We start from the raw sequence: 72,089 nt of genomic DNA on the forward strand, positions 1-72,089 counted from the left end.
AAAAGCACTTCATTGTGCCCATGACTAGTTCTCAATTCCCATACTGACAAGACCATCTGCACACATACACAAGGGGGGTTCAGTGAAGCTCAATAAACAAAAAACAACTCGAGTATATAAAAGATAGAGAAATGAATACAACTCAAGATAACGAAATGAAAATAAAAGGCATACTCAGAAGGAAAATCCTTTCTAAGTAGTTCAAGTCTAACAACAATACGAAATAAAGTAAAGTAACAAGAAAATAAAGAATGTATGAAATGTCAGTGTCACCTGGTCTCGCCTCTGCTGTTGCTGCTGTAGGATAATCGAAAGATGCTAGTAGATCGGGTGATGATTAGACTGGTGGGGCCGGAGAGGTCCTCAGCTTCAGAACATATGATGTGGCAACGATCATCCTCGGTTATAAACATGGCATACTCTGCAGCCTGTGTCACCCTAACCTCGGCGATCTCAGTCTGTAGCACCCCCACCGCGCTCTTGAGCCTCTCAAAATGATCATAGGCTCGAGATGGGAAAAACATGCATACTAAGCATGGCTCCTCTGCTACAGGAGGTGCCTCAGTCTCCATCGCCATCACCTGAGGTTCGAGGGCAGGCTAAGAACACTCGGCCAGATCATCCTCTCCCTCTACTACCTCTGGGCAGGAGTAATCAGAGCATATACTCCTGATTGGATTATGCGGATCATGCCAGTCAATCTCATCGTCTCCAAGCTCAGGGGGCAGGTATACTCGTCTTGTCCGCCCCACAAATCGCATCAAGGAGACCTATACCCATAACTAGTCTCATAATATAGGGGCACGAGAAAATTGCTCCTAATCTGGCATACTGCCCCTGATGTCATATATACTCTGTGACGATGTGCCCTAGATAAATCGGTGTGCCCTAGATCATCGAGTACAGGTACAACAGCTCCTGTTGGCTCAAAACGCCACTGGTATCACAACGGTCATTCACCGACATACTCAAAATAGCATGCAAATGTCGGTAAGCAGGTCGAGAAAGGCATGTGGCATTGGACACCCCCGGCTTATACTGGTCCTGACCATATAATGCTCTATACGCTTTCTGCGGGGTCAATGCTACATGATAATCTATTGGTATCTGGGCATACTCCTCAGTGTCTGTAAATGCCTCCTCGTACAAGCCAAGCTAAATTGAAAACTGAGAAATGCTCATGCTATAGTGATGTCTAAATACTCTAAACTGAATGGCGTCAAAGCTGTAGAATCTCGCATAAGATCTGTGAAACTCAAATGTTGATTAAGACCTCAAGAGTAAGTGCATGAATGGCTGGCTCCTTAATCAATAGTGGATGCCTCCAACAACCCACTGAAATGAGATCCTTAACCTCATCTGCTAACTGACCCACCCTGCTATATATCCCGTAGTATACTAGTGTCTAGGAGATAAGATTGTCCAAATCTCAACCTCGATAACCGCTCAAAATGCACTTGATGACTCACGCGGCCGCTTATCAACTTGCTTCTTCGATCGAGGTGTCATAACTAGAAAATTTGAAGGAAAATCGATCAAACAGCGCATAAAGTATTACTGCAGAAATCTGCACGGTCGTGTGGAATTTCCACACGCCCGTGTGGATCCACGGGGTGTGAAATCTGCACGGCCATGCCTCACAAAGCCAAAAATACACCATTTTATCGGTTATAACTTCGTTCTAAGCATGTATAACCCTTCTAATTGCTGAAACGAAGTAACATTAACTAGTTTCATTGATTTAAATCAAGAATTGACGAATAAAAGAAGGAAATAAGGCTTACTGACGAGTTGAACTGTACAACTTTGAATTGGCTAGAAAACCTAGAGAAAATCCATCTAAAATGGTAGTACGAGGTCAGGGAAAGAGTGTGAGAATTAAGAAAAATGATGAGACTTTAAAAGGAACTCGCACCTCTTGATGTTCTGTACAACCATATGGGCGTGTGGAAATTACCCACGCCCTTGCGCCCGACCCACATTGGCAAAGGCACGCCCCTATGGCTTCTCTGTCTAACTGAGAAAAATATCAAAGTGTTTCACAAGCCTATACGAAAATTACTCACGGCCGTGGATTCTTACTGGGCAGTTCACTGGGGTATACGCACACCCCTGCGCCTTCTCGGGATGGAGGAGAAACTCTCTGCAGAGATCCCCACGGGCGTGCTGAAATTACTCATACCCGTGTGTTTATGGGAGAGTCATCCACAGGGGTGAGTCCACGCCCCTGTGTTTTCTTTGGATAAATTTGTAAGTCTCTACAAGAAAAAGCACGCCCGTGCAGAAATTCACAGGGGCGAGTGCACGCCCCTGTGTCCTCTCTGGATGAGCTCTGAACGAAAATGCACACCCGTGCGGAATTCGACATGAGTGTGTGTTTTCTTTTCACACTTCAAAAATACTGCAGGCTCTGTGGAAAATTCCTGAACATATAAATAAACTCTAAGCCTACCTTATAAAGCAACTTTACCAAGAAAAAACACTAAAAATAAGCTCAAATGACCAAAATTCTCCGCCAAAACACAATAAAGCAAGCGATGACATAAAAAATCCACAAGAAAAATCACAGTAAAAACATTTAACAATCAAGACACCAACACTCTTTCTTATTCATGGAAACTCTAATCTAAGAACTAGGAAAACAGTAAAAACTTGAGTTACCTCCCAAGTAACGCTTGTTTAATGTCACTAAGCTTGACATACATTGTCTTACCTCACGGTGGCTCTGACAAGGTCCCCTTGCATATATCCCGCAAGTGCACGGGTTTGTCGAAGTAATAATCCCGGTTGAGTGGGTATCGAATCCACAGCGAGTAGGGAATAAAAACACTTAATCCGCTTCTTAGCTATGTGAAAGATCAATAGTGGTAAGTGTGACAATGATTTAATTCTCAAAAGTAAAATCAACAAGTAAGAGAGCACGAGTAAAGGAGAAGGTAAGGCAATCGATAAAGATGGGGTACTCGGATAATGCTCCGCCTAAGACGATCGCTTCAAGTGCAAGAACCATCTATTATACTTCCTAATCAATGCAATAGTGAGTCATGGAAATCCTTCATTACATAGTCCCAAATCTAAGGTCAACTATGCCTAACTCTATACATGTCCCGGAGGAGAGATTAGATAATCTCTCAACCTCGCACTCGCATAGAGTTGCAATGAGCTCTAGGGATTCCAAGTGATAAATCTCTTCCTAATTATAGACCTAACCCTTTCGTCCAGGTCAAAGGTCCCTAACCACGATTAAGCCCTAGATACTAAGATCACCTCAACACTTCACTGCGTTGCACGCGCAACTAAGCCCCACGGAAGTTCATCCCTTTGACCATTCACTCTATTGTGGCCGCAAAGAACTCGAGGAACGGAGGTAGAATCTATGATGTCGGAGGGGAAAGGTGACGCTCCAGTACCTCTCGACTCACCCTCTCAATCCTCTCCAACCTAGCTTTGTCTAACGCTCGTGGTGTGTCACTCACTCACAATGTTACCAACGAGAACTCTCAACCCTAGTGTCACTCTAGGGGAGATGTTCATACAATCAAGCATTCAAGGTTGAAACTCACAATAAACATCAATTAATTGAAAGCATAATAAAGAGATTCAATGAAACAAATACATCCTAGGGTTCACAAATACCCAAGTACCCACTAGGGGTTTAGCTCTCCATGGAGCTAAGTACAATCAAAGAAATAGAATGTAAAAGCAATGAATCCATAGAAAACCCCCCTCGATGGTCGTGTCGATGGTCTTGTGGAGAGTCCTCTACTCGTCGTCCAAGGATTCCGTCATCCGGTATAGGATACGCCTCGACGGAAGCTCCCCTACCAACCTTCTTCCTAAGGAATGATGATGTCAAAGCCGTAGAACCTCTCCAAAACCCTAGCCAATACTCCTCAAAACCATAGCCGAAGCCCTCTCTCAAGTTGGGGAAAAGATGGAGAAAAGAATGTTGAAATCGGGGCTGAAATCGGCTTTAAATAGGGCTGGAATCGGGCATCCACACGGTCCTGTGGATTTTCACACGCCCCTGTGGAATTTCCACACGGGCGTGTGTAATTTCCACACACCCGTGTGGATTCTCTCGAAACTCGCTCATTTTTCGGCCTATCAGTAAACAAAGAATCGCTACAATGTTTAGTACGTTGATTTGCTACAAGACTCGCCATGCTGTTCTCACCAAAAAAATACTCCCGAATCCACTTTTTCATCGAGGTAACATAAACGGGCACACGCTTTATGCCGTGGATCACTTTTGCTTCTTCAATGACGGATAAGATGATGGAGATCTTGTTCTATGTGCATAAGTCGGAATGCTTGAGTGTGACTGCCCTTGTGCCCCTCCAAATGGTTGTGCAAACTAAAATACGGGGAAGTTGGCACACACTTTAGCATCTCGCACCCGACTTATATCTTCCCGCTTTGAACCTTAGCAAGATTTCTTCCAAAAATCGGTGCGCTAGATCCACAATGGCTTCTTTTCCTTCATAATTGGTTTCACAACCCTACCCGCATAAAAGTAACATAAAAACACACATATTAATGTAAAAACCCGAGAAAGGTAATGCTCAACATAAGGAAAGAATGCTTCACATTCATATCACACAAGCACTTTATCAGGCTCATAGATGAAAGTTTCCCTCTACCCATATCTTGAAAGCATGATGAGCAAAGCCTCTTGAAGGTAGAGGGGAATTTATCGGGCTTTATACCACCTAGCAAAGGTTCATCCAACTTGCTCGGTTTGCGCACATCTCCAACAGCCTTGTGGTGCTTCTTGTGGCGTCTCCTCGCCCGCTTCATCTTCTGGAGCATCTTCTTCATGATCCCTAGAGTAGATGGTACTTCTTCCTTTAGACCAGGCATTAGAATTTTTTCGTTCTACACTTCTTGGTCTAGCAACCCCTCGTATGGGTCCGGATTGAACATTTCCTGCATATATTCATCAATTATCTTATCAGTAGTGTCAAGAAAGTAAAGAGTATCATCAAAGTCAAGAGAATGTCACATGGCTTCAGCGAGGCGGTATGTGAGCTTATCATCTCCAATCCTCAGTGTCAACTCTCCACCATCCATGTAAATCAATGCCTTGGAAGTGCTCAAGAATGGCCTCCCAAGTATCAAAGGAAAATCCGCATCCTCATTGACGTCCAACATCACGAAATCTATAGGAAATATATACTTGTCAACTTTGACAAGCACATCTTCAATGATGTCCCTCGGATGTCTCACTGTTTGGTTCGCCAATTACAATGTCATGCGAGTGGGTCTAGGCTCTCCCAAGCCTAACTTCTGAAAGAATGAATATGGCATGACGTTGATACTGGCCATTGAGTCTGCCAATGCCATTTTTTCACCCAAGTTGCCAATGTTGCATGGAATGATGAAGCTTCCTAGGTCTTTCTTCTTGTTCAGCATATTCTTTTGCCAGACCACTGAGTAAGATGCATCTAGAATCACGGAGGCACCCTTCTCCAATTTCCTTTTGTTAAACAACAAATCTTTAAAGAACTTGGAATACCTCGGTATTTGGGATAATGCCTCAACAAAGGGAATGTTTATATGTAGTTGCATAAACAAACCCAGAAACGTCTTGTACTACTTGTCCACTTGGTCATTCTTCAATCTAGAGGGATAAGGGATTCTTGGCTTGTAAGGTAGGGGTGCCACCTCCTTCTGCTTGGTTGCTCCCTTCTCAACCTCTACGACCTCTAGTGCTTCAACATTGGTCTTCTCACTTGGAAGCCTACCTTTAAACTCATGACCACTTCTCAAAGTGGTCATCTTCACATGCTCTCGTGGATTGGTCTAGGTATTGCTTGGCAACCTTCCCTATGGTCTTTCCGATAGAGACTTCGCAATTTGCCCCACTTGATTTTATAGGTTGTGAAATGAAATGGTGTGGTTGCGAAGTGTAGCCTCGACCGATTGGAACCGTGTATCCGATGATTGCACAAATGTAGTAAAGGCTTTCTCTAAGTCAATCATTCGGGCTTCCAAACCAGACACTCCATTTTCCATGTTTGGGGCTTGTTATTGTTGGAAACCCGGTGGTGCCAAGGCCTTTTGTTATCCTTGGTTGCTCCACGAAAAGTTGGGATGATTATTCCGACACTGATTGTAGGTGTTCATATATGGATTACCTTGGTTCCTTATTGCATTACCCACAAAGTCGACTTTCTCCACCAAAGATACATCACTAAAAGAGATCAGGCAATCGGAGAGATCATGTCCTCTGCCACAACCGGTGCAAGTAGTCACGCCTGCCACTCTATTCGAAGTTGGAAGGTCTAACTTCTTACTCAATAATTCCACTTGGACTGCCAAAGAAGTGACTGCATCTATTTCATGGAGACCGGTAACCTTTTTCCTTTACCGCGCATTCCACTAATAACTTTTCATTGCCATGTCTTCTACTAACTGTCGGGCTTCTTCCGGGGTTTTACTCCACATTGTACCTCCCGCAGTGGCATCTAGTAATTACCTTGTACTCGGATTCAAACCATTTTAGAAAGTTTTAATGATCATCCATTATGGAAATCCGTGTTATTGGAACCACCGCAAAAGGTCCTCGAAACGCTCCCATGTCTCAAACAATGATTCCAATTCCATCTGCATGAATGACGATATCTCATTGCAAAGCATGGCCGACTTCCCCGGAGGGAAGTATCTAATAAGAAAAGCTTCGCCCATCTCATTCCAAGTAGTGATGGATGTTTTTGGCAAGGAATGAAGCCACTGCTTGGCTCTTCCCTTGAGAGAAAATGGAAAGCCCTCAATCTAATAGCATCATTCGATACACCGTTGATCTTCAGCATATCACAAACTTCGAAGAAGTTCTCTATGTGGTTGTTTGGATCCTCATTGGCCAAACCATTGAACTGCGCTGACTGCTGAATCATCTGGATAAATGGTGGTTTCAGCTCAAAGTTCAGAGCTGTAATCGGGGTCACATAATGCTAGATTGTGTCCCTAGTACTAACAATCTAGCGTAATCAGATAATGTTCTCTGGTGTTCGTTTTGCTCATCCGTGTTGTCAGATCCTTCAACTTCCACTTCATCTTGATTTGGCTATTCTTGCACAGGTTCTTTCCTTTTTCTTCATAGTGTACGTTCAAGTTTGGGATCTCCTTCAATTAATATCAAAGGGTTTCCTTCGATAATAACCTAGAGATGTAGTAAAAGAAAAAGAACAAATCAGAACTATGATAGAAAAAGAAGATATGAAATAGAATGAATGAATGAATAGCTAATAAAACAAAGTGCAAAGTATATCTAAATGCCTACTCCCTGGTAATGGCGCCAAAAACATGACAACGCCCATTGCGTATGTCCCGCTAGTGCACGAGTTTGTTGAGTAATAAAATCCCGGGTGAGTGGGTATCATATCCATAGGGAGTAGGGATTAAAATTACTTAAATTGTTTCTTAACCAAGGGATGATGAATAATGATTTTGTTGACAAGATGTAATGTAAACAAGAATAAAAGAACCAAGAAAGAAAAGCACAAGTAAGTGAGAGACAAGGCAATCGATATAAATGGGGTACTCGGATATTGTTCCGCCTAGTATAATAGTTTCAAGTGCAAAGATGACTATTATTCCTCCTAACTAATGCATTAATGAGTCGTGGAAATCCTTTAACACACGGTCCCAAATCTAAGGTCAATCATTACTAACTCTATACCATGTCCTGGAGCAGAAATCGAACAATCTCAACACCTCGCATTCGCAAAGAATCGCATGGAGTTCTAGGGATTCCAAGTAATAAACCCTCTTCCTAGATATAGATCTAACCCCTTGTTCCGGGTTAGAGGTCCCTAGTCACAATTAAGCCCTATGTGCTAAAATCACTTCAAAGCTTCACTCTGTTGCCTCTGCAACTAAGCCCCAGCGGAAGGTCATCCCTTAGCCTATTCATTCTACTATGACTGCCAAGAACTCAAAGAAATGGAGGTAGGATAAATCACATTGGATGGGAAAGGGGACGCTCCGCTACCTCTCGACTCACCCTCTAGACCCTTTCCAATCTAGCTTTGTCTAACCCTCGTGGTGTGTCACTCACTCACAAGGGTTACCAATATGAACTCCCAACCCTAGTGTCACTCTAAGGGAGGATTCAATCAATCAAGCATTCAAGATTGGAACTCAAATAAAACATCAATTAATGCAAGCATAATAGAAGGTTTAATGAAACAAATACATCTTAGGATTCACAAATCCAATTACCCACTAGGGGGTTTAGCTCTCCATGGATCTAGTTACAATAAACAATGACATCGAATGTAAAAACAAGCAATCTATAGAAACCCGCCTCGATAGTCATGACGATGGTCTTGTGGAGAAGCCTCATCTCCTCCAAATGTCCCCTTGTCCGGCCTAGGACACACCTTGCCGGATTGGTGCAGACGAAAGCTCTCCCAATAACCTTCTTCCAAGTGGAGTGCGATGTCAAAGTGAAAAAACCTCTCCAAAAACCCTACCAATACCTCTCAAAATGCTAGCCATAGTCCCCTCTCAAGTTTGGGAAAGAAAGGAGAAAAGAATTCTGAAATCGGGGCTGAATCGCGGCTTAAATAGGGCTAGAATCGGGCATCCACACGCCCCTGTGGATTTGCCACACGCCCATGGAATTTCCGCACTGACGTGGATAATTTCCACATACCCATGTGGATTCTCTGGAATTCTCTTTTTCATCCGGCTGTGAGCAGTACCTGCTACATTAATTTGCTACAGTATCCTGCTATAGTACCGGTCCAAAACACTCCCAAATCCATGTTTTTATCGATGTAACTTAAAACGGCCAAATGTTTACGTCATATATCGCTTTGATTTTTTTAAATAACAGGCCTCATTGGTGAAGATCTTGCTATCAATGCACAAGCTGAGTGGTAAGTGTCTAAATGTAGATGTTTTGATGTATATATCGTATTCACTTTGCATGTATTTTGTGAGGTTTGATGCCCGTTTTATGCTTAATCGTCTACTATTTACTTTGTAGGGCATAAGGAAGCCATGGAGAACACGAAGATATCATTTGGACGAAAAGAGAAGAAAACAGGAATTTCATACTACCCCCATACTACCCAGTATGGGGGTCATATGCACTATAGCAGTGGAATGATTTGGAGTGTCTGCCCAAATTTCCATACTACCCAGTATACGGGGCCGTATGGAGGCCGTATGCACCCCGTATGGATCGCGAATCTAGGGTTTTTGAGTGCTATACGACCCCCATACGACCACCATACGACCAGTATGCTTTGGGGGGGGGGTATAAATACCAACTTTTAGGGCAGAACAAGGACTTTTTGGCTGGACCTTTTCTTGGCCGATTTTGGGAAGATCACTTGGGTAGATTTTGGGCGACCTTGGGAAGGAGAAGAAGGGCAAGGAAGCTAGAAGATCATTCAAGCCCAAGGTCCAACACTCTCAAGGCAAGAAGGCAACATCATTCAAGGGGAGATTTACCACGATTTGAAGGAAGGAGACCCGCGGCTAGAGGAAGCATCATTTGGCACTCCTTTGGCGGGGAAAGCGTCATTCGGCACATTCTTCACCTCCTCCTCCACCATTTCATCTAGGGAGTGTCATTTATGCTTTTGTTTCATGTTTTGCTTGTTTGTATTGCTTGTTGTGGGATGATGACACACTAAACCCCCAAGGCCACCGGGTGTTGGTGAACCTTGAGGGAGTTTTTATCATGTATGTTGGATGATAACTTGTTAATTCCATGCTTGGGTAATTTTGAGATTTAATTCATTGTTTTCATGCTAAGTGTTATACGAAGGAGAAATCCGTAGCTCTTTTATGAATGGTGCATGTAGATGTAACTTGCTCGCATGTATTAGGTCTTGAATGGATTAAAAGTGGATGCTTGTATCATCACGCCGAGAAATCGGGTGTTTGGTAGCCCTCCATGTAGGTTTAATCCGAAGAAGAGTAGGTTTAATCCTAAGTGAAATTTCCTCGTACTCAATGCAATCGTAGGAATGTGGATTTTGAAGAAATTCCTATCTATGTTAGTATGGGATTAGGGTTCAATCGCTGAGAAATTGGGGTTGTTCTAATCTTGGAATCTTATGGTCCATTTTACCCTTGCACCTTTAGATCATCATCCATGTTGCATGATAACCCCTCAAGGGTATCCTCATCCATAGGCCTTTGCATCTCCTTGATTTTCTTGCTTGCTTATTGCTTGCTTAGCTTTAATTACATCTAGTAGAGTAAAAATCCATCACTTGAGATCTTAGGCTAGATAATAGCTCGAGAAGGAGTAATAGGAGATCCTTAGCCATGTGGAATACGATCCTCGTGTCTTCACACAAGGTATTACTTGGCGATCCCGTACACTTGTGGGGAAGCAATCAAGATTTTGTCGCCGTTCCCGGGGATCTTAAGGAATTCTAGGAAACTTTTAGATTATTACTCTAGCCATTTATCTTTTCTGTTGTAAATATTTTTCTTTCTATGTTTCTTTTACCCCTTTTGTCCATATTTATTTATTTTCCTTCTTAATTGTTTGCTTTGTTAGCTTATCGATTTTAGTTTTACATGTTGACATAGGGCCATGGATTTTCAAGAACGATTGTTGGCCGCCAAAATTTTTGCACTTCAAGAAAAGATAAAAAAAATTCTTGCCATACAAGAAAGCCAAGGTTACAATCCACATTAGGAAGGGCACAAAAGTTCTTCAACACATCATCATACTCAACAATGGGATTACCCTCACCAAGGATTTCTACAGGAACCCTCCTTTCAAAAACCATGGCATTACCAACCTCCAGTCGACCGTAGTAAGCAACTTAATCGTTGGGGATTCAATACACAAGATGTTTTTGCAAGTTTCATGATGTATGCGGATGCCGAACTTGAAACTATGAATGCCAAAAATTTCAATGCCCAACAATCTCTTCAAATTGTGGAAAACAAGATGGGAGAGTATTCCAAAGAATCGGTCAAATTGCCACCATCTATCGAAGCCCTATCTGAAAATACCACAAGAAATGTAGAGAAAATCAATGAGATTGTGGTGGAAGCTCATATTGAGGTGTTGGAGATGGAAGAAGCAAATGATGTAGCATCAATACCTTTTGAGCAAATGGTAGAGGTTTCATCTCAATGTGAAATTGAAGAAGGAAAGGGGGAGGATGGCATCATGGCCATGAAAACATGTGAGGAAGTAGAAGAAACTCAATCGACCACATGTGAAGATGCTACTTTCCTTAACATAGATTTTTCCATCCATCCATCAATTTTAGTCAAGTGCAAAAACAAAATTCCGGGAATTGTATTTGAAGATATGGGGAGGAAACCAATGTCATCCTTGGACCCACCAATGTCATCCTTGAGCAAATGTTATGGGCACTTGAAGTTCATCAAACCATGGTTGAGAAAAAAAATTGTGGATAGGATGTTAAAGCCACCAATTGTTCCACCTATGCATAGCTTAACAAGTTCTCAACCAAACTTGTTCCCTTGGAAGCCCAAGCAACTCTTTCGGATGATCCAAGGCAACTTTCCAAGAGTTGAGGAAGAAAATGTGGGTAGGAGGTTGAGGCCGTCCAATCACCGACCGATGCCGAGCTTAAACAACTCTCGACCAAAGCTTTTTCCGTGGAGGCCCAAGCAACTTTATGGTGGGGTACTCAAAGGAATTCTTGTCGGGACCTAAGAAGAAGTGGGGAGGAGGTTCAAACCATCTAAGGATCCGCCCAAGTTTAAATCGCACAATTCCCGGCCCAAGCTCTTTCCGTGGAGGCCAAAAGGAAACTCATGCTTGGCCTTCAATTTAACACCTTCCGAGAAGGTATGTTTCATATTTCTTGGTGGTTCTTATGCAATTTCTAGTCGGGATGAACACACCATTTTCAAGCCTCCTTAGGTAAGAAAAAGGTACGTCAGGCTCGTGACGTTAAACAAGCACTTCTTGGGAGGCAACTCAAGCATTCAGGGGTGTTTTCTTACATTTTTCATATTTTAGGTATTATTTTATTTCAAATTTTTGTATTTCTAGACTTGTTTGTTTTTGAATAAGTTCATGCTCACACACTTGGCACATTGTTCTCATCATTTTAATTGTGGTGTATTTGTGCAACTTCTTGAGAAACTCATGTTTAGGTGGTATTTCATGTGCTAGATCGTCGTTTTATTCATTTCATTCATTTTTGGAGAAGTCTTCGAACTTGCCATACAATTTTTACTTTATTTAAAGCAGGTTTTTGAAGTTTCGGCGAGCTTTAAAGTCCTACGGCCATACTGGGACGTTTGGTGGTCGTTTGAGATGAACACAGAGAAATTCAAAGGCTCTGTGCCATCTCAGACGGGTCCCCAGACGGCCCCCATACGGGGCCGTCTAAGATGGCTTCGGAGGCTCGGCCGAGAGAGTCTCTCTCAGCCCATACGGCCCCCATACGGGGTAGTATGGGGCTGGCTGGTCTTTTTTCAAAACCATCTTTTCTCTCTCTTTCTTCCATTCTCTTCTTTTCTCTCTTTTTCCACCGATTTTTCTCTTCTTTCTCACTCATTTCTTGGCTAAATCTCCTCATTTTTTCTCCTAAATCTTCTCCTCATCCATTTGAGATGTCGATCTAGTGGTTTTCTCCGAGTTTAAAGCTTGTTTTCTCAAGATTTCGTCGGTATGCTTTTCCTATGACCTAGTTTTATCTTTCTCATTTCTTGGGCATTCTTAGAGATTTTGTGGGATTTCTTTAGCATTTTGCTTTGTTTGAATTATGTGAATGTCATGGATGAATTTTCCTTCAAATTTATGTAAAACATTTTCGATGCTTTGAATATAGGGGAGACTCTTGCCACATGAATAGTGACCATACGGCCCCCATACGGCCATATGACCTTAAAAATTTGATTTTTCATGTGTTTCCTCTATCTCTAGCATTTTCTTTTGATTTATCTTGTATCCCTATGAGCTTGAACAAAGTTTATCTTCATTGTAGGGATGCCTAACACAAAACGGCTTGCCTCCAAGCGCCCAAGGACCACCGGGCCCTCCTCTACACCCGATGAGCCTGTCTTCAAGTTATCCCATCATCGAGAGAGATATCATCGACTGAAAACAAACCATTTGGAACATTGTGCTACCTTGAGTGGGGACTTGTGGAAAACCTTGGGATTGCAAGTCAAGTAAGGGAATGGCTATCAAAAAATTGTTGGGACAAGCTTTTTGCCATAAATGAGCCAACGTTTCGTCAATTAACCTTGGAGGTTTTGAGTACATTTGAGGCACAACAAGATGGAGATTCTGTGTGGAATAGGAAAATTATCACCATCCATTTTCAAGCTTTTGGAAGGAAGAGTACTATGCACCACTTGGATTTTGCCAAGTACTTGGGGATCTATGATGATGAGTTCATTAACTCCATGCCTTGTAGACGTCTTAAGCTTGATTTCCCAAGTGGAGTGGGTAGAAGCAACTATTGGGCGACTTTGGCTGGTGATGATCAAACACGAAAGGCCTCGCGCATGATTGACCCGGCACACAGATTCATTCATGCTTTGATTGCTAGATCTATTTGGGGTCAGTGCCGATAGCAAGGGGGTTGTCACTCAAGCCGATATTTATACAATGTATGGCATCTTCGAGTGACACCCTACTCATCTTGGCCACCTTATCGCCGATGCATTTCTTCACCAGGGCTCATATACACAATTGGGAGCTATATTCATTGGGCCCTATGTGACTAGATTGATCCGTGGCATGGGTTTACTTGAGCAGACGCGAGGCATGACCATTGTAGGAGGAACAGTACCCCTTGGACCAACCCACATACGGGTGATAGGCTTGGTGGTCGCACGTGGCAGACCCACATGCCACTAGGCCACTGGTGAGTCTAGTCAGCGACATACTGAGCACACAGAGTTAGACCCTGAGGGTGCACCTGCTCCTACCCCCGGCGCTACATCTTTACCTGACTTCAACATGAGACTGAGGGGATTGAGGGAGAGGTTCAGGCTGTGCGTCAGGAGCAACGTAAGATACGTGGCCAGCTTCACCTGATCTTTGAGGGACAGTGCCGGCTCGAGGCAGATCTTCACCTTTTCCTCACCTCCTACTGTGGTTCATCTTCGCACACTGTGGCCACTTCTTCTACCGCCATGCCACCACCACCAGCACTAGATTGTGATGAGTAGCAGCTTGTTGGAGCTTGAACACCTATTGTTTACTTTTGCTTGCTTTGCTTTGTATTATTGTATTTTGTTGAGTTGGCATGGTTCTACCCTACCGACTTGTGTTGTCGAACTTTAGTTTATTTTCATCTTTTTGTTTTGTTGACTACTCTCTAATTTCTCCCTTGTGCTTGTATTCTTTTTAAATCTTTGTGGAATGATGATGTCCCCTTTTTGCCTCGCAGGGCATTAAGGGAATTTGATTAGCTTTCCTGGTTTTAATGGAGATCGGACGAGACATGTCTTGCGCACCACACATTTTCTCACGTCCTACCTCACGACGAGCACAAGTTGAACCGGGAAGTTCATTTTCACCCTCCTTTATGATGGCTTTGTTCATTCTTGTAAGATTCTTTTAGCTTGGACTAATGATTGATGTGGGTTACTTGTTTCTATGCTTTATTGAATCCTGTTTTACCCCTAGTATTGTCATGTGCACTGAATTTTTTGTCGATGCCCTGGGAATAGCCAATGTGACTACTCTCTAACTCTCTTGTATGCGTAACACACTACTTTGAGTACTTGGCCTTAGAACACTAAGTTCTATCCTTCAATGGACTCTTAAGAACTTCTAAGTCTTGTTGAGCTAATCCTAGTTTTGTGTCATGTAGAGTACTCTGAAGATGTGATCTAGGGTGAATGTAAAAAAAAAAGGAAATGAATGAAAAAGAAAAGAAAAAAAAATGAAAAAAAAATGAGTCTATGTCAGTATTCCTCTGCTATTGAAGCATGAATGCGTCTATGTGGATCAGTAATCGAGTAGTTGGGTGGCTCTTGTGCCTAACCAAAGCATGTGCACCCTCCGAAAGATTTCAAAATGATTTTTCTTGCAGCTACGTTAGTCGGACTCGAAAAAGAAATGAATGATGAAATGAAAAATAAAACCTAGTGATCTTTTTTGAGTACCTACAAAGGTTTTTGAGTAGAAAGTGGACTTAGTTTGAAGGTATTGAATTAGAAGGATCTTATTTGGCCATTGAAGTAGCACTTAGTAGTTTAAGACATAGTATTCTTTGTAAGTGGAGTGCTTAGCATCTAGAGTCTGATCGATTGAAGTCCTTAGGCTAGACCCGGATCAAGGCATATGAGATATAAGATTCACTTACATGGCACGTACATATAAGGGGTGAGACAAGATATTTTTATTATGCTTATTGACTATGACTCAACATCTATGTATCATTCTCCATTGCTTTTGGAGTCTTATATTTACTTGATGCCAGAGGTAATGCATTTAGCCACTTCTCAGTCTCTTTGTCTTTCAAGAGTTGATTGATTGGAGACAAGCAACGCATAAGTATGGGGATATTTGATAAATGTATAAATGTAGATGTTTTCATGTATATATCATATTCACTTTGCATGTATTGTGTGAGGTTTGATGCCCGTTTTATGCTTAATCGTCTACTATTTTCTTTGTAGGGCATAAGGAAGCCATGGAAAATAAGAAGATATCATTTGGGCGAAAAGAGAAGAAAACAAGAATTTCATACTACCCCCATAATACCCAGTATGGGGGCCGTATGCACTGTAGCAGCGGAATGATTTAGAGTGTCTGCCCAGATTTCCATACTACCTAGTATATGGGGCCGTATGGAGGCCGTATGCACCCCGTATGGATCGTGAATCTAGGGTTTTTGAGTGCTATACGACCCTCATATGACCACCATACGACCAGTATGCTTGGGGGGGGGTATAAATACCAACTTTTAGGGCAGAACAAGGAATTTTTGGCTGGACCTTTTCTTGGGCGATTTTGGGGAGATCACTTGGGAGATTTTGGGCGACCTTGGGAAGGAGAAGAAGGGCAAGGAAGCTAGAAGATCATTCAAGCCCAAGGTCCAAGACTCTCAAGGCAAGAAGATAACATCATTCAAGGGGAGATTTACCATGATTTGAAGGAAGGAGACCCGTGGCTAGAGGAAGCGTCATTTGGCACTCCTTTGGCAGGGAAAGCGTCATTCGGCACATTCTTCACCTCCTCCTCCACCATTTCATCTAGGGAGTGTCATTTATGCTTTTGTTTCATGTTTTGCTTGTTTGTATTGCTTGTTGTGGGATGATGGATCCCCGATTCTAGCCCTATTTAAAGCCGATTCAGCCCAGATTTCAACATTCTTTTCTTGATCTTTTCCCCAACTTGAGAGAGGGCTTCGGCTAGGGTTTTGAGAGGTATTGGCTACTGTTTTGGAGAGGTTCTACGGCTCCGACATCGTACGTCATTTGGAAGAAGGTTATGGGGAGAGCTTTCATCGGCACTGATCCAGTGAGGTATATCCTAGGCCGGATGAAGGACCCTTTATGACAAGTAGAGGACTCTCCACAAGACCACTGACATGACTATCGAGGGGGTTTTCTATGGATTCATTGCTTTTACATTCTATTTCTTTTATTGTAATTAGCTCCATGGAGAGCTAAACCCCTAGTGGGTACTTGGGTATTTGTGAACTCTAGGATGTATTCGTTTCATTGAATCTCTTTATTATGCTTTCAATTAATTGATGTTTATTGTGAGTTCCAACAATGAATGCTTGATTGTTTGAATACTCCCCTAGAGTGACACTAGGGTTGAGAGTTCTTGTTGGTAACCTTGTGAGTGAGTGACAGACCACGAGTGTTAGACAAAGCTAGGTTGAGAGGGTTGAGAGGGTGAGTCGAGAGGTATAGGAGCGTCCCCTTTCCCCTCTGATGTGTTAAATTCTACCTCCGTTCCTCGAGTTCTTTGCGGCTATAATAGTGTGAATGGTCTAAGGGATGACCTTCCGCTGGGGCTTAGTTGCGGGTGCAATGGAGTGTAGCGTAGAAGTGATTTTAGTATCTAGTGCTTAATTGTAGTTAGGGACCATCCACCTGGACCAAAGGGTTAGGTCTATAATTAGGAAGTGATATATCACTTGGAATCCCTAGAGCTCATTGCAATTCTATGCGAGTGCGAGGTTGAGAGGTTATCCAATCTCTCCTCCGAGACATGTATAGAGTTAGGCATGGTTGACCTTAGATTTGGGACTATGTAATTAAGGATTTCCATGATTCACTGTTGCATTAATTAGGAAGCATAATAGAGGGTTCTTGCACTTGAAACGATTGTCCTAGGCGGAGCAATATCCAGGTAGCCCATTTTTATCGATTGCCTTACCTTCTTCTTTACTTGTGCTCTCTTACTTGTTGTTTTTACTCTTGGGAATTGAATCATTGTCACATATATCACTATTTATCTTTCACATATCTAAGAAGCGAATTAAGTGTTTTTATTCCCTACTCCCTATGGATACGATACCCGCTCATCCGGGATTATTACTTCGACAAACCCGTGCACTTGCGGGATATACGCAAGGGATCTTGTCATTCCACAAACCCGAATTATAGGTATTGCTATAAGGATTGCCTTGGTTTCTCATTGCATTACCCACATAGTTAACTTGCTTGACTAAGGGTGTTCTACCAACGGCTATCGGGCAATCGGATGGGTATGTCTCCTCCACATCCATCACAACTCATTACGGCTGCCAATCTAGAAGAAGTTATAATGTGTAACTTCTTACTAAATGCCTCTAGTTGGGCCACCAATGATGTAACCACATCGATCTCATGGATGCCAAAAACTTTCTTCTTCTTCCTATCATTAGATTGGTAGCTGTTCAACCCCATTTCTTCAATTAATTATCAGGCTTCTTCAGGGGTCTTTCTACCTAAAGTACCTCCTACTGCTGCATCAAGTAGCTATCTTTTACTTGGGTTCAAACCATTGTATAAAGTCTGAATAATCATCAACTCTGGAAAACCATGTTGAGGAAAATTTCACAGGAGTTCCTTGAACCTTTCCCATGTATTGAATAAAGACTCCAATTCCATTTTCACAAAGGACGAGATCTTATTCCTAAGCTTTGTAGATTTTCTTGGAGGGATATAACAGGCAAGAAAAGCTTCTACCATCTCCTCCCATGTAGTAATCGATGCTCTAGGTAATGAGTGTAGCCACTACTTCGCTCTCCCCTTTAAGGAAATGGGAAGACTCTCAACTTGATGGAATCATCTGTAACACCATTGATCTTGAGCATACCAGCTTTAGCTCAAAATTCTGAGCTAGGATTGGGGGCTGCACAATGCTAGATTGTGTCCCCAATACTGATAGTCTTGCATAATCAGAAAGTGTTCTCTATTGTTTATTCTGTTACGCCATGTTGACAGATCCTTTAACTTCCACTTCAGATAGATTCGATGGTTCTTGCACAGGTTCTTTACCCCTTCTTTCTGATTGTACATTCAAGTTCAAGATCACCTTCAATCAATATCGAAGGATTCCCTCAGGCCATAAGCTCGACCTGTACCAAAATAACAAAACCAAATCAGAACGATTGTAGAATAAGAAGATATGAAATAGAATGAATAAATGAATAGCTAAGATAAAAAAGTGCAAAGTATCTCTAAATGCCTACTCCCTAGCAACGGAGCCAAATACTTGACAACGCCCCTTGCATGTGACCCGCAAGTGCACGGGTTTGTCGAAGTAACAAATCCCAAGTGAGTGGGCTATCGTATCCACAAAGAGCAACGAATAAAAATACCTAAATTACTACTTAACCAAGTGAAGATGGATAATGATTGTGTTGATAAGATGTGATGTAAATAGAAATAAAAGAAACAAGAATGTTAGGCACAGGTAAGTGAGAGGTAAGGCAATCGATAGAAGTGGGGTACTGGGACAATACACCCATTAGGACTTATGCTTCAAGTGCAATACCTACCATTATACTTCCTAATTAATGCTTAATGAGTCATGGAAAATCATAATGCACATAGTCCCAAACCTAAAGTCAACGGTGACTAACACTATACTATGTCCCGGTAGAGAAATCGGTCAGTCTCAACACCTCACACTGGACAAGGTTGCATGGAGTTATAAGGATTCCAAGTGATAAACCATATTCCTATGTGTAGATCTAACCTTTTGGTCTAGGCGAAACACCTCTAGATATAGTTAATCCCCAAATACTAAAGTCACTTCAACACTTCACTCTGTTGCTCGTGCAACTAAGCCCCAGCGGAGTTCATCTATTAACACTTCACTCTATTGTAACTGCAAAGAGCTCTAGGAAATGGAGGTAGGATAAATCACACCGGAGGGGAAAGGGGACGCTCCGCTACCTCTCGACTCACCCTCTTAACCCTATCCAATCTAGCTTTGTCTAACCCTCATGGCGTGTCACCCATCCACAAAGATTACCAATATTGACTCTCAACATTAGTGTCAGTCTAGCGGGAGAAATAATTCAACCAGCATTGAAGATTAGAACTCAATTAAAAACATCAATTAAGGAAAGCATAATGGAAGGTCAAAGAAACAATGACATCCTAGGGTTTACCTAATCCAAGTACCCACTAGGGTGTTTAGCTCTCCATGGAGCACAATACAATCAACAATGAAATCAAAAGTAAAGATAAGCAATCCATAGGAAAACCCCTCGATATTCATGTCGATGGTCTTGTGGAGTAGACTCATCTTCTCCAAAGGTGACCTTGTCCGGCCTAGGGCACACCTCGCACGATCGGTGCCGATAAAAGCTTCCCCAATAACCTTCTTCCAAGCAAAGTGCGGTGTTGAATCTGGAGAACCACTCCAAAGACCTGCCAAAACCCTCTAAAAACCGTAGCTGACATCCTCTTAAAAGATGGAGAAAAGTTGGAGAGAAGGGGGAAAGAAGATCCCCAAAATCTGGCTGAATAGGGATGTAATCGGGCATCCACATGCCCCTGTGCAATTTCCATAGGGACGTGAGGAATTTCCACTTGCTCGTGTGGATTCTCTGGAATCCGATTTTCGACCGGTGTGAATAGTAACTGCTACAGTGATTTCCTATAGTACCTGCTACAGTACTCTACCGAAACACTCCCAATTCCATGCTTTTCATCGAGCCAACATAAACGGGTACACGTTTATGCCATAGATCGCAACTCTTCTCCAATCAAAAGCCTCATTTGTAAAGATCTTGCTATAAATGTACAAGTCGGGATACGCAAATGTAACTGCTTTTGTGCCCCTCCAACTCATTGTAATGGCTTGAATACATGGAGGTTGGCACACATTCACATATCTTAGAGCCCCACTTGTGTCTTCCCGTTTGTTCCTTCCAAGATTCCCCCAAATAGTGCATTTACTATCTACTTTTGTTTTCTTCTCTCAAAACATAGCTTCACAGCCCTACATGCGTAAAATAACACAAATACACATGTATTAGCGCTAAAACCTGATAAAAGTAATGCTCATCATAATAAAAGAATACTTCATATTAGTAATACACAAGCACTTATCAGGAGATTCATCAAGGAGTTTTCAAAGATAACTCAACCATTGAGAAAACCACTTGAAAAGAATGCTCCCTTTGATTTTAGGAATGATTGTTTGATTACTTTTAGTCTGTTGAAAGAGAAATTAGTGCAAGTACCGATTTTGATCACACTAGATTTTAATGAACCCTTTGAGCTCATGTGCGATGCAAGTGACTATGCTGTTGAAGCATTTTTGGGTCAGAGGAAAGGTAGACAATTCCAACCAATCTATTATGCTGGCAAGACTCTGACGAGTTCTCAAGAGAACTTTACAACCATCGAGAAAAAGTTTTTAGCAGTGGTGTTTTCTTTTGATAAGTTCAGGCCATACCTCATCTTATCTAGGCTCACTATATTTACTGATCACTCGGTACTCCGTTATCTCATAAAAAAGGCTGATGTGAAACTAAGGTTGATTCATTGGATCCTATTGTTACAAGAGTTTTATATGGAGATAAAATATAAGAGGGATACCAAAAATATGGTTGTAGACCATCTATCTCGATTGGAGGGGTGTGAAGGTCAAGAGAAATCAAGCAAGGAAATTAACGATTTTTTTCCCGAGGAGCAATTGTATGTAGCTCAGAGTTTAGAATAAGAGGGCACTCCATGGTTCACAGATTTTGCAAACTACTTATCCGGGAAAGTACTTAAGCAGGGCCTAACCTTCCAGCAAAAAAAGAAGTTCTTCAGCAATTTGAAGAATTACTTTTGGGATAATCCATACTTGTTCCGCATCTGTGCAGATCCCCGACAGAAGATGTGTATCAAGGGAAGAAGATTGGGACATCCTTGCACATAATCCTTCTAGGCCATTTTGGAGGCATTATGCTTCAAATAGAACTGCTAAAAAAGCCTTGGCTACCAGATTTTATTGGGAAACTTTGTTTCAAGATGTACATCAGTTTGTTCTTCAATGCAACAATTGCTAAAGGGTCGGGAATCTATCATGACAGAATGAAATACCTCAGAATCCGATGCAATTTTGTGAGATGTTTGATGTATGTGGTATTGATTTCATGGGAACATTTCCAAAGACTAATGGTAATCAACACATTCTGGTGGCCTTTGATTATGTCTCTAAATGGGTGGAGGATCAAGCTCTATTTACTAATGATGCTAGAACCATGGTTAAATTTTTGTAGAGGTTGTTCACTCGATTTGGAACTCCACGAATTATCATTAGTGATTGGGGAACTCATTTTTCTAACACTCAACATGAAAAAGTGTTGAAATACTATGGAGTGCATCATCGCCTTGCTACCCTCTATCATCCGTTGACAAGTGGTCAAGTGGAAGTCACAAATAGAGAGCTTAAAAAAATTTTGACAAAGTCAGTAGAACAAGGAAGACAGGATTGGTCAGAGGGTTTAGATGACAAGCTTTCGGCTCACAAGACGGTATATAAAACTCCAATAGGGACCATCCCCTATAACTTGGTGTATGGTAAGTCATGTCATTTCCCCGTGAAGCTTGAGCATAAAGCTTACTAGGCTATCAAGGCCATGAACTTTGACTTGAGAAAATTCGGGAAACAAAGAATGCTTTATCTTAATGAGTTGGATGAATGGAGGATGAAGGTATATGAGAATGCAAGGATTTACAAGGAAAGAATTCGGAAGTGGCATGACAAGCATATCAAATGTCCGAAAAAATTCAAAGTCGGTGATCAAGTTCTATTGTTCAATTCTTGGTGACACACCCCTTGCATGTGACCAGCAAGTACACTGGTTTGTCGAAGTAATAAATCCTAGGTGAGTGTGGTATCATACCCCTGTGGAAATTCCACACGGGTGTGTGGATTCTCTTGAATTCTAATTTTCTGCGAGCTGTAGCATTGCACAAATCGGGACATGCGATTATGACTGACCTTGTGCCACTCCAAACTATTTATTTGCTTGACAATAATGGAGGTTGGCACACACTCTTGTGTCTTAGATCACAACTTGTGTCTTCGCATTTGTTAACTCAAAGTTCCCATCAACAAAGTGTATTCATGATCTACTTTGGCTTCTTTCTTTGATATTTAACATCACAACCCTATATGTACAAAAGAACACAAATAAACATCTATTAGTGCTAAAATTTGATAAAATTAATGCTCATCATAAGGAAAAAATACTTCGTATTCTTAACACACAAGCACTTATCACTCACTTACGTTTATTTCTAGGGAAGCTCAAGACTAGATGGTTTGGACCTTATATGGTAACCGAAGTATTGCCCCATGGTGCTATTGGGATTACTCATTCGGACAAAGATACATTTAAGGTGAATGGACACCGGCTAAAACCATATTTTGGAGGAAAGATTGGTAATGATGACAAGAAAGTATTATTTCTCCATAAGCCCCCGTGAGGAAAGGTCAAGTATGTCAAGCTTAGTGACATAAAACAAGCGCTTCTTGAGAGGCAACCCAAGTCTTTATGTTTTTCTATGTTTTAGTTTAGTACTTGCATGAATAAGAGCTTGAGTATTGGTGCCTTAACCTTATATGTGATATTGCTACGTTTTTCTTGTGGATTATTGGTGTTTTCGTGAGCCTAATTATGATTGGAGAAGTTTCTTGGCCATTTAAGCATGTTTTGCATGATTCTTTGGTTAGATTTTTCAATGTCTAGGTAGGCTCTAAGTATGTATGAGTGTGCAGAATTTTTCTATAGTCTGTAAATTTTTCTAAGTCATCCAGAGAAGATAAACAGTTATGTGTAATTTCTACATGGACGTGTGCCTCCGTTCAGAGCTCATCCCGAGAGGACATAATGGCGTGTGTCTTCCCTTGTGAATGATCTTATGATGGCCACACGCCCGCGGGCAATTTCCACACGGGCATGTGTTTCTCTGCAGAGTTTAGAGCTGTATCCCAAGAAGACACAGGGGCATGCATCTACACCTATGGATGACCCTGTGAATTACACACAGGTATGGGTAATTTCCACACGCTCTTGTGGATCGCTGTTGAGAGTTCTCATCAATCCCGAGAAGACACAGGGGCGTGTGAGTTCCCCTGTGAGTACCCCTGTGAGTATCCACATGGCCGTGTAGAATTTCCACAGGGCGTGTGGAACACTTAGCCAAATTTCTCGGGTAGACAGAGAAGCCACAGGGGTGTGTCGATGCCCCTGTCGGTACGGCACACGAGCGTGGGGAATTTCCACACTCTCGTGTGGATGCATTCAGAGAGAGTTAGACTTATCCTCAGAGCACACAGCGACATGTGGCTGCCCCTGTGAAGCTCCTCTGTGGAGTCACACGGGCGTGGGTAATTTCTACACCTCTATGTGGATGTATAGAACAACAAGAGGCATGGCTTTTCTTTAAAATCTATTCGAGTTTCTTCGTCTTTTCACTCCAAAACACTTAGAGAACACATCCTTTCACTGTCCCAATTTCTCACCGTCGATTTAGAGGGATTTCATTCAAGTTTTTCGGCCATTTTCAAATTTTTCATCTCTGTCTTATTGGTAAACCCTATTTCTCTTTTCTTTTGCCAATCTTGATTTATTTTGTTTAAATTCGGTGAATGCCGCTTCGTTTGCATGTTAAAATAGTTGGTGCATGTATTAGAAAGTGTTTTGATCAAATTTCTTAATGTATTTACGGACTTTTGAATAGCGACCGTGTCGTTTTCACGCCCTGTGGATCCACATGGGCATGTGGAATTTCCACACGACTGTGTGGATTTCTGCAATATTGTTGCTTTGAGTGAATTTGATTAATATCATTTTCATTACTTATAGATAAGGTACATATGAATAAGAAGCAATACAGCATGCGTCCTAGAGAGCATTCCCCTGAGCCAGAGCATATGGAGTTCGACATTCTGGAGCACTAGGTTATGTTTGAGCGACTATTAAAGCTCAAGTTCGATCAAACATGATTCCTGGACTTGAGAATACTCTGGGAGGTTCGGCTGGCAAATGTTATGGCAGATGAGGTTAAGGAGGTCCTCACCATCGGCAGTTGTTGCAAATTGTTGACCATTCATGATCCTACCATTTGGATGTTGACATTAAAGGTGTTAGCATAGTTCAAGTTTGACTGTTCGTACTCCATCTTTGATAGCATCAATGTCATCCAGTTCATAGCTTTCAGACAGTATCACAGTATGAGTGTCACACAGTTTTCAGTCTATTCGGGTGTGTATGATGACGCATTCGTATGTATAGAGGAGTATGAGCAGCTACCGATGGATTATCCCCGTAGCCTGACACCGCATTATGCATAGAGAGCGCTGTGCAGACAGGGTCAGTATGAGTCAGGGGTATCAAAGGCCACCTGTCTCTCCTGGCCGAGCTACCGATACCTTCACACCATTCTGAGCGGATCATTGAATGACCATAGAGACATCACTGGTATACTCAGCCGATATGAGCTATTATATCTATATTCTATGGTACAGAGCACACCGATCCACCTTTGACACATCCTTGCAAAGTACTTACAGCATCAAGGACAGTATGCCAAGATCAGTGTCCTCTTCTCCGGTCCTTAAATCACTAAGAAGTGCTAGAGTAAACATGTTTTTTATACATTTTTTACATGCACTGAGCATCATTTTATATATGGTTTATGTCTCATATCATGTATTGGGTGTTCTTTTATGCATAGAGGTTGTGAATGCATTGAAAATTTGAAATGATGCAAAGATAGGATATTAAGGCATGATGTTGAGAGTTCTTGTGCAATTTAATGACGAAGACACAAGAGGAGTTCATGAATGGGGAGATTTGTGCCAACTTCAAAGGAGATTTAAGTCAATTCACTAGTTGGAAGGGTAGAAAGGCTGTCACATCTGCACGTTTTTTCTCTTTGTGAAAATTGTAAGATCTTTCAAAGACACGTCGATAAAGAAAAAGTCTTATAGCCTACCACATAATCATGTGCCTAATTATGTGGCCTTAAGAGGAGAATGTTTGGATCGCATATGTAAAATTACTGCAGCACAATACTGTAGCAATAATGTAGTAAAGTTACCGTTCATGCGCCCCGCGTGGAAATTCTTGCAACCCACATGGGCGCGTAGAAAATCCATGCGGGCGCTTGAGGACACGTGATAGACCCGAATCTGAGCTAGGGGAAATGTTTATACAATCAAGCATTCAAGGTTGGAACTCACAACAAACATCAATTAATTGAAAGCATAATAAAGAGATTCAATGAAAGAAATACATCCTAGGGTTCACAAATACCCAAGTACCCACTAGGGGTTTAGCTCTCCATGGAGCTAAGTACAATCAAAAGAAATAGAATGTAAAAGCAATGAATCCATAGAGAAACCCCTCGATAGTCATGTCGATGGTCTTGTGGAAAGTCCTCTACTCGTCGTCCAAGGATTCCCTTATCCGGTATAGGATACGCCTCGATGGAAGCTCCAGTACCAACCTTCTTCCAAAGGAATGACGATGTCAGAGCCATAGAACCTCTCCAAAACCCTAGCTAATACCTCTCAAAACCCTCGCTGTAACCCTCTCTCAAGTTGGGGAAAACATGGAGAAAATAATACTGAAATCGGGGCTGAAATCGACTTTAAATAGGACTGGAATCGGGCATCCACCCGGTCCTGTGGATTTTTCACACGCCCATGTAGAATTTCTACATGGGCGTGGGTAATTTCCTCACGCCCGAGTGGATTCTCTGGAATTATGATTTTTCGGCCTAGCGTGAACAGTCTGCTTCAAGATGACTTTTTGCTACAGTGTTCTGCTATAGTGCCTGGCCTAAAATACTTCCCGAGTCCATACTTTCATCAAGGTGACACAAACGGGCACACGTTCACGTCTTGGATCGCTTTGCTTCTCTAATGACGGACAAGTTGGTGGAGATCTTGTTCTATGTGCATAAGTCGGAATGCTTGAGTGTGATTGCCCTTGTGCCCCTCCAAATGGTTGTGCTAACTCAAATAAGAGGAGGTTGGCACGCACTCTAGCATCTCACACCCGACCTATGTCTTCGCGTTTGAACCTTAGCAAGATTTCCTCCAAAATCGGTGCATTATGATCCACATTGGTTTCTTTCCTTCATACTCGGCCTCACAACCCTACCCTGCACGAAAGTAACATAAAAAAACACATATTAGTGTAAAAACCCGAGAAAAGTAATGCTCAACATAAGGAAAGAATGCTTCGCATTCATATCACACAAGCACTTATCACTAGTTTAGTTGTTTCTTATTTTAATTTCCTTAAAAAAAATTATTATATTGCTTTTGTGCATTGGGGGTGGAAAGAGCTACCACCTATGAAGTATGAAGCTACTCTCATAAGTCGGATATTAGTTATGCCCTAATGAGAGAAAGAGTTATCTCATAAGATGAGTAAAATCTATCACCCTAGTAGAAAGAGCCACCACCGCGAAAGTGTGAAAGCCACCTTTGCGGCCACCTAGGAAAAGGCTACATTAAAGGATGTGTGAAGCTACTACCTTCTCTTTTCTTTGTATACATAAGTAAGTCCTTCTAACTTAGAGCTTTGAGGAGTATACTTTGGGTTGATTTGAGTGAGTTTACACACACTTATACAATATCGGGTTGTTGTCCTTTTAGATTCAAGTTTTTAGCTAGAGGATTAATTTTTTGTATTTGGTGTTGAAATTTTTCCTTATTTGTAGAATTGACAAGGTCCCCTTGCGTATATCCCGCAAGTGCACGGATTTGTCGAAGTAATAATCTCGGGTGAGCGGGTATCGAATCCACAGGGAGTAGGGAATTAAAACACTTAATCCGCTTTTTAGCTATGTGAAAGATCAATAGTGATAAGCGTGACAATGATTCAATTCTCAAAAGTAAAATCAACAAGTAAGAGAGCACGAGTAAAGGAGAAGGTAAAGCAATCAATAAAGATGGGGTACTCGGATAATGCTCTGCCTAGGACGATTACTTCAAGTGCAAGAACCCTCTATTATGCTTCCTAATCAATGCAATAGTGAGTCGTGGAAATCCTTCATTACATAGTCCCAAATCTAAGGTCAACTATGCCTAACTCTATACATGTCCCGGAGGAGAGATTAGATAACCTCTCAACCTCGCACTCGCATAGAGTTGCAAAGAGCTCTAGGGATTCCAAGTGATAAATCTCTTCCTAATTATAGACCTAACCCTTCGCTCCAGGCGGAAGGTCCCTAACCACGATTAAGCCCTAGATACTAAGATCACCTCAACGCTTCACTCTGTTGCACGCGCAACTAAGCCCCAGAGGAACTTCATCCCTTAGACCATTCACTCTATTGTGGCCGCAAAGAACTCGAGGAACAGAGGTAGAATCTATCACGTCGTAGGGGAAAGGGGACGCTTCTGTACCTCTCGACTCACCCTGTCAACCCTCTACAACCTAGCTTTGTCTAACGCTCGTGGTGTGTCACTCACTCACAAGGTTACCAATGAGAACTGTCAACCCTAGTGTCACTCTAGGGGGAATGTTCATACAATCAAGCATTCAAGGTTGGAACTCAGAACATCAATTAATTGAAAGCATAATAAAGAGATTCAATGAAATAAATACATCCTAGGGTTCACAAATACCCAAGTACCCACTAGGGGTTTTAATCTCCATGGAGCTAAGTACAATCAAAGAAATAGAATGTAAAAGCAATGAATCCATAGAAAGCCCCCCCCCCCTATGGTCGTGTCGATGGTCTTGTGGAGAGTCCTCTACTCATCGTCCAAGGATTCCGTCAATGGTTGTGTCGATGGTTTTCTATGGATTCATTGCTTTTACATTCTATTTCTTTGATTGTACTTAGCTACATGGAGAGCTAAACCCCTAGTTGGTACTTGGGTATTTGTGAACCCTAGGATGTATTTGTTTCATTGAATCTCTATATTATGTTTTCAATTAATTGATGTTTATTGTGAGTTCCAATCTTGAATGCTTGATTGTATGAACATTTCCCCTAGAGTAACACTAGGGTTGAGAGTTCTCGTTGATAACCTTGTGAGTGAGTGACACACCACAAGCGTTAGACAAAGCTAGGTTGGAGAGGGTTGAGAGGGTGAGTCGAGAGGTACAGGAGAGTCCCCTTTTCCCTCCGACGTGATAGATTCTACCTCCGTTCCTCGATTCTTTGCGGCCATAATAGAGTGAATGGTCTAAGGGATGAACTTCCACTGGGGCTTAGTTGCGCGTGCAACACAGTGAAGCGTTGAGGTGATCTTAGTATCTAGGGCTTAATCATAGTTAGGGATCTTTCACCTGGACCAAAGGGTTAGGTCTATAATTAGGAAGAGATTTATCACTTGGAATCTGATTGATTACCCGCAAGTGTACGGGGTCGCCAAGTAATACCTTGAGCAAAAGCCCAAGGATCATATTCCACGGGGTTAAAGAGTTCCTATTACTCCTCCATCACTCACTTTCTAACCTTACAATTCAAGCATGGTATACTAATCTAATACAAGCAAGATTGTAAATAAAACACAAGTGTAACAACTCCAAGTCAAGCAAGAAAATCATAAGAGCAATGATGATAAGAATAGGCCTAGTGATGAGGATTCCCAAGAGGGGTCATCAAGATATAAGGATGCATGAAAATACATGGCACGGGTGATTTAGACCGACGGACCTCAACAATAGTTCAATTCTCGGCGGCTAAACCCTAATCCCGTACAAATGATGACAAGGATCTCTCCTTAGTCATATTCCTACAATTGCATTAAGTGAATGGAGATCATGCAACAAGGACACACTTAACCTAAGTTTATCCTCATGGTTCGGGAGGGGCTACCTACACCCAATTTCTCGGCATGTTGGTCAACAAATACCCCTATTAGCTTATTAACGATCTAGTACACACGAGTAGGTCATGTCTACATGTACAACTCAAACAAGAACTAAAGATTTCTCCACGTAATAGTTCTAGGCATGAAACACAATGAGCCAAATCATAAATCACACCAATGCATATCAAAAATACAAGATGAACCCCCAAAGGTTCACCTACATCCGGCGGCCTTGGGGGTCTAGTGTGCCATCATACAAATAAGTATCTCAAACATAACAAAGCATGAAGTAAATGCATAAATGACACTCCCTAGTCAGAATGATGAAGAGGAGAGAGAATGCCGGCCGAATGATGCTTCTTCTAGCCCTAGAGATGCGTAATGCTTCTCCTCCTTTGATGATGAGGCTTCCCCTTTAAGTTCAAGCTCTTGATCTTCCCAAGCTTCCAGCCAAACTCTCCCAAAGAATGGTGTCTTCGTTGCTCCCCTTCCTCCAAGTGATGGCTGCCAAAAAAACCTTCCAAAGTCTGCCCAAGAGTCTCCAAGAAGTCCAGCCAAAAAGTCCCCAATCTTTCTCCAAAAATCCCTCTATATACCACTCATCATACCCGCTTGATGGCCTCTATCCCGAGTACTATACCACTCCTTATGGCCCCCATCCTGAGTGCTATACCAAGTGCTATACCACTCCCTATGGCCTCCATCCTGAGTGCTATACCACTCGCTATGGCCTCCATCCTGAGTGCCATACCACTCACTATGGACCTTAACATTGACACTATTTGGGGTAGGCAAACTCCATCAAGTAAATATCTTCTATTATAGCTACAGTGATCATCCCGGGCTCTATAGCTAGCAACATTGAGGCCGTATGCCATGATCCAAATCCTGACTTGAAACTCTCCAGGTGCTACAGTGACATCTACAATAATCTGCTACAATACTCCCATGTATAGTGAATAACACATGATTAAGCACAAAACGATCCTCGTGACATATCCCTACAAATACATACACCCGAATCATATCCCTATAGCTACAGTACTCTCCTACAGTACCGCGCCCTGTTTTCTTCTCTTTTTCACCCGAATCATATTCTCGTGTCATCCATGGTGTTCCCATGCCCTGCAAAGAAAATAACACACGATTAAGCACAAAACGGGCATCAATTCTAATGAAAATACATTCTAGAGGTAACAAATACATACACTCAAATACATACATTTTGACACTTATCAAATATCCCCACACCTAAGCATTTTCTTGTCCCCAAGCAAACACATCATGAAAAACAAATATAATGATAAGTGGCTAAGTGTATCACCTCCGGCTCAAATAAATACATGACTCCACAAGCATGGAAAATGATAACTAGATGATGAGTTACACGTAGTAAGCACAACATAAAGATCCTGTCTCACCTCGTATATGTCTGTGCCGTGTGTGTGAACCTTGTATTTAATCTACCCTGACTTGGTCTAGCTGACTGACTCCAATGAGTACAACTTTAGATGCTAATCACTCCACTTGCAAAGAGTACTAAGTCCTAAAATGCTAAGCGCTACTTCAATGAATAAGTAAGATCCTTCCAAGTCTTGAACTCGAACTAATTCCCTATTCTTCTCAAAACCTCTAGTAGGTAGCCAAAAAGACCACTAGGGTTTTTTTATTTTTCATTCCATTTTATTTTTCTTTCTTTTTCGAGTCCGACTAACATAGACTGCACTAAAAAAATCTTTCTACTGAGGGTGCACATGTCGGTTAGGCACAAGAGCCACCCTAACTACTCGATTCATAGTCTACATAGACGAATTCATGCTTCATTAGCAGAGGAATACTTGACATAGACTCATTTTTTTCTTTTTTTACTCTTTTTCACTTTTTTTCATTTCTCTTTCATTTTCATTTTTTCAATTTTTTTCACAATCACCCCTAGATCACGCCTTCAGACTACACTACAAGCCACAAAAACTAGGGCTAGCTCAACAAGACTCGGGAAGTTCTTAAGAGTTCATTGAAAGAAATAACTTAGAATTCTAAGGCCAAGTACTCAAAGTTGTGTGTTAAGCAATCAAGAGAGATAGAGTAGTCATGTTGGTTATTCCCAGGGCATCAACACAAGATCCAGTGCACAAGACAATACTAGAGGTGAAACATGATTCAATAGAGTACAACAACAAATATGTAACTCAAATCAATCATTAATCCATGCTATAAGAGTCTTACAATAATGAACAAGCCATCATGGGTAAACTAGCATGCAAATAATAACCTAGATCATAAAATACACCAATCCCCCACCTAGTTATGTACATTGTCCCCAATGTACACTAATCATGAAAAGCATGGTAATATATGCAATGAAAACAATGGAGGAGGGTGGAACAAACTTCCCCGCTTAATCTTGTGCACACGGTGAGGAGTGACCCGAACCAAAAGTGTCGCAAACGTTTCATGTCGGGTCCGGCCTCCATGGAATGTGGGGAGGCTCACCAAACTCCCTTAATGCCCTGCAAGGCATAAGGGGCATCATTAATCCAAACAAAAATTAAGATTGCAAGAATACATAATAGGGAGTAGTCAACAAATAAAAAATACTAGATATAGAGTAGTAGAGTTCTACACAAGGTTCGTAGCGCATCCCCTCACAAACTTATTGAAATCAAGCAAACAAACACACTTACATAAAAAGTAAAGCAAGACAACAAACTAGAGAAATAAAACAAATGTCCATGCTCAAATGTCCAAGTAGTCATCACAAGATGTTGAAGATGTGGATGTCATGGTGTGCTTCAAAATTGTTCAAAACCTCCAAAGTAAATTGGTAAAAGGTATGATCATCAATTGAGAATAGATTCACCAAAACCCATTTGAAAGTAATTCCTTGAATTGTTCATCCATCCCAAATGTCTCCAAAATACCCCAATCTATGTGATGAAGTGTGCCACATAGTTTGGTCTTCGAAACTCCACACTTCGCCTTATGATGAGCATGCTTAAAGTGAGGTTCTTCGGGGTTGGCATAGTGTTTCTTGGAGGTTTGGAGGCAAGTTCCTTGACTTGTGGCATTCCTACATCATTAAAAATTCAAATAAGAATGAAAGGAATCGAAGAGAGTGTATCATGTGGCATGAAAAGTGATGAAACATGAAGAAAATGGGGTGAATAGGATCCATACGGGCATAAGGAGCCCGTATGGATACTATTCAATTTGCAAGAGTTTCCCCAACATCATGAATTTGAAAAATTTTGTACATAAATTCGAGATCAATCAAATACATGATGTTCATACCACAAAATACAAGCTAAAATCTTGAAACAATCCACACAAAAACTCAAGAAAGCAAGAAGAAAAAGAAAAGAAAAATTTTTTTCATTCACAATAAGCTTCATACCAACAAAGGAGGAGAGCACTAGAGTGGAGCTTGAAGAAGAACACTAGATCTACTTCCCAAGGAGATGTGGAGATGATTTAGAGTGGTATTTAGTGAGATCCGGCCATGGAGAGGTAGATCATGGAGGCTAGGTCACGGTTGGAGAAGAAGAAGAATGAGGAGAGAGACAAGTTGACAAGGTTCTCATGAAGAAAAAGGGTCTTCACGGTCTCTATGAGGTGCTCATAAAGCCCGCGAGGAGTAGTGAAAAGTTTCTGAATTTTCTTGATGGTCTTTATGCACTCCTCATAGAGCCTGCGAGGAGTAGTGTAAAATTTCTGAATTGTTTTCATGGTCTCTATAAGCAGCCCATAGAGACCGTGAGGCCCTAAAAACTTGGTTTAAAGGCTCCTTTGCTTCTCCAAACACATGGCCATGGTTACAAAAGGTTCTAAAATCATCTCCACCATGAAATAATGGCTCAAAGTTATGATCTAACACATAAAATGATAGCCCAAACTAGTGCAACTCCACCATAAAATCAAGTGAACAACCACATGGACAATGATCATGATAAACAAAATAATGAGAGCATGGACTTATTCAAATTAACAACTCTAAGAAAATACAAAAAATAACAAGAATACGAACACAAAGAACCCACAAACATGAAAATAAACCCCCGAATGCTTGGGTTGCCTCCCAAGAAGCGCTTGTTTAACGTCACAAGCTTGACATACCTTGTTACTTACCTCATGGGGGCTCGAATAGTTTGAAATTCCCCCGGTCATCATTGAATTGTTGGTGTTAAAATAGAGCTTCAACCTTTGGCCATTCACCTTAAACGTACCTTTTTCGGGGTGATCTACCTCGACTGCTCCTTGTGTGGAATTTTGAGTGACCGTATATGGACCTGACCACCGTGACTTGAGCTTCCCGGGGAATAGCTTTAGCCTCGAGTTGAATAGTAACACTTGATCCCCTGCTCGGAATTGTTTAGGATGCTTGATATGCTTATCGTGGTACTCCTTCACTCTTTCTTTGTAAAGTTTGGAATTTTTGTATGCCGTGGCGCGCCATTCATCCAATTCATTTAATTAGAGCTTCCTCTCCTCACCTACAAGAGTAGAATCAAAATTCAGAAATTTAATAGCCCAATAAGCTTTGTGCTCAAGTTCTACAGGTAGGTGACACACTTTTCCATAGACTAATCTATACGGGGTGGTCCCAATAGGAGTCTTATATGCTGTTCTGTAAGCCCACAGAGCGTCATCTAAGTGTTCTACCCAGTCTCCTCTATTCTGAGCAACATTTTTCTCCAAAATTCTTTTTAAATCACTGTTGGAAACTTCCACTTGCCCGCTAGTTTGTGGATGATATGGTGTTGCAAGTTTGTGGTAGACATTGTAGTGCTTTAGAATTTTTGCAAACTGAGCATTGCAAAAGTGAGTGCCTCGATCGCTAATGATTGCTCGTGGTGTTCCAAACCGGGAGAAAAGCTTCTTTAAGAATTTTACCACTGCCCTGGCGTCGCTTGTTGGTAGGGCTTGAGCTTCCACCCATTTAGACATGTAATCGACTGCCACGAGAATGAACTTACAACCATGTGAACTTGGGAATGGCCCATGAAGTCAATCCCCCACACGTCAAAAATTTCACAATCTTGATTCCAATTCTGGGGCATCTCATCTCGGCGAGAAATGTTACCTACCCTCTGACATCTATCGCATGATTGTATGAACTTTTGGGTGTCTTGAAACAATGTCGGCCAATAGAAACCTGAATCAAGAATCTTCTTTGCGGTCCAATTTGCATTGTAATAGCCCCCAGTCGGTCCTGAATGGCAGTGTTTCAAGATACTTAGACCCTTAGACTGCGAAACACATCTTTGAACGACCTAGTCTGAACAGATTCAAAAAAGGTAGGGGTCCTCCAACAAGTAGTGCTTGAGGTACGAAAAAAATTTCTTCCGTTGTTGATGAGTGAACCATTTTGGGATGACACCCCCAACTAAGTAGTTGGCAAAATCAGCAAACCAAGGTGTCTCGGACTCTTCCACGACTTGAATGTTATACAAGTGCTCTTCAGGAAATGAATCATTGATATCTCTCTCTCTCTCAAAGTTTCAAGACTAGGATTCTCCAAACGGGATAAATGATCCGCCGCAAGATTCTCCGCCCCTCTCTTATCCTTGATTTCAAGGGCAAACTCCTGAAGCAAAAGGACCCATCTAATCAGACGTGGTTTTGCATCTGACTTACTTAGTAGGTACCGCAAAGCTGAATGATCAGTATAAACCACCACCTTGGAAAGAACTACATAAGATCAGAATTTATCAAATGCAAAGCCCACGGCGAGCAACTCCTTTTCTGTTGTGGTGTAATTCTCTTGAGCATCTGTTAACGTTTTACTTGCAAAATATATGGGACGAAAGTGTTTGTCTTTTCGTTGCCCAAGGACTGCACCCACCGCAAAATCACTTACATCACACATCAATTCAAAGGGGGAATCCCAGTCTGGAGCTATCATTATGGGTGCTTGGGTTAGCTTCTCCTTAAGGATGGTAAAAGCTTTCATGCACTCATCATCAAACTTGAATGGTACATCTTTTTCCAATAACTTCGTTAGGGGTCTAGAGATTTTGGCGAAGTCCCTGATGAATCTTCTATAAAAACCTGAATGTCCCAGAAAACTCCTGATGGCTTTAACTGAGGTAGGAGGAGGTAGCTTCTCTATTATGGAGATCTTTGCTTTATCTACCTCGATTCCTTCTTTTGAAATTCTGTGACCCAAGACAATCCCTTCTTGAACCATGAAGTGACATTTTTCCCAACTTAGTACGAGGTTTGTTTCTTTGCACCGAGCAAGAACACGTTCTAGATTCTTGAGGCATAGCATAAAGGAGTCACCAAATACAGAGAAATCATCCATGAACAGCTCCATGAAGTCTTCCACCATATCTTTGAAAATTACCAACATGCATCTCTGAAAAGTGGTGGGGGAATTACAAAGGCCGAAAGGCATGCGGCGGTACGCAAATGTTCCATAAGGGCATGTGAATGTGGTTTTTTCTTGATCTTCTGGCGCAATGGGAATCTGGAAATACCCTGAAAAGCCATCCAGAAAGTAGTAGTATAAATGCCCAGCAAGCCTCTCAAGCATCTGATCAATAAATGGTAACGGGAAATGATCCTTTCGGGTAGCATCATTCAATTTCCTGTAGTCAATCCAGACACGCTGCCCTGTGATTGTTCGAGTAGGTATTAACTCATTCTTTTCATTAGTGATCACAGTCATTCCCCCCTTTTTAGGTACTACTTGCACTGGGCTCACCCACTCACTGTCAGAAATTGGATAGATAATGCCTGCATCAAGAAGTTTGATGACTTCAGCCTTTACTACCTCCTTCATGTTTGGATTCAATCTTCTTTGTGGTAGAGCTGACGGTTTATGATCATCCTCCATCAAAATTTTGTGAGTGCAAAATGAGGGACTTATCCACTTAATGTCAGCTATATTCCAAGCAATTGCATTCTTGTGTTTTTTTAAGACATTCACCAAATCTCTCTTTTGTTTGACCGTAAGGTTTGAAGCAATGATGACAGGAAGCTGAGTTCCTTCCCCAAGAAATGCATATTCGAGATGCTCAGGCAACTTTTTCAATTCCAGTTTAGATGCTTCCTCTATTGACGATCGCAGATTTTTATTCAGCAATACATCACTATGTTCTAGTCATCTTCTTCTGCAAATACTGAGCTTTCATCGGAACTCTCATTGATGGCATACACAGGTTGCACAATATCCTTAGTGTTTTCCCCCTTATCTCTGCTAGGTTTGTGTACCGGAATTAACTGATATGCTTGAAGTTTTGCTATGTCCAGTGTAGTTAGATCAGTAGGAATACTGACTTCTTCTTTCGTTGGAACTCTTCCATAATTCATGAAGTCTGTAAGCATGGTTTTCCAAATATTGTCTTCAGCTGCTGTAATGGAGCCTTCCCATGGTTTGAATCTACATATTGTACTGTCCTGTATGTGGAATAAATGATGTATAGGTGGTACCCAATCATTCCAGAAATCAACCATAGCCCGCTCATGCCCTTGTGTAAAGCCCAAATCTGCCATAATGAACCTCTCTTAATTTTACTGTCTTGTGCAACTAAATTTGATCTATTTTCTCGTGTCATGCACAGTACCTTGCAAAGTCAAGAAAGATAAAGAAAGTTAAGCTCAAGAAAAAATAAGACAAATAAAAGGAAGAAATAAAAGAAAAGAAAAAATGGTTAGAGCAATAAGCTAGAAGTTTCCTAGAATTCCTTAATGTCCCCGGCAACGGCGCCAAAAACTTGATTGATTACCCGTAAGTGTACTGGGGTCGCTAAATAATACCTTGAGCAAAAAGCCCAAGGATCATATTCCACGAGGGTTAAGGAGCTCCTATTACTCCTCCATCACTCACTTTCTAACCTTACAATTCAAGCATGGTATACTAATCTAATACAAGCAAGATTGTAAATAAAACACAAGTGTAATGACTCCAAGTCAAGCAAGAAAATCACAAGAGCAATGATGATAAGAATAGGCTCTAGGGATGAGGATTCCCAAGAGGGGTCATCAAGATATAAGGATGCATGAAAATACATGGAACGGGTGATTTAGACTGACGGACCTCAACAATAGTTCAACCCTAATTTCTCGGCGGCTAAACCCTAATCCCGTACAAATGATGACAAGGATCTTTCCTTAGTCATATTCCTACGATTGCATTAAGTGAATGGAGATCACGCAACAAGGACACACTTAACATAAGTTTATCCTCATGGTTCGGAGGGGCTACCTACACCCAATTTCTCAGCATGTTGGTCAACAAATACCCCTATTAGCTCATTAACGATCTAGTACACGTGAGTAGGTCACGTCTACATGTACAACTCAAACAAGAACGAAAGATTTCTCCACATAATAGTTCTAGGCATGAAACACAATGAGCCAAATCATAAATCACACCAATGCATATCAAATATAAATGTAGCATCCAAAATACAAGATGAACCCCACAAGTTTCACCTACATCCGGCGGCCTTGGGGGTCTAGTGTGCCATCACACAAATAGGTATCTCAAACACAACAAAAGCAAGAAGTAAATGCATAAATGACACTCCCTAGTCTGAATGATGAAGAGGAGAGAGAATGCCGCCGAATGATGCTTCTTCTAGCCCTAGAGATGCCGAATGCTTCTCCTCCTTTGATGATAAGGCTTCCCCTTTAAGTTCAAGCTCTTGATCTTCCCAAGCTTCAAGCCAAACTCTCTCCCAAAGAATGGTGTCTTCGTTTCTCCCCTTCCTCCAAGTGATGGCTGCCAAAAAAACCTTCAAAAGTTTGCCCTAGAGTCTCCAAGAAATCCAGCCAAAAAGTCCCCAATCTTTCTCCAAAAATCCCTTTATATACCACTGATCATACCCCCTTGATGGCCTCTATCTTGAGTGCTATACCACTCCCTATGGCCCCCATCCTGAGTGCTACACCAAGTGCTATACCACTCCCTATGGCCTCCATCCTGAGTGCTATACCACTCGCTATGGCTTCCATCCTGAGTGCCATACCACTCGATATGGAGCTCAACATTGACACTATTTGGGGTAGGCAAACTCCATCAAGTAAATATCTTCTATTATAGCTACAGTGATCATCCCGGGCTCTATACCGGGTAGCATTGAGGCCGTATGCCATGATCCAAATCCTGACTTAAAACTCTCCAGGGGCTGCAGTGATAGCTAAAGTAATCTTACTACAACGTCGATGTAACAAGATTCTCCACTCATGTTGCTTTGCTACAAGATCTCAGGCTTAATCGTGGTTAGGGGACCTTCCACTGGAGCGAAGGGTTAGGTCTATAATTAGGAAGAGATTTATCACTTGGAATCCCTAGAGCTCTTTTGCAACTCTATGCGAGTGCGAGGTTGAGAGGTTATCTAATCTCTCCTCGGGACATGTATAGAGTTAGGTATAGTTGACCTTAGATTTGGGACTATGTAATGAAGGATTTCCACGACTCACTATTGCATTGATTAGGAAGCATAATAGAGGGTTCTTGCACTTGAAGTAATCGTCCTTGGCAGAGCATTATCCGAGTACCCCATCTTTATCGATTGCTTTACCTTCTTCTTTACTCGTGCTCTCTTACTTGTTGATTTTACTTTTGAGAATTGAATCATTGTCACGCTTATCACTATTGATCTTTCACATAGCTAAGAAGCGGATTAAGTGTTTTAATTCTCTACTCCCTGTGGATTCGATACCCGCTCACCCGGGATTATTACTTCGACAAATCCGTGCACTTGCGGGATATACGCAAGGGGACCTTGTCAAGGTTTTGACGCCGTTGCCGGGGAGTAGGCGTTTAGAGATACTTTGCACTTTGTTTTCTTAGCTATTTCACCATACATTCTATTTCATATCTTCTTATTCTATCATTGTTCTGATTTTTTTTTCTTTTTTTTTGGGTGCAGCTCCAGGTTATGACCCAAGGGAATTCCTCGATATTGGTTGAAGGAGATCCTGAGCAAGAACAGTCTAATCTAGCTGATTTGGAAGCAAAAGAATCCGAAAACATGGCAGAACAGAATGAGCAACAGCGAACATTATCTGAATATGCCAGACCTTCAGTGTTGGGGACACAATCGATTATTGTGCGTCCCCCGATTATAGCTCAGAACTTTGAGTTGAAGCCGACATTCATCCACATGTTGCAGCAATCCGCACAGTTCAACGGTTTGGTCGATGAGGATCCAAACAGTCATATAGAGAGTTTTCTCGAGGTGTGTGATATGCGGAAGATAAACGGAGTGACGGATGATGCCATCAAGTTGAGAGCCTTCCCATTTTCTTTAAAGGGGAGAGCGACGCAGTGGCTACACTCATTACCTAGAGCATCGATCACCACATGGGAGTAGATGGTAGAAGCTTTTCTTACCCGTTATTTCCCTCCCGGAAAATCTGCAAAGCATAGGAATGAGATCTCATCCTTTGTTCAGTTGGAATTGGAGTTTCTATTCGAGACATGGGAAAGGTTCAAGGAGCTCTTGAGAAAGTGCCCGCAACACGGATTCCCGGAGTGGATGATTGTTCAGACATTTTATAATGGTTTGAACCTGAGTACTATTCAACTCTTGGATGCGACAGCAGGAGGTACCTTAGGTAGCAAGACCCCCGATGAGGCCCGTCAGTTGATTGAACAAATGGGATTAAACAGCTACCAATGGAATGCTAGGGAGAAGAAGAAACTGGCCGGTCTCCATAAGATAGATGCGTTAACTTCATTGGCGGCTCAAGTGGAGAGTTTGAGTAAGAAGTTAGATCTTCTAACTTCAAATAGAGTGGCGGCCATGACTAATTGCAACGAGTGTGGTGGAGGACATGCTCCCTCTGATTGCCCGATCTCTATTGGTGATGGTTCTTCGGTGGAGAACGTTGATTTTGTAGGTAATGGCATGAGACCTCAAGGAAACCCATATAGCAATACCTACAATTCGGGTTGGAAGAATCATCCCAATTTCTCATGGAGTAATCAGGGTCCACAAAAGGCCGTGGGGTCACCGGGTTTCCAACAACAAAACAAGCCCCTCAGGTAGAAAACAAAGTCTCAGGTTTGGAAACCCGAATGACTGACTTAGAGAAGCACTTGGCTAGATTTATGCAATCTGCAAATACAAGGTTTGAATCAGTCGAGGCTACACTTCGCAACCACACCGCCTCTTTGCATAACCTTGAAAATCAGGTGGGGCAAATTGTGAAGTCTTTCTATGAAAGGCAACATGGAAGCTTGCCGAGCAATACAGAGAGCAACCCTAGAGAGCACGTGAAGGCGATCACTTTGAGAAGTGGTCGTGAGGTTGAAGGTAGGCTTCCGAGTGAGAAGCCAAAAGAACACACACCCGAAGTTATAGAGGTAGAAGAGGGGACAAGCAAAGGGAAAGAGGTGGCACCCCCACCCTTTCAAGCCAAGAACTCCCTTTATCCCTCTAGATTGAAAAAAATGACCAAGGGGATGAACAAGTACAAGAAGTTCCTGAGTTTGTTCAAGCAACTCCCCATCAATATTCCTTTTGTTGAGGCATTGGCCCAAATGCCTAAGTATGTGAAGTTCTTGAAAGACTTGTTGACTAACAAGAGGAAGTTGGAGGAGAGTGCTTCAGTGATTCTAGATGCTTCATGCTCGGCGGTGTTACAAAAGAACATGCCAAACAAGAAGAAAGACCCGGGAAGCTTCATCATTCCGTGTAATATTAGCAATTTAGGTGAGGAAATGACATTAGCAGACTCAGGGGCCAGTATCAACGTCATGCCATACACTTTCTTTCAAAAGCTAGGCTTGGGCGAGCCTAGGCCTACTCGGATGACTTTGTAACTAGCGGACCGAACAGTGTGACATCCGAGAGGCATCATTGAAGACGTGCTTGTCAAGGTGGACAAGTACACTTTCCGGTTGACTTTGTAGTGCTAGATGTCGATGAGGATGCGGATGTACCCTTGATACTTGGGAGACCATTCTTACGGACTTCCAAAGCATTGATTGACATGGATGGCAGAAAGCTCACTTTGAGAGTTGGAGATGACAAGCTCACATACCGCCTTGCTGAAGCCATGCAGCATTCTCTTGATTTCGATGATACTTTATACTTTCTAGACACTAATGATGAAATTGTTGATGAATATATGTTGGAAATGTTCAATCCGGATCCGTATGAAGGTTTGTTCGACCAAGAGGAAGGACATGAAGATGTAATGATGCTTGGATCGACGGAAGAAGTACCGTCTACCCCGGGGATCTTGAAGAAGGTGCTCCGGAAAATGAAGAGTGCTAGGAGACGCTACCGGAAACACTCCAAGGCTGTTGGAGACATCCGTGAATGGAAGGAGTTGGATGAACCATTCCTAGGTGGTCCCAAGCCCGATAATACACCCTCTACTTTCAAGAGATTGTGCTCATCATGCTTTCAAGTCATGGGTAAGAGGGAAAACTTCATTTATGAACCCCCGTAAGGTAAGACAAGGTACGTCAAGCTTAGTGACGTTAAACAAGCGCTTCTTGGGAGGCAACCCAAATGTTTACTGTTTTCTTATTTTCTAGTTTAGTTTGTTTGCATGAATAATCTGTTAAGTGTTGGTGTCTTGATTTTTAGATGCTTGTGCTGAGATTTTCTTGTGGGCTTTGGTGTATTTATCGTGTGTTTTCATGTGGAATTGGCGAATTTGTGTCGTTTGAGCATTTGGCCATGTTTCACTGGTAAAAATTTACATAATAGGGCAGGCTCTGAGTGTGTAAACATGTTCAGAGATTTTCTGCAGAGCCTGCAAAATTTTCTAAGGCATCCAGAGAAAACACACGGGCGTGTGGAATTTTCGCATGCCCGTGGATTTGCACTGCAAGCTCATCCAGAGAAGACACAGAGGCGTGCAGCGATCCCTGTGAACGACCATGCGAATATCACACGGCCTTGAGTAATTTCTGCACGGGCATGTGAATCCTTGCAGAGTTGGGCAGATTATCCCGAGAGCACACAGAGGCATGGGCTCGCCCCTGTGGGCGACCTTGTGAAAACTGCACGGGCGTGGGTAATTTCCACACGCCCATGCGAAACTCTACAGAGGAGTTCTCTGCATCCCGAGAAGACACAGGGACGTGTGGCCGCCCCCGTTAGTTGGGCATGTAAATGTCCAAGCCCGTGCGGAATTTCCGTACGGGGGTGTAGAACACTTGGTATTTTTCTCGGATGTCCAGAGAAGCCACGTGGGCGCGTGCGGGCGCCACTCGATGGACCAAAGCACAAAGGCCGAGATTTTCAAAGACGCCAAGAGTCAAGAGCGCTTAGAATCGATGAGTGTTTTCCCGAGGGCGCACAGGGGTGTGTGTGCACTCCTATAGCTCTCTTGTAATGAGGCGCACGGGCGTGGGCAATTTCCACACGCCCGTGTGGATGCACAGAACGGAAAGGGTCGCGAGTTCTTTTTAAAGAAGAATAGTTTCTCTCCCTCTTCACTTCCTCTATTCATCTGAAAACACTCTCACATCATTCTCCGATTTCATAGCGCCAATTTGGTAGAATTTTTTTGCGAGGTTTTCCGGCCGATTCTTCATTTTCTCATCCCATCTCATCGGTAAGCCCTATTTATTATTTTCATCGGCAATTCATGGTTTCCATCGATTAATCTGGGCGTGTGAAAAATCCAGAGGCCCGTGTGGTCGCCCGATTCCAGCACTATTTAAATCTGATTCAGGCCCGATTTCAGTATTCTTTTCTCCATCTTTTCCCAAACTTGAGAGAGGGCTTCGGCTAGGGCAATGCTAGGGCTTTGGAGATGTTCTACGGCTCCGGCATCGCGCGTCATTTGGAAGAAGGTTATTGGGAGAGCTTTCGTCGACACCGATCCGGCGAGGTGTATCCTAGGCCGGACAAAGGATCCCTTGCGATGAGTAGAGGACTCTACACAAGACTATTGACACGACCATCGAGAGGGTTTTCTATGGATTCATTGCTTTTACATTCTATTTCTTTGATTGTACTTAGGTCCATGGAGAACTAAACCCCTAGTGGGTACTTGGGTATTTGTGAACCCTAGGATGTATTTGTTTCATTGAATATCTTTATTATGCTTTCAATTAATTGATGTTTATTGTGAGTTCCAACCTTGAATACTTGATTGTATGAACATTTCCCCTAGAGTGACACTAGGGTTGAGAGTTCTCGTTGATAACTGATAAGTTCTTGAGTAGACATATTTTTATATATGTTTTACATGCATTGAGCATCATTTTTACTGTGGTTTATGTCTCATATTGTGTATTTGGTGTTATTTTATGCATATAGGTTGTGAATGCCTTGAAGAGTAAAAGGGAAGCAAAGATAGGCTATAAAGACACAATGTTGGGAGTTCTTGTTCAATTCAAGGACCAAGACACGAGAGCAGTTCATAAACGTGGGCCCGAACCCAGCTTTATGGACCCGGGACGCCGACAAACGGCTGTACACCTACAAGGCCGAAACCAAGTAAGCATACAAGGCCTCAAATCCTGATCCAAAACAGAACAAAGAATCAAACTCAGTGGATTGCAAAAATAATATAAACTTATTCAAATAAAACCTAGGCCCACAATAATCGGGACTTATTACAAGCTAAATAAAACTGCATGGCCCAACGATCCTTAAGCTGTTATCTCGCCACTCGACCTCTACTCCCGATCCGAAAAATATCAACAAAATTTATGAGCTTGATAGCCCAGTAAGCACCCACTAAAAATATTGGGATCATTTATATAAAATCATAATTTATCAAAATGAGAAAATTGGAAACCAGAATTATTTCAAGTAAACAAAGATGTCAAAACTGAGCATATAGGTCCCCCAAGCAACTATTGTCAAAACAAAATCACAAAATTCATATATTTATCCTCGGTGACCCGAGACAAAATTATCAAAAGCCATATTTTTACCCTCGGTGACACGAGCCAAAATTATCAAAGGCCGATATTCTTCACCGACGGCAAGCGGTGGGAAACTATAGTTTCTATAACAAAATACGTGTCGATATGGTCAGTGTTTAAGCCCCAGTGACAGGGTTATTGCATAGTTAATTGGGGACTAGTTTCTATGTCAAAATACGGCATACTCACAAAACGATGAACTAACAAAATTCAAAACAAGGAAAGTACAAGAATTTACAGTAACATGATCCCAATTTTGTCATATCATAATACACCAGTTAATGGAATACAAACATGAACAGATAATAAATAAATAATTCAAAATATATATGTCAAAATAATCAGTAATTTTCTTTAAAAAAAATTCCAAAAGTTCACAAAACTTGAATTTTCAAGTATATACATATAATAGGATTTATATGTGGGATACTTATCTGATTCACGCCCAAAAATACCCTCAAACCTTACACCTTTGGCATGCCCTATATTTGGGAAGAGATCCTATTAGCTTTAAATAACAAAATCGAGGCTAACAAGCAATAGTATATATATATATATAAAGATTTTTAGAAGGGTACAAATGCAAAAATTTCAAACTATTATTCTACAACCCCAAATATTGATTATTGTGAGGGTACAATAGCAATTACCGACTCTAAGAGCCAAATCAATAATTCCAACATGATCAATGAGTACTAAAACCCTCAAAACTTCACTCACACTTTTCCAAATCACAAATTTGAAAAATCCGGGAATAAAAGACACCTAACACTATGACATAGCCGAAATTCACATAATTTAGACTACTACTCAATTTATAACATTCAATTGAATCTCTAACTATTTCTGCAAAATTATAATTCAGACACATATCATTAAAATATGTATATCTCTTAGCCTACAACTCCAAACTTAATGACATTTTACTGACAATCAGATAACTCAAAAATTAACGACTTTCTTATTTTTCACCTTATCTAATTCAATTTCTATGATCATCAAAATCGGCCATGATTCTTCAAATTCTGCACAGAAATATCATCCGAGACAATTATACTAAAAAAGCTATATCTCACAGACTACAGATGGAATAAATCTGAAAGTTTTCAGGTATTTAGGTAACATCAAAATATACAACTTTCATATTTTACTCTCCTCCAAATTATTCCTCTATGATCTCTAAAATCGGAGAGGGATTTCTGCTATTGTCAAAAACGAAAATCTGAAACCTCTCAAATTAAATCAACTAACAATTCCTTTCTCATGGCGAAAGATTGTATCTCAATCAACTATACTTCACATTACATCAAATATATCATACAAAATCTCATCCTTGAGATGTGATTAAATCCATACAAGCATCACGGTCAAAGGTCCTAAGAATATGCTTAGGTGCATACATCAAAAGAGAAACAAAACTCCTTCAAACTACAAATTGGGAACAAACCCTAGAAACTCAAGGTCTAAATCTAAAAGCTTAAAGGTGAATCACAAATAGGAACAAATTTTTAGGGTTTCGTAAAGAAAGAAATCTAGAGCCAACCGGCATCAATAATAATTGCACAAAGCTTAAAGATCCTACCTTGAAAGAATCAAAAAACAACTCTCGAGAAGAAGATCCACTTGTCCTTGCGCCGGCACCACCATGAAATAAAAGGAAAAGAGGGCTAGGGTTTTTTATAAGAGATCGTGGAGGTGGAGCTGCAATCAGATCGTGATATTTGGTAACCGTAAGGATAAAAACAAGGGTTTTAAAATCTTATAAATCAATGGCTCTGATTGATATAGTTTGCATTGACGGCTAGGATCTAATTTAAGGGGTGGGGCTCACACTTACCACCACCACATCCGGGCTAGAAGAGAGGTTTTGAGGGCATTTGAATAGAGGATTTGATGAGGAGAGTGCGATTTTGGGAGAGATGTACTCCTAGGGATTGTATAGAGGAGGTTGAAGACAAGGGAAGTCACATCTTGTGTGGTGTCTTTGGAAGTTTCTCTGGTCTTTTTTATTTGAGGGTGTGTTTCTTATGTTTTGTTTGGTTGTTTGCATGGATTTCTTGTTCTATTTGGTGACTATGAACAACTAAACCCCAGGGTCACCGGATGTAGGTGAACCTTACAGTGAACTTGTGCTTGTATGGATGCTTAGTTTTTTCTATTATATTTTGGCTTGTTTGTGATTCATGTTTGGTGTATTTGAATGCCTTCATATGCATAAGAACTTTGTGTAACCATTTCTAGGCAATGCTAGGTTGCATGACCATTGCCCTAGTATTAGACTCACCAAACTTGGAAGAAATACACATATAAATACGCCGTGACCATAGGGCATTTGTAACCCACCACTTCTAGGTTTGAGTACTAGTTTGTATTCTAAGCCTAGCTTGAGAAAACCATTATTCCTTTTACAATTATAGGAGGATTTGGGCGGAAGAGATTTTGTATCCAATACTCATACCGGATTATGGGTCAATTGCCATGATCATCGGGTCGACCTAGTCTAGGGTTTTCTCGGTCCAACTAGCCATTTTCTTATTAGTTCTAGCATCGTACGCACTTTAGTAGCACCATAGAGGATCCTCATCCATGACCATTTTCTTCCTTGATTATCCCTCGTATATTGCCTTCATAGTTAGCATTTTACTCGTATTTTATTTGTTTTCATATTTTATCTCTATCACACGTAAACTTGGACGTTAGACAACATTGCAAGAAGGATGTAAGAGTAGCTTCTCAGGCCCTTGGGAATTCGACCTTCTTGTGTTTGCATAAGAGGTATTACTTGACGACCCGTATACTTACGGGATTGCACGCAATCAAGTTTTCGCCGTCATTGCCTGGGACCCATGAGAAATACTCAGAAAACTTTAAGCATGTTGATTTGACCATTATTTTTCTTTGTGTTTCCCATTATTGTATTTATTTCATCATTTCTCTATTCATATTTTCTTTTCTTTTTCTTTTTCAATAACTAAGTCTTGACTCTAATTATCTTCCAAGGTACCCATCTTATGACACGAGAGACTCAAGTGAATTTAGTTGAGCCCGATGATGAAATTGAATGAACCTTACAGCAACGGTTCAGAGAAGTGCGCAAAAATTCAAGATAACAAGAGGTTTATGTTGAATCTAGTGAACCTACAGTCATGGCCGAACCTAGGAGGACCTTGTCAGATAATGAGAGGTCACAATTCACTTGAGAGGAATTCAATGTGCAAGTTCCTACTATGCCCGTAAATAACTTTGAAATAAAGGTGAGCACAATAGGAATGATCCAAACTCTGTGCAATTCGATGCATTTGCTGATGAAGATCCACATGCTCATCTTTCTCGCTTACTCCAAATTTGTTCAACCTTCAAGATTAACTCAGTATCTAATGATGCCATAAGATTGAGATTATTTCTATTCAATCAAAGAGAAGCTGCATATAGATAGCTCACTTATTTAGCCTCTAGTTCCATCACTACATGGAAGGACATGGTGGAGAAGTTCCTTGCTAGATATTTCCCTCCAAGCAAGGCAGCGAGACTAAGACAGGAGATTTCATCCTTCAAGCAAGGGGACAATGAAATACAGTTTGAGGCACATGAACGGTTTAAGAATATTCTATGCAAGTACCCTCATTATGGATTCCCTGCATGTATGAGAGTGCAAATGCTATGTAATGGGCTGAATTATGCTATAAGGGAGCTTATCGATGCAACACCAGGTGGCTCCTTGAGCAACAGACTCCCTGAAGAAGCTGAGGCATTGATTGAGAATATGGCTAGTAATGAATGTCATTGGAGCACTAGACAAAAGGCACCAAGGGCAGCTGTACTGTATGAGGTGAATGATACTACTGCTTTGCCTGCAAAAGTGGATGCTTTGACCAAGAATATCGTAGATAACAATGCTAAGGTTGAAGCTTTGGCACAGAGATTTGATTAGTTCATGCTGGGTTCTAGCTCAAGTCATAGGCAGTGATATCATGTGAAACATGTGGTGCTGGGCATGCAACAACCCAATACCCCATTCTTGTTGCTTCTTCAGCACCAACTGAATCAGTAGATTATGTCATTGTTGGACCAAGAGGTCTGGGAAATGCTTTTGGCAATACCTACAACCAGGGGTAGAAGAACCATCAAAATTTCTCTTGTAACCAAAACCAGTCACAACAAAGACCACCACAACTTGAAGGTCCTCAATTTTAATCAGAACTGCCACACGAAAGGAAATATACCACTGAAGATGTGTTGGCAAAGTTCATGATTAATACTGCGGCAAGATTTCAGAATGTTAACAATCAATTAGCACAACATGGGGGACAGTTCAGTGAGATAAGCACTGTGTTAAGAAATCATTAAGCGTCTGTGCAATCTCTCGAAAACCAGGTGGGACAGCTTGCTAGAGCATAATCAGAATGACCCTTGGGTAGTTTTCCAAGTAACATTAAAAGTAGCACAAGGGAACACTTGAAAGCTATCACACTAAGAAGTGGTTAACAGTTGGAGGCAAGGGCAAAAGAGAGCCCAAGTGCCTCCAATGATGGTGTAGTCATTCGGGAAGATCCTAGTTCATGTGAAGATGCGAGTGAAAAGAATGAGAAGAAACTTGATGAAGATGCCCCTAAATCTCCAATTCCAAGGATGCTTCAGTATAAACCAGTAGTGCCATATCCTACTAGGCTCAAGCAAGACAAGGAAGATGCTTAATTCAAAAAATTCCTCAATATCTTCAAGAAACTTCACATTAACATACCCTTGGTCGAAGCTCTTTCACATATTCCCAAGTATGCTAAAATCATGAAGGATTTCCTCACCAACAAGAGGAAACTAGAAGAATTGGAGATTGTAACTCTGTCTGGGAATTGTTTTACAGTGATAAAAAAGAAGTTGCCTAAGAAACTTACTGATCCTGGCAACTTCATCATCCCATTTGTAATTGGGGAAGGAATGAAAGAAAATGCCTTAGACAATTCTGGGGCTAGCATAAATATGATGCCATGTAACTTGTTCTTGAAGCTAGGGTTGGAAGATTTGAGGCCAACAAGAATGGCCCTACAACTTGCAGATCACTCAGTGAGAAGACCACGGGGAGTAGTAGAAGATGTCCTAGTGAAAGTCGACAAGTTTATCATTCCACTGGACTTTGTGATTCTAGATGTGGATGATGATGTAGAAGTCCCTTTGATTCTCGGCCGTCCATTCCTTACCACTTTTGGTGCTTTAATTGATGTAAAGGAAAGCAAGATGACTTTAAGTGTTGGAGATGAAAAAGTAGTCTTCACCCTCCCTGAAGCAATGGAAAACACACTCGGTGATGATGATGCTTTGTACTTTACTGATAAAATTGATTTAATTATCTCTGATTATGTACATGAGGTTTTGGCTCTAAATTCCTTAGACGAATACTTGGAGGAGAGCGAGATCAATGAAATTAAAGATAAGACCCCCTTTACTCCACCAACCCATCAAATGACTCAAAGGGAGGTTAAATCATTACCTCATGGAAAGAAAAAGAAAAATTCAAAGAGAATGTGGAGAAAGATGAAGGAAAGTCTACAAAAAGATATTAGTGTATCCATAATGCCACCCAAGGAGGTAGATCGTTTGTTCTTTGAGAATCGAGGTAAGTTTAAAGTTTTTACATATCTTTCGGTGAACTTTTCGCGGTAACAATGCTTTGCCAAAGAATGGAGGTAACTCTCCACCATTTGTTCCATGACAAGATCCCCAAGTGTATATCCCGTAAGTGCACGGGTTTGTCGAAGTAATAATCCCGGGTGAGCGGGTATCGAATCCACAGGGAGTAGGGAGTAAAGACACTTAATTCCATTCTTAGCTATGTGGAATATCAACAATGATAAGTGTGACAATGATTCAATTCTCAACAATTAAAAGCAACAAGTAAGAGAACAAAAGTAAGGAGGTGGTAAGGCAATCGATAAAGATGTGGTACTCGGACGATGCTTCACCTAGGATTATCGCTTCAAGTGCAAGAACTCTCTATTATGCTTCCTAATCAATGTAATGGTGAGTCGTGGAAATCCTTACATACATAGTGCCAAATCTAAGGTCAACTATGCCTAACTCTATTCATGTCCCGGAGGAGAGATTAAATAACCTCTCAACCTCGCACTCGAATAAAGTTGCAATGAGCTCTAGGGATTCCAGGAGATAAATCTCATCCTAATTATAGACCTAACCCTTTGGTCCAGGCGGAAGTTCCCTAACCACAATTAAGCCCTAGATACTAAGATCCCCTCAACGCTTCACTCCGTTGCACGCGCAACTAAGCCCCAGCGGAGATTCATCCCTTAGACCATTCACTCCATTATGGCCGCAAAGAACTCGAGGAACGGAGGTAGAATCTATCACGTCGGAGGGGAAAGGGGGCGCTCCTGTACCTCTTGACTCACCCTCTTAACCATCTCCAACCTAGCTTTGTCTAACGCTCGTGGTGTGTCACTCACTCACAAGGTTACCAACAAGAACTCACAACCCTAGTGTCACTCTATAGGAAATGTTCATACAATCAAGCATTCAAGGTTGGAACTCACAATAAACATCAATTTATTGAAAGCATAATAAAGAAGTTCAATGAAACGAACACATCCTATGGTTCACATTCACCCAAGTACCCACCAGGGGTTTAGCTCTCCATGGAGCTAAGTACAATCAAAGAAATCGAATGTAAAAGTAATGAATCCATAAAGAAACCCCCTCGATGGTCTTGTCGATGGTCTTGTGGAGAGTCCTCTAATCGTCGCAAGGGATCCTTTGTCCGGCCTAGGATACACCTCACCGTATCGATGCCGACGAAAGCTCTCCCAATAACCTTCTTCCAAATGACACGCGATGTCAGAGCCGTACAACCCCTCCAAAACCCTAGCCAATACCCCTCAAAACCCTAGACGAAGCCCTCTCTCAAGTTGGGGAAAAGATGGAGAAAAGAATACCAAAATCGGGGCTGAATCGGCTTTAAATAGGGTTGGAATCGGGCGACTGCACGGGCGTGGACGGTACATGCACCCGTGTAGAATTTCCACACGGCTATGGATAATTTCCACATGCCCATGTGGATTCTCTGTTTCTCTGATTTCTCGGCCGGCTGTGAACAATGCTGTTACAGTACATGCTGCAGTGTTCTGCTACAGCCTTCGACCTGAATAACTTCCCAATTCCATATTTTCATCGGGGTAACGCAAACGGGCACACATTTACATCGTGAATCACTTGCTTCTTCGATGATATACATGTTGGTGGAGCTCTCGTTCTTATGTCCATAAATCGGAATGCTCGAGTGTGACTGCCTTTATGCCCCTCCAAATGGATGTGCCCACTCGAATGCGAGGAGGTTGGCACACACTCTAGCATCTCACACCTGACCTATGTCTTCGCGTTTGAACCTTAGCAAGATTTCCTCCAAAATAGGTGCATTATGATCCACATTGGCCTATTTCCTTCATACTCGGCCTCACAACCCTACCTGCATAAAAGTAACATAAAAACACACATATTAGTGTAAAAACCTGAGAAAAGTAATGCTCAACATAAGGAATGAACACTTCGAATTCATATCGCACAAGCACTTATCACTTGTCATCTCTAACTCTCAAAGTTAGCTCACCACCGTCTATGTTAATCAATGCTTTGGAAGTCTACAATAACGGTCTCCCAAGTATTAAGGGTACATCCGCATCCTCATCGATGTTTAGCACTACAAAGTCAACATGAAAAATGTACTTGTCCACCTTGACAAGCACGTGTTCAATAATGCTCCTCGGATGTCGCACGGTTTGGTTCGCCAATTGCAAAGTCATCCGAGTGGGCCTAGGCTCACCCAAGCCTAGCATTTGAAAGAAAGTGTATGGCATGACGTTGATGCTAGCCCCTGAATCCGCCATTGCCATTTCTTTACCTGGATTGCCAATATTACACAGACTGATGAAGCTTCCCGGGTCTTTCTTCTTGTTCGGCATGTTCTTTTGCAATACCAACGAGCAAGATGCATCTAAAATCACTGAAGCACTCTCCTCCAACTTCCTCTTGTTAGTCAACAAGTCTTTCAAGAATTTCGCATACTTAGGCATTTGAGCTAATGCCTCGACAGAAGGAATATTGATGTGGAGTTGCTTGAACAAACTCAGGAACTTCTTGTACTGTTCATCCCCTTGGTCATTCTTCAATCTAGAGGGATAAGGGATTCTCGGCTTGAAAGGTGGGGTTGCCACCTCCTTATCTTTGCTTGTTCCCTCTTCAACCTCTATAACCTCGGGTGCGTGTTCTTTTGGCTTCTCACCCGGAACCCTACTGACAAGATCCCCTTGCTTATATCCCGCAAGTGCACGGGCTTGTCGAAGTAATAATCCCGAGTGAGCGGGGTCGAATCTACAGGGAGTAGGGATTCAAAATACTTAATTTGATTCTTAGCTATGTGGAATATCAATAGTGATAAGTGTGAAATTGATTCAATTCTCAACAATAAAAACAACAAGTGAAAGAGCAAAAGTAAGAAGAGGGTAAGGCAATCTATAAAGAATGGGGTACTCGGATAATGCTTCACCTAGGATGATCACTTCAAGTGCAAGAACTCTCTATTATGCTTCCTAATCAATGCAATGGTGAGTCGTGGAAATCCTTACAAACATAGTCCCAAATCTAAGGTCAACTATGGCTAACTCTATACATGTCCCGGAGGAGAAATCGAACAATCTCAACACCTCGCACTCGCATAGAGTTGCAATGAGCTCTAGGGATTCCAAGTGATAAATATCTTCCTAAATATAGACCTACCCCTTTGGTCCAGATGGAAGGTCCCTAGCCACAATTAATCCCTAGATACTAAGATCCTCTCAACGCTTCACTCCATTGCACGCGCAACTAGGCCCCAGCGGAGGTTCATCCCTTAGACCATTCACTCCATTATGGCTGCAAAGAACTTGAGGAACGGAGGTAGAATCTATCACGTCGGAGAAGAAAGGAGACGCTCCTGTACCTCTCGACTCACCCTCTCAACCCTCTCCAACCTAGCTTTGTCTAACGCTAGTGGTGTGTCACTCACTCACAAGGTTACCAACAAGAACTCTCAACCCTAGTGTCACTCTAGGGGAAATGTTCATACAATCAAGCATAACTCACAATAAACATCAATTTATTGAAAGCATAATAAAGAAGTTCAATGAAACAAATACATCCTAGGGTTCACAATCATCCAAGTATCCACTAGGGGTTTAGCTCTCCATGGAGCTTAATACAATCAAAGAAATCGAATGTAAAAGCAATGAATCCATAAAGAAACCCCCTCGATGGTCGTGTCGATGGTCTTGTGGAGAGTCCTCTACTCGTCGTCCAAAGATTCCTTCGTCCGGTATAGGATACGCCTCGATTAAAACTCTCCTACCAACCTTCTTCCAAATGGAATCACGATGTCGGAGCCGTAGAACTTTCCCAAAACCTTGGCCAATACCCCTCGAAACCCTAGCCGAAGTCCTCTCACAAGTTGGGGAAAAGATGGAGAAAAGAATGCTGAAATCGGGGCTGAAATCGGCTTTAAATAGGGCTGGAATCGGGCGACTCCACTGACGTGTACGGAACGCGCGCCCGTGCGGAATTTCCACACGGCCGTGGATAATTTCCACACGCCCGTGTGGGTTCTCTGCCTCTGCGATTTTCGGCGGCTGTGAACAGTAACTACTACAGTGATTTCCTGCAGTGCTTTGTTACAGTAACCTTCTACAGTACTATTCCAAAAATACTCCCGAATCCACTTTTCATCGAGATAACATAAACGGGCACATGTTTATGCCGTGGATCGCTTTGCTTCTTCAATGACGGATAAGATGATGGAGATCTTGTTCTATGTGCATAAGTTAAAATGCTTGAGTCTGACTGCCCTTGTGCCCCTCCAAATGGTTGTGTAAACTCAAATACGGGGAGGTTGGCACACACTCTAGCATCTCGCACCCGACTTATATCTTCGCGTTTGAACTTTAGCAAGATTTCGTCCAAAATTGGTGCATTGTGATCCACATTGGCTTCTTTCCTTCATAATTGGTTTTACAACCCTACATGCACGAAAGTAACATAAAAACACACATATTAGTGTAAAAACCCGAGGAAAGTAATGCTCAACATAAGGAAATAATGCTTCGCATTCATATCGCACAAGCATTTATCACCTACCTTCAACCTCACGACCACTTCTTAAAGTGATCACCTTCACATGCTCTCAAGGGTTGGTCTCTTTATTGCTCAGCAAGCTTCCATGTGGCCTTTCCGAGAGAGACTTCGCAATCTGCCCCACCTGATTTTCAAGGTTATGCAAAGAGGCGGTGTGATTATGAAGTGTAGCCTCAACTGATTGAAACCTTGTATTTGAAGATTGCACAAATCTAGTTAAGGCCTTCTCCAAATCATTCATTAGGGTTTCCAAACCAGAAACTCTATTTTCCACGTGCTGGGCTTGTTGTTGGGAACCCGATGGCCACATGGCCTTTTGTGGACCTTGGTTACATCACGAGAAATTGGGATGATTCTTCCAACCTGGATTGTAGGTATTGCTTTATGGGTTTCCTTGAGTCCTCATGCCATTACCTACAAAATCGACGTACTCAACAGAAGATGCATCACCAATAGAGATCAGGCAATCGGAGGGAGCATGTCCTCCAGCACACCCGATGCAAGTACTCATGATCACCACTATGTTTGAACTTAGAAGATCTAACTTCTTACACAAATTTTCCACTTGTGGGCCAATGAAGTTACTGCATCTATCTCACGAAGACCTACCACCTTTTTCTTCTCCCTAGCATTCCATTGGTAGCTGTTTAACCCCATTTCTTCAATAAGTTGACGAGCATCATTGGGGTTCTTGCTACCTAAGGTACCTCCTGCTGCTACATCCAAGAGTTGTCTTGTACTCAGATTTAATCCGTTGTAAAAAGTCTGAACAATCATTCACTCCGGGAATCCGTGTTGTGGGCACTTTCTCAGGAGCTCCTTGAACCTTTCCCATGTCTCGAATAGAGACTCCAATTCTGACTGTACAAAGGATGAGGTCTCATTCCTATGCTTTGCAGATTTTCCAGGAGGGAAATAACAGGCTAGAAAAGCTTCTACCATCTTCTCCCATGTAGTAATCGAGGCTCTAGGTAATGAGTGTAGTGATAAGTGCTTGTGAGATATGAATGCGAAGCGTTCATTCCTTATGTTGAGCATTACTTTTCTCAGGTTTTTACATTAATATGTGTGTTTTTATGTTACTTTTATGCAGGTAGGGTTGTGAGGCCGAGTATGAAGGAAATAGGCCAATGTGGATCATAATGCACCTATTTTGGAGGAGATCTTGCTAAGGTTCAAACGCAAAGACATAGGTCAGGTGTGAGATGCTAGAGTGTGTGCCAACCTCCTCGTATTCGAGTGAGCACATTCATTTGGAGGGGCACAAAGGCAGTGACACTCGAGCATTCTGATTTATGCATATAAGAACAAGAGATCCACCAACGTGTACATCATTGAAGAAGCAAGTGATTCATGATGTAAACGTGTGCCCGTTTGCGTTACCCCAATGAAAGTATGGAATTCAGGAGTATTTCCGGCAAAGTGCTGTAGAAAGGCAATGCAGTAAAAAACTGTAGCAAGTACTGTAGTAGCCCGGCCGAAAAATCAGAGAAACAGAGAATCCACACGGGCGTGTGAAAATTATCCACGCCCGTGTGGAAATTTCACAGGGGCGTGTGACATCATACACGCCCGTGCAGTCGCCCGATTCCAGCCCTATATAAAGCCGATTTCAGCCCCAATTTCAGGATTCTTTTCTCCATCTTTTCCCCAACTTGAGAGAGGGCTTCGGCTAGAGTTTTGAGGGGTATTGGCCAAGGTTTTAGAGAGGTTCTACGGCTCTGACATCGTCATTCCTTAGGAAGAAGGTTGGTAGGGGAGCTTCCGTTGAGGCGTATCCTATACCGGACGAGGGAATCCTTGGACGATGAGTAGAGGACTCTCTACAAGACCATCGAGGGGGTTTCTTTATGGATTCATTGCTTTTACATTCAATTTCTTTGATTGTACTTAGCTCCATGGAGAGCTAAACCCCTAGTGGGTACTTGGGTGATTGTGAACCCTAGGATGTACTCGTTTCATTGAACTTCTTTATTATGCTTTCAATAAATTGATGTTTATTGTGAGTTCCAACCTTGAATGCTTGATTGTATGAACATTCCCCCTAGAGTGACACTAGGGTTGAGAGTTCTTGTTGGTAACCTTGTGAGTGAGTGACACACCGTGAGCGTTAGACAAAGCTAGGTTGGAGATGGTTGAGAGGGTGAGTCGAGAGGTACAGGAGCGTCCCCTTTCCCCTCCGACGTGATAGATTCTACCTCTGTTCCTTGAGTTCTTTGCGGCCATAATAGAGTGAATGGTCTAAGGGATGAACCTCCACTGGGGCCTAGTTGCGTGTGTAATGGAGTGAAGCGTTGAGGGGATCTTAGTATCTAGGGCTTAATTGTGGCTAGGGACCTTCCGCCTGGACCAAAGGGTTAGGTCTATAATTAGGAAGCGATTTATCACTTGGAATCCCTAGAGCCCATTGCAACTTTATTCGAGTGAGAGGTTGAGAGGTTACTTAATCTCTCCTCCGGGACATGAATAGAGTTAGGCATAGTTGACCTTAGATTTGGGACTATGTATATAAGGATTTCCACGACTCACCATTGTATCGATTAGGAAGCATAATAGAGAGTTCTTGCACTTAAAACGATTTTCCTAGGTGAAGCATCATCCGAGTACCCCATCTTTATCGATTGCCTTACCCTTTTCTTTATTCTTGCTCTCTCACTTGTTTTTTTTATTATTGAGAATTGAATTAATTTCACACCAATCATTATTGATCTTCCACATAGCTAAGAACCAAACTAAGTATTTTCATTCCCTACTCCCTGTGGATTCGACCCCGCTCACCCGGGATTATTACTTCAACAAACCCGTGCACTTGCGGGATATAAGCAAGGGGTACTTGTCATGTAGCCACTGCTTTGCCCTCCCATTTTGGGAAAATGGGAAGTCTCTCAACTTGATGGAATCATCTGTCACCCAGTTTATCTTGAGCATATCACACACCTCGAGAAAGTACTCTATGTGCCTGTTTGGATCCTCATCGGCCAAAACATTGAATTGTGTGGATTGCTGCAACATGTGGATGAATGCCTGCTTTAGCTCGAAATTCTAAGCTGTAATTGGGGGTCACACAATACTCGATTGTGTGCCCAAAATTGAGGGTCTAGCATAATCAGAGAGTGTCCTCTGCTTGCTCATTTTATTCTGCCATATTATGTGACCTTTCAACTTCTAAATAAGCTAGATTAGATTGTTCTTCCACAGGTCCTTTCCCTTTTCTTGTAAGTGTTCCTTCAAGCTCAGGATCTCCTTCAATCAATATTGAGGGGTTCCCTTTGGTCATCAACCTGAAGTTGCACAAAGGAAGGAAAACAAATCAGAATGATGATAGAAAAGAAAATGTGAAATAGAATTGATAAAGGAATAGCTAAAGAAACAAAAGTGCAAAGTATCTCTAAATGCCTTTTCCACGGCAACGGCACCAAAAACTTGACAATGTTCCCCGTAAGTGCACGGAGTTGTCGAAGTAATAAATCACAGGTGAGTGGGGTATCATATACATAGGGAAAATGGAATAAAAATACTTAATTTGCTTATTAACTTATGAAAGATGAATAGTGATATGTGTGACAAGATTCAATTCTCAAAAGTAAAGCAACCCAAAAGAGAGCAAAAGTAAAGGAGAAAGTAAGGCAATCGATAAAGATGGGGTACCCGGGTATCGATCCGCCTAGGAAAATTGTTTCAAGTGCAAGAACTCTCTATTATGCTTCTTAACTAATGCAATGATGAGTCAGGGACATCCTTTTAATGCATGATCCCGAATCTAGGGTTAACCAAGCCTAATCCTCTATATGTCCCGGAGGAGAGGTTGAAAAACCTCTCAACCTCGCACTCGTAGAAGGATTGCATTAAGTTCTTTTGATTCCAAGTGATAAATCTCTTCCTAATTGTAGACCTAACCCTTTAGTACAGAAGAAAGATCCTTAACCACAATTAAGCCCTAAATGCTAAAATCATCTCAACGCTTCACTCCATTGCACTCGCAACTAAGCCCCAGCGGAGGGTCATCCTTTAGCTTATTCGCTCTATTATGGCCACAAAGAACTCGATGAACAGAGGTATAATCTATCACACTGGAGGGGAAAGGGGATGCTCCTGTACCTCTCGACTCACCCTCTCAACCCTGTCTAATCATGCTTTGTCTAACTCTCGTGGTGTGTCACTCACTAACAAGGGTTACCATATGAACTCTCAACCTTAGTGTCACTCTAAGGGAGTATTTAAATAATCCAACATTCTAGATTCGAACTCACACTAACATCAATTAATTGAAAGCATAATAAAGAGATTCAATGAAACTAATATATCCTAGGGTTCACAAATACCCAAGTACCCACTAGGGGTTTAGCTCTCCATAGAGCACAATACAAACGATAATGAAATCAAATGTAAAAGAAAGCAATCCTTAGGAAAAACCCCCTCGATAGTCATGGCGATGGTCTTGTGGAGAGTCCTCTACTCGTCGCAAGATCCCCTTGTCCGGTATAAGATACGCCTCACCAAATCAATCCATCGGAGGCTCCCTTAACAACCTTCTTCCAAAGAGGTGACGATGTCGTTGCCGTAGAACCTCTCCAAATCCCAAGTTAATAGCTCACAAAACCCTAGCCACAACTCTCTTTCAAGTTAGGGAAAAGGTGGAGAAAAGAATCCTAAAATCGGGGCTGAAATCGGGCTTAAATAGGGTTGGAATTGGGATTCCACACGGGCCTGTGGAATTAAGGCACACGCCCGTGTGGCTCCTCTGTTTTGCTCCTTCTTCGGCTGGTTGTGAACAGTACCTGCTACAGTGATGACCCGAAATACTCCCGAATCCATGCTTTCATCGAGGTAACATAAACGGGCACACGTTCACGTTGTAGATCATCTTCGTTTTTCATCAAACGGTCTCGTTGGTGGAGATCTTGTTAAGTATGCACAAGCCAAAATACTGTGATGTAACTGCCTTCGTGCCCCTCCGAATCATTGCCTTAGCTTGAATACATGGAGGTTGGCATACATTCTAGTGTTCTAAAACCGACTCATGTCTCCGCGTTTGAGCCTTCTCAAGATCTCTTCCAAATAATGCGTAAAACGATCTACAATGGCTTCTTTTACAAATAATCAGCCTCACAACCCAACCAGCATAAAAGTACATAAATACACACGTATTAGCGTTAAACCTAACAAAAGTAATAGCAATCATAAGGGAAGAACGCTTCACATTCTTATCGGACAAGCACTTATCAATGCCCCTATGTATTTTCTGGATGGAAGAGAGCTCTTTTGCAAAGATCCACACGGGCGTGCCGGAATACCCACGCCCGTTCGTTTGCCACAAGTCTGGCCACAGGAGCGAGTCTAAGCCCCTGTGTACTCTCGGGAAAAATTGCTAAGTCTCTGCAGGAAATTATATACTAGTGCGGAAATTCACAGGGGCACGTCCACGCCCCTATGCGTTCTCTGGATGAGCTCACAGTGTAAATCCATGAGCGTGTGGAAATTCCACACGCCCGTGCATTTTCTCTGGATGCCTTAAAAAGTCTATAGGCTCTACAGGAAATTCCTGAATATGTAAACACACTCAGAGCCTGCCCGATTATGCAAAATATACCAGTGAAACAATGAGAAACTAGCTCGCACAACCAAAAACTTCGCCAGACCCACAGGAAAGAGCGATGACATCAAAAATCTACAAGAAAACACACAACAATGCATCAAAACATATAAACACCAACACTCAACAATTTATTCATGCAAACACTAAACTAGTAGCTAAAAGAATAGTTAACAGTTGGGTTGCCTCCCAAGAAGTGCTTGTTTAACGTCACTAAGCTTGACATACCTTGTCTTACCTTACGGGGGTTTATAGATGAAGGTTTCCCTCTTACCATAACTTGAAAGCATGATGAGCAAAGTCTCTTGAAGGTAGAGGGCTAATCGTTTGGCTTGGTACCACTAGCAAAGGTTCATCCAAATTGTTCAGTTCGCACGCATCCCCAACACCCTCAGGGCCTTTCCGGTAGCATCTCCTTGCGCTCTTCCTCTTCTAGAGCACCTTCTTCATGATCCTCGGTTTAGATGGTACTTGTTCCTCCAGACCAAGCATCATTACTTCTTCATTGTCCACATCTTGGTCGAACAAACACTCATACAGGTCCGGATTAAACATTTCTTGCATGTATTCATCAACAATCTCATCAATAGTGTCAAGAAAGTAAAGAGTATCATCAAAGTCAAGAGAATGTCACATGGCTTCATCGAGGCGGTATGTGAGCTTATCATCTCCAACCCTCAGTATCAACTACCAGCTATCCATGTCGATCAATTCCTTGGAAGTGCACAAGAATGGCCTCCCAAGTATCAAAGGAACATCCGTATCCTTATCGATGTCCAACACCACAAAAATCTATAGGAAATATATATTGGGCAACTTTAACAAGCACATCTTCAATGATGCCCCTCGGATGTCTCACTATTCGGTCCATCAATTCCAATATCATCTGAGTGGACCTAGGCTCTCCCAAGTCTGGCTTCTGAAAGAAGAAATATGGCATGACGCCGATACTGGCCCCTGAGTCCGCCAATGCCATTTCTTCACCCAAGTTGCCAATGTTGCGTAGAATGATGAAGCTTCCTGGGTCAATCTTCTTGTTCAGCATATTCTTTTGCAACACCGCCGAGCAAGACGCATCTAGAATCACAGAGGCACACTCCTCTAATTTCCTCTTGGTGGTCAATAAGTCCTTCAAGAATTTTGCGTATTTAGGCATTTGGGACAATGCCTCAACAAACAGAATATTGATGTGGAGTTGGTTGAACAAACTTAGGAACTTCTTGTACTATTCATCCGCTTGATCATTCTTCAATCTAGAGGGATAAGGGATTCTTGGCTTGAAAGGTGGAACCACCATCTCCTTCTCTTTGCTTGCTCCCTCCTCAACCTCTATGAACTTGGTTGCATCTACATTGGGCTTCTCACTAGGAAGCCTACCCTTAAACTCACGATGACTTCTCAAAGTGATCGCCTTCACTTGCTTTCTAGGATTGGTCTCGCTATTCCTTGGCAAACTTTCTTGTTTTCTCTCCGATAGAGACTTCACAATTTGCCCCACTTGATTCTCAAAATTGTGCAAGGAAAAGGTGTGGTTGCAAAGTGTAGCCTCAACTAATTGAAACCTTGTATCTGATGATTGCATAAATCTAGTGAAGGCCTTCTCTAAATCGGTCATTCGGGTCTCCAAGCCTGAAACTTGGTTTTCCATGTTCGGGGCTTGTTGTTGTTGGAAACCTGATGGTGCCATGGCCTTTCGTGGTCTTGGTTGTTCCTTGAAAAATTGGGATGATTCTTCCAACTTGGATTGTAGGTGTTGCTATATGGATTCCCATGGTTCCTCATTACAGTACCCACAAAGTCAACTTTATCCACCAAAGATGCATCACCAAAAGAGATCAGGCAATTGGATGGAGCATGTCCTTTACCGCACCCAGTGCAACTAGTCATGGCAGGCACCCTATTAGAAGTTAGAAGGTCTAACTTCTTGCTCAATGATTCCACTTGGGCCGCCAAAGAGGTTACCGCATCTTATTCATGGAGCCCGCCCACCTTTTTCCTTGCCTGCGCATTTCATTGATAACTATTTATGGACATGTCCTTCACTAAATGTTAGGCTTCTTCTAGGGTTTTACTCCTTATTATACCTCCTGCGGTGGCATCTAGCAATTGCCTTGTACTCAGATTCAACCCATTGTAGAAGGTTTGGATAATCATCCATTCAGGAAATATGTGTTGTGGCCACATCCGTAAAAGATTCTTGAAGCACTCCTATGTCTCAAACAATGATTCCAACTCCATCTGTACAAATGACGATATCTCGTTACGAAGTTTGGCCGACTTCCCCGGAGGAAAGTACCTAGCAAGAAAAGCTTCGACCATCTCATTCCAAGTCGTGATGGAGGCTTTAGGCAAGGAATGAAGCCATTGCTTGGCTCTTTCCTTGAGAGAGAATGGGAAAGCCCTCAATCTAATAGCATCATCAGATACACCATTAATCTTAAGCATATCACAAACTTCCAAGAAGTTCTTTATGTGGTTGTTTGGGTCCTCATCGTCCAAACCGTTGAACTGTGCTGACTGTTGAACTCCTGTTTCCTCGGCCGACTGTGAACAGTGCTACTACAGTACTTTCTACCAAACTTTCATCAGAGTAACGTAAACGGGCACATGTTCACATCGTGGATCACTTGCATCTTCAATGATAGGCACGTTGGTGAAGCTCTTGATCTAAGTGCATAAGTCAGAATGCCCGAGTGTGACTATCTTTGTGCCCGTCCAAATGGATGTTCCAACTCGAATACGAGGAGGTTGGCACACACTCTAGCACCTCACATCGACCTATGTCTTCGTGTTTGAACCTTAGCATGATTTCCTCCAAAATCAGTGCATTGTACTCCAGATTGGCTTCTTTCCTTCATACTTGGCCTCACAACCCTACCTGCATAAAAGTAACATAAAAACACATATATTAGTTTAAAAACCTGAGAAAAGTAATGCTCAACATAAGGAATAAATGCTTCGCATCCATATCGCACAAGCACTTATCATCCATTATTCTCATTTATTTTCTTTTATCATGTCTTACTCTTTATTGCAAGGAGCTTAAATGATGATTGATTTGCTCATTGCTCTATAATCTCAAGTTGAAGCTATGAGTAAAAAAGTTGAGAGAATTGTTACTTCACAACAACAGTGCAATCCATCTTGCAACACATATCATCCAATTGAAGTGGGCAACCCAAACCCATTACGGAAAAATGATGGACAACATTGGGAAGCACCTCAAGATGAATGTCAAAAGGTTGAGCTACTTGGAGAGAATGCGCTTCAGTTGCAAAAAGTATTAGCTAATTTTATTGAAGCGACTGATGTCTGTGTCCAAATTATCAAGACCACATTTAGATGTCATGAAGCCTTCTTTAAAATCCTTGAGCATCAATTAGGATGGATACTTGACACACTCAATAAGGAACAACAAGTATATGAGCAAGCAATTCAAATTCCTTATAGAAATGGTGTGGTAGTGAATGACAATGAAGAAGTTAGACCGAATGGGTATGATGTTGTAGAGAGTGAGAGGATGCAAGAAGAACCTTTCTTTCAAAGTGGGGAGTGTTTCAATGGACAGTGTGTTTGTGAGCAATGAATGATGAAAGAAGGCTTGGTGAAGACAGATTGCTTTCAAGTTGAAATAGAAGAAGAAGATTGGGATTGATCAACTTATAAATTGCAAGAAGGAGATTTTGGGTTTGGAAGAAGATGTGGGTAGGAGATTGAAGCCATCCAATCACCCACCTGTGCTATGCTTGGATAATTCCCAACCCAAATTGTTTCCTTGGAGGCCAAAGGTAAGATGGTTGGACTCTCAAACAAATATTCTGCCCGAAAAGTAGAATTTTGGTTTGAATGTAGTTATGCAATGTCTAGTTGGGATGAACACACTCTTTTCAAGCCCCTGTGAGTTAAGACAGGGTACGTCAAGCTAAGTGACGTTAAACCAACGCTTCTTGGGAGGTAACCCAAGTCTTTATTGTTTTCCTAGTTTTTAGTTTAGAGTTGGCATGAATAAGGCTTTAAGTGTTGATGTCTTGATTCTTAGATGCTTTTGCTCAACTTTCTCGCGGACATTGTGGTGTTATCATGTGCCTAATCATGTGTGGCGAAGAATCTTGGTTGTTTGAGGGTGTTTTTCATGTTTTCTCTGGCCAAAATTGCATTGTAAGGCAGGCTCTGAGTGTATATTTGTGTTTAGAAATTTTCTACAGAGCTTGCAAAGTTTTCTAAGTGTACAGAGAAAACACACGCCCGTGTCTAATTTCTGCACGACCGTACATTTTTGTTCATAGCTCATCCAGAGATGGCACAGGGGCATGGACTCACCCCTGTGTGCGACCTCATGATGGTCTACGCCCGTGCAAAATTTTTGCACCGGCATGTGTTTCTATACAGAGACTTAGAGATTTTTCTGGAGAAGACACAAGGGTGTGGACTCGCCCCTGTTGATGATTTTGTCAACAAACGCACAGGCGTGGGTAATTTCTACACTTCCGTATGGTTCTCTGTAGAGAATTTCTCCTCCATCCTAAGAAGACACAGGGATGTGCATCTGTCCCTGTGAATTGCTCAGTAAGGTCCACGCCCGTGTGGAATTTCCGCACGGGCGTGTGAAACACTTAGAGAATTTTCTCAGTTGGACAGAGAAGCCACATGGGCGTCCGTCTGCCCCTGTGGGTCGAGCATACTGGCGTGGGTAATTTCTGCACGCCCGGATGAAGGCGTACAGAAGCATAGGGTGTTTTGCAGATAGCAAACAGGGGCATGGGTCTGCCCATGTGGATCACTCCTGTGGAGGAACATGGACGTGGGTAATTTCCACACGTCCGTGTGATTGTGCAGAAACACAAGAGCCATAGGTTTTCTCTAAAATCCTTTGGTTCTTCTTCATTCTCACACTCCTAATCACTCAGAGAACACTCGTACTCACTCTCCTGACCTTACACCTTTGGCTTAGAGGGTTTTGATTGAATTTTCCTATCAAATTCAAAGTTTTTACCTTCATCTCGTCAGTAACCCTTAATCCTCTCTTCTCTTCATCATATTTGATTTTATTTAATTTGAATGTTGAATGTTGCTTCGTTTCTACAATTATATTGTTATTGCATTGTTTGAAAGAGTTTAGAAATGATTCTAATATGTATTTGTGGAATTTGAGCATGCGGCTGTGCGGTTTTCATGGCTAGTGGATCGACATGTGTGTGTGGAATTTCCACACGACTGTGTGGATTCCTACAGCACTAATCTTGTGAGTCAATTTGATCGATTTCTTTTTACTTCTTACAGATATATCCCCTAGGACAAAGATCCCGGCCAGCGAACGTCCCCGACAATAGCCCCCTGAGACAGAGCACATAGAGTTTGCTATTCCTGATCAGCAATCTCGATTTGAGCGATTTTTGAGATCGAGGTTCGGATAGACTCGCTTCTTAGATACAATTGTATTATGAGATATACATTAGGAAGATGAGTTGTGGATGAGGTAGATGATCTCATCTTGTTGGGAGGTTATTACTGACGATTAGAGAGCCTGTTATTCATACACTTACACTCGAGGTGTTGTCATCATTCGAGTTTGACCGTTCTTATGATCAATTCGACAGTGTCGACGCTATATACTTTACAGCATTGGGTGATCACTACAGCATGAGCATGACACATTTTTCGATCCAGTTGAGACTGTCTGAGGAGGCATTTACAGGCACTAAGGAGTATGCTCAGTTGCCGACAGATTATCCTGGCAACTTGATCCCACAGAGAACGTATAGAGTGTTGTGCGTTTAGGGCCAGTATGAGCCAGGGATGTCCAAGGCCACATGCCTTTATTGACCTGCATATTGATACTTATACACCATTATGAGCAGGTCAGTGAATGGCCGTGGTAACAGTACCGACGTCCTGAGCAAGCAGGAGCTCTTGTAACTTTATTCGATGGTTCAAAGCACACCGATCCATCTCGGACACATTGTAGCCAAGTACATATACCACCAGAGCTGGTACACCAGAGTAAGAGTCATTTTCTTAGGCTCGTATATCACGAGACTTGTAATGGGTATGGATCTATTGGACATGATTCGAGGGGCCGAGAAGGCAAGTATACCTGCTCCCCTGGGTATAGAGACAATAAGGTTGATGGGGATGGTTCGCAGGGTTTAGCGGCGAGTGTATACTTTGATTACACTCACCCCAGAGATAGCCAAGGGTGAGGGTGATGATGCCGAGGGTTATCAGCCTACCCCCGAGTCTTGGCCAACACCGATGGAGACCGAGGACCTCCTGCGACAGAGGAGCCACCCTTAGTACACCTTTTTTCACTTTTCCTCGAGTCTATGATCATTTTGAGAGGCTTTAGAGTGCTATGGGGATTCTACAAACTGAGATCACCGAGGTTCACGCGACACAAGCTATGTAGTATATCGAGTTTGTGGTATGTTTTGACACTCTACAGCAGATTCTTGAGCGAGATGTTGCCTCATCATTTGTTCTGAGGCCGAGGACTCCTTTAGTCCCACCAGTCTCACCATCACCGGATCCACTGGGACCATTTGAATATGTACCACCACCAGCAGCAGTAGAGCCGACAGCAAATGACACCGATGCCTGACGCATCTTTCTTTCTTTCTTTCTTGTCACTTCATTTTGTATTATTGTTAGACTTGTACTACTTAGAAAGGATTTTCCTTCTCAGTATGTCTTTTATTTTAGTTTTGTTGTGTTGAGTTGTATTCATTGCCTTATCTTTTATATACTTGAGCTTTTCTTGTTTTTATTTAACTTCACTGTACCTTCTTGTGTATGCGTGTAGATGGTCTTTTCAGTATGAAATTGAGAACTAGTCATGAACACGGCCAATGTTCGGCTGTGTGTGCTTCACAACCCATTGGAAATTTACTCCCAAGGATTTAGCTCCATCAAATGCAACATTAGGAGTCAGGGGAGTATACTTTAGGTTTAATTGAGTGAGTTTACACACACTTACACGATCTCGGGTTTGTTGTCCTTTTTGATTTGAGTTTTTAGCTAGAGTATTAATTTTTCTTATTTAGTGTTGAAATTAACCTCACTCATAGAATGCCTTCCTTGCATGCTTTGGTGAACCTAAGCCTGAGCACTTTCAATATCTCTTTCATCTATGCTTCAATGTTTTATTTCCTTTCTTGAGGACAAGCAAAAGCTTAAGTGTGGGGAAGTTTGATAAGTGCTTATGAGTTAAGAGTGCAAAGTATTCTTTCCTTATGATGAGCATTACTTTTATCAGGTTTAAGCACTAATACATGTGTATTTATGTTCTTTTGCGCTTGTGGGGTTGTGAAGCTTAGTATTAAGAAAAGAATTTAAAAGTAGATCATGAATGGACAATTTGGTGGAATCCTGGAAGCAACAAATGCGAAGACACAAGTGGGGCTCAAAAATACATGAATGTGTGCCAACCTCTATGTATTCAAGCCATTACAATGAGTTAGAGGGGCACGAAGGTAGTCACATTTGTGTATCCTAACTTGTGCAATGATTGCAAGATCTTCACTAATGAACCTATTTATTGAAAAAGCGACACGATCTATGCCATAAATGTGTGCCCGTTTATCTCACCCCAATGAAAAGTGTGGTTTCGGGAGTACTTTTGGCTGATACTGTAGCCAATCAATTCAGCGATCACTGTAGTAGGTTACTGTTCACATCCGGCCGAAAATCAGATTTCTAGAGAATATACACACCTGTGTAGAAATTCCCCACGCCCATGTCGAAATTCCACAAGGGCGTGTGGAACATCAATAGGCCAGTGTGGATGTCCGATTCTAACGCTTTAAACCAGTGATTCAGCCCTGATTTAAGCATATTCTTTTCCTTCTTTTCTCCAACTTTTATGAGGCTTACGACAGGGGTTTAGAGGGGTTTTGGTTAGGCTTTTGTAGTGGTTCTATGGTTTGGAAGAAAGGTTATTATGGGAGCTTTCATCGGCATGGATATGGTGAGGTGTGTCTTAGGTCAGAGAAAGGGACCTTTGGAGAAGACGAGGCTACTCCACAAGACCATCGACATGAATACCGAGGGGGTTTCTCTATGGATTACTTATTTTTACCTTCAATTTCATTATTGATTATAACTAGCTCCATGGAGAGCTAAACCCCTGGTAGGTACATAGATTTGTGAACCCTAGGATGTATTTGTTTCATTAATCTTGCATTATGTTTTCCTTAATTGATGTTTTTAATTGAGTTTCAATCTTGAATGGTTATTGCATGATTTCTCCCTTAAAGTGACACTAGGGTTGAGAGTCTACATTGGTAACCTTTGTGTGTGAGTGACACACCATGAGGATTAGACTTTGCAAGATTTGAGAGGGTCGAGAGGGTAAATCGAGAGGTAGCGGAGCGTCTCCTTTCCTCTCTGATGTGATTTATCTTACCTCCACATTCTAAGAGTTCTTTGCGGTCATAACAGCGTGAATTTGCTAAGGGATGACCCTGCTAGGGCTTAGTTGCACAGGCAATGGAGTGAAGCATTGAAATGACTTTAGCACATAGGGCTTAATTACAACTAGGGGTCTTTCATCAGGAACAAAGAGTTAGATCTATACCTTGGAATAGGGTTTATCACTTGGAATCCCTAGAGTGTCTTGCAACTCTTCATAGTGTGAGGTGTTGAGATTGATCGATTTCACTGCCTGGACATAATGTAGAGTTAGTCATGGTTGACCTTAGGTTTAGGACCGTGTGTTTAAGTATTTCCATAACTCATTAAGATATAATACTTGATTTTTGCACTTGAAGCAATTGTCCAAGGTGGAACAATATTCGAGTACCCCACTTCTATCGATTGCCTTACCTCTCTTCTATTTGTGCTTCTCTCTTTCTTGTTTCCTTTATTCTTGCTTTCATTACATTTTATCATCAAATCATTATTCCGTCTTCACTTAGTTAGATAGGAATCTTGATATTTTTATTCCCTAATCCCTGTGGATACGATATCCACTCACTTGGGATTTATTACTTTAACAAACCTGTGCACTTAAGCGTCATATGCAAGGGGTGTTGTCATCCTACCTCCACGTTCCAATAAGTTCTTTGCGATCATAGTAGAGTGAAGGGCTAAGGGATGAACTCCGCTGGGCTTAGTTGTGTGAGCAAAAGAGTGAAGTGTTGAAGTGACTTTAGCACGTAGGCATAATTGTGACTAGGGATCTTTCGCCTAGACCAAAGGGTTAGATCTACAAATACAAATAGGGTTTATCATCTGGAATACCTAGAGCGTCTTGCAACTTTACACAGTGTGAGGTGTTGAGGCTGTTTGATTTCTGCACCGGGGCATAGTGTAGAGTTAGTCAATGTTGACCTTAGGTTTGGGACCGTGTATTCAAGGATGTCCAAGTCTCATTGAGCATCAATTATGAGACATAATAGTTGGTTTTGCACTTGAAACATTACTCCTAGGGGGAACATTGTCTGAGTACTCCACTTCAAGCGATTGCCTTTCCTCTCACTTATTTGTTCCTCTCGTTCTTGTTTCTTTTATTTCTGTTTACATTACATTTCATCAACATAATCATTGTTCATCTTCACTTGGTTAAGTAACAATTTTAGTATTTTTATTCCCTACTCCCTGTGGATACGATACCCCACTCAACTGGGATTATTATTTCAACAAACCCATGCACTTGCGGGTAACACGCAAGGGGCGTTGTCATGTAGCATGAATGTGTCTATGCAGATTATATTTGAGTACGTTGGGGCCTCTTGTGCCTAATCAACATGTGTATCTGGTTCCAATTTTGTGGCATCTCATCCTTTTTTAAAATATTCCCCATCCTCTGACATTTATCGCAGTGCTGCACAAATGTCTGCGCATGTTGGAATCTACTAGGCCAGTAGAATCCCGCATCCAAGATTTTTTTAGCTGTTCTGTTTCCACTGTAGTGACCCCCGGTTGGACCTGAATGATAATGCCTCAAAATGTCATGCCCTCCTCTCGTGAAATACATTTCCTAACAACTTGGTCCTCATAAACCCGAAAAGATACGGGTCTTCCCAGATATAATGCTTGAGGTCGGTGAAGAATTTCTTTCTTTGTTGATATGTGAGCCACTTCGGAAAAGTATTCGCCGCTAGATAATTTGTGATGTCAGTGAACTACGGGGTCTCATCCTCTACTACCACTTGAATACTGCATAGTTGTTCCCCTGGGAATGCATCATTTATCTCTCTCCTTTCCATCACATCATCAGTGGGGCCCTCAATGCGTGATAGGTGATCCACGGCCAAGTTTTCTGCCGCCTTTTTGTCTTTAATCTCCAAGTCAAACTCTTGTAGCAAAAGTACCCAATGGATCAATCGAGGTTTGGCGTCTGATTTATTCAGCAAGTATTTGAGTGCAAAGTGATCAGTGTACATAATTACTTTAGACAACCCCAAGTATGACCGGAATTTGTCAAAAGCAAATACTACTTTAAGGAGTTCTTTATCAGTGGTGGTGTAGTTCTCCTGGGCTGCATTTAAAGTTTTACTTGCATATTAGATAGGATGGAAATGACTGTCCCTGCGCTGCCCAAGCACTATACTAACTGCATAATCACTTGCATCACACATCAATTCGAATGGTAAATTCCAATCTGGAGAAACTACAATTGGTGCCTCCACGAGTTTTTTTTTAGACTGATAAAAGCATTCATACACTCATCTTTAAACTCAAACGAAGAATCTTTTTCGAGTAGCTTTGTTAAGGGTCGAGTGATCAAGGAGAAATTCTTAACAAACCTCCTATAAAACCCCGCATATCCCAAGAAGCTTCTGATAGACTTCACTCACGTAGAGGGTGGTAGTTTCTCGATGGTCTCCACTTTTGCCCTGTCCACATCAATCCCTTTCTGTGATATCTTGTGCCCGAGAACTATACCTTCCTTGATGATGAAATAACACTTTTCCCAACTGAGTACCAAGTTAGTCTCCTCGCACCTGTTCAAGGCTCGTTCCAGATTTTTGAGACATAACTCGAATGAATCATCAAAAACAGAGAAATCATCCATAAATACGTCCATGATGTCTTCCACCATATCTTAAAAAATTACTAACATACACCTTTGGAAAGTAGCTGGAGCATTGCATAGTTCAAAAGCCATGTGGCAGTAAGCAAACGTACCATATGGGCAGGTGAAGGTGGTCTTTTCCTGATCTTCCTGGCCAATAGGTATCTAAAAATACCCAGAGAGCCCATCTAGAAAATAGTAATAAGAGTGTCCTACAAGTCGTTCGAGCATCTGATCGATGAAAGGCAAAGGAAAATGATCCTTCCTCGTGGCATCGTTGAGTTTCCTGTAGTCTATGCAGACTCTCCAACCTGTTACATGTCTGGTAGGAACAAGCTCATTCTTCTCATTGGTGACAACTGTCATTCCTCCCTTCTTCGGTACCACCTGTATTGGGCTTACCCATGTACCCGCAAGCTTGCCCGAGTTCATCTCTTTATAAGGAAAGTTAGGGTTCTTTTGAGAAGAAGGAAGCCTTCTTCTTGGAGCTCACCACCACCACTCCACATTCGGGCTAGGAGAGAGGTTTTGAGTGCATTTCTATGGAGTATTCGATGAGGAGAGCATGATTTTGGGAGAAATGTACTCCTAGGGCTTTTATATAGGAGGTTGAAGACAAGGGAAGCCACATCTTGTGTGGCATCTTCTGAAGTTGCTCCGGCCTCCTTTCTTTGAGGGAGTGTTTCTTATGTTTTGTTTGGTTGTTTTCATGTATTTCTTGTTCTATTTGGTGACTATGAACAAATAAACCTGAAGGTCACTAGATGTAGATGAACCTTGGGGGTGAACTTGTGCTTGTATGGATACTTAGTTCTTTCTATTATATTTTGGCTTGTTTGTGATTCATGTTTGGTGTATTTGAATGCCTTAATATGCATAAGAACTCTGTGTATCCATTTCCAGGTAATGCTAGGTTGCGTGACCATTGCCCTAGTGTTAGACTCACCAAACATGGAAGGGATACATCTATAAATATGCTGTGACCATCGGGTATTTGTACCCCTCCACTTCTAGGGTTGAGTACCAGTTTGTATTCTAACCCTACCTTCAGAAAACCACTATTCCCTTTGCAATTGTAGGAGGATTTGAGCGGAAGAGATTCTGTATCCAATAATTGTATCGGATTAGAGGTCAATTGCCGTTATCGTCAGGTTAACCTTGTATAGGGTTTTCTCTGTCCAACTAGCCATTTGCTTGTTAGTTCTAGCATCCTACGCACTTTAGTAGGCCCTGAGGA

The 72,089-nt window shown here is 41.9% G+C and overlaps 4 non-coding genes across 4 annotated transcripts; 2 read left to right on the forward strand and 2 right to left on the reverse strand.

The window, feature by feature from the left end:
• The first annotated feature begins 17,962 nt into the window (after positions 1 to 17,962).
• Positions 17,963 to 18,069, forward strand: LOC120253601. The gene has a single exon (XR_005534336.1). It is a non-coding gene; the product is annotated as a small nucleolar RNA R71 (small nucleolar RNA).
• Positions 18,070 to 39,600: 21,531 nt separating this feature from the next.
• LOC120253599 lies at positions 39,601 to 39,707 on the reverse strand. Its single transcript, XR_005534334.1, has one exon. It is a non-coding gene; the product is annotated as a small nucleolar RNA R71 (small nucleolar RNA).
• A 7,900-nt stretch (positions 39,708 to 47,607) lies between these two features.
• LOC120253602 lies at positions 47,608 to 47,714 on the reverse strand. Its single transcript, XR_005534337.1, has one exon. It is a non-coding gene; the product is annotated as a small nucleolar RNA R71 (small nucleolar RNA).
• Positions 47,715 to 55,032: 7,318 nt separating this feature from the next.
• On the forward strand, positions 55,033 to 55,139 carry LOC120253600. The gene has a single exon (XR_005534335.1). It is a non-coding gene; the product is annotated as a small nucleolar RNA R71 (small nucleolar RNA).
• Positions 55,140 to 72,089: the final 16,950 nt, after the last annotated feature.

This window comes from Dioscorea cayenensis, unplaced genomic scaffold (assembly GCF_009730915.1).
Source record: "Dioscorea cayenensis subsp. rotundata cultivar TDr96_F1 unplaced genomic scaffold, TDr96_F1_v2_PseudoChromosome.rev07_lg8_w22 25.fasta BLBR01000126.1, whole genome shotgun sequence".
Classification (NCBI taxonomy): domain Eukaryota; kingdom Viridiplantae; phylum Streptophyta; class Magnoliopsida; order Dioscoreales; family Dioscoreaceae; genus Dioscorea; species Dioscorea cayenensis.